Source organism: Cherax quadricarinatus, chromosome 49, assembly GCF_038502225.1.
Source record: "Cherax quadricarinatus isolate ZL_2023a chromosome 49, ASM3850222v1, whole genome shotgun sequence".
Lineage (NCBI taxonomy): Eukaryota > Metazoa > Arthropoda > Malacostraca > Decapoda > Parastacidae > Cherax > Cherax quadricarinatus.
The window spans coordinates 23,304,678-23,368,212 of NC_091340.1; the positions used below are offsets into that span (position 1 = coordinate 23,304,678).

General features: G+C 43.4%; 1 protein-coding gene across 1 annotated transcript; it reads right to left on the reverse strand.

The window, feature by feature from the left end:
- Positions 1-22,872: 22,872 nt before the first annotated feature.
- LOC128697103 (uncharacterized) lies at positions 22,873-60,079 on the reverse strand. The gene is made up of 5 exons (XM_070095256.1): positions 59,861-60,079; positions 48,517-48,648; positions 42,379-42,546; positions 41,855-41,939; positions 22,873-25,456 (listed from the first exon to the last, which is right to left on the reverse strand). The coding sequence occupies exons 1-5, from the start codon at positions 60,032-60,034 to the stop codon at positions 25,362-25,364; spliced, it is 654 nt and encodes a 217-aa protein (XP_069951357.1). The 5' UTR covers positions 60,035-60,079; the 3' UTR covers positions 22,873-25,361.
- Between the last annotated feature and the right edge of the window lie 3,456 nt (positions 60,080-63,535).

A 63,535-nucleotide genomic window follows, 5' to 3' on the forward strand; every position in this document is an offset into this window, starting at 1 on the left:
TGTACACAGTCTTGAATGACTCCTTACTAAGATATCGATATGCTATTCTCAGTTTTGCCAGGCGCCCATATTCTGCAGCAGTTATTTGGTTGATGTGCGCCTCAGGAGATGTGCTCAGTATTATACTCACCCAAAGATCCTTTTTGATGAGATTTACAGGCTTAGGCCTGCTTAGTCTGTATTCTCTCTGTGGTCTTCTATGACCTTGCACTTAGTAGGGTTAAACTCCAGGAGCCAGTTGCTGGCCCATGCTTGCAGTCTGTCTAGATCTCTTTGTAACCCTTCTTGATCTTCATCCGATTGAATTCTTTGCATTAGCTTCACATCGTCTGCATACAGACACTTCTGAGTCAATTCCTTCCGTCATGTCATTCACATACACCAGAAACAGCACCGGCCCTAGGACTGGCCCTTGTGGAACCCCACTCTTCACAGGCGTCTACTCTGACACCTCGTCATGTACCATGACTCGTTGTTGCCCTCCTGTCAGGGATTCTCTGATCCACTGCAGTGCCTTTCCTGTTATACGTGCCTGCTCTTACAGTTTTTTCACTAATCTCTTGTGTAAAACTATGTCTAAAACCTTTTTACAGTCCAAGAACATGCAATCTACCCACCCGTCTCTCTCTTGTCTTACTTCTGTCATCTTGTCGTAGAACTAAGTAGGTTTGTGATACAGGATTTCCTTTCCCTGAAACCGTGCTAGTTATCGCTTATAAGCTTATTCCTTTCTAGGTGCTCCACCACTCTTCTCCTGATAATCTCCATGAGTTTGCATACTGTACATGTCAGTGACACTGGTCTGTAGTTTAATGCTGCATGTCTGTCTCCTTTCTTAAAAACTGGGTCTATATTTGCTATCGTCCACACCTCAGGAAGTTGCCCAATTTTGGCAGATGTATTGAAGATCGTTGCTATTGGTACACACAGCACCTTTGCTCCCTCTATCAGGGCCCATGGAGAAATGTCCTGTCCCACTGCCCTTGAAGTATCTAGCTGACTTAGCAGCTTCTAAACCTCCTCCTCGGCTGTATATTGTGTCCAGCACTTGTTGATGTACCCCACCATTCCGGCTTTCCGGAGTCCTTTCTGTCCCCACTGAAAAATACTTATTTAAATCTCACGTTGAGCTCCTCACATACTTCTCGGCAGTTTCTTGTGATCTCCCCTCCTTCCTTTCTTCCTCAGCCTGATTACCTGGTCCTTGACTGTTGTTTTTCGCCTGATGTGGCTGTACAGCAGTTTCAGATGAGACTTGGCTTTCGATGTTGTCACTTTAGTATTTCCGCTGGGCCTCCCTCCTTATCCGTGTGTATTCATTTCTGGCTCTTCTGCTAATCACTATATTTTAAATGACTCACGAAACTGCACCTCCAGGAGCTTCACAAAGCTTCTGGAGAGCGAAATGTTGCTACAATAAAAATGTCACATTAGTTATACTTGTGTCATTTTACTTTACATATTGTCGGTAATTCTACCAACATTATTACTTTGGCCTTCCCACGTCAGCACTTCTGGCCACCTCAGCTAGTGTATCAATCATTGCTTTGTTGCTCTCATCATATGTTTTATCTTGGTCTCCTGCTATTCTGTGGTGGGTTGTACAGCAATCATCACCTTGGGACCTCCAGCCTGAAATGAGTGCGTGAGTGTACTCACCAGGTTGTGGTTGGAGGGGTCGATTCATAGCTCCTGGCCCCATTTCTTCGCTGGTAGCTACTAGGTCACTTACTCTCTGCTCTAAGAGCTTTATCATACCTCTTCTTAAAGCTATGTACGGATCCTGCCTAAACCACCTCACTTTCCAGACTATTCCACTTCCTGACAACTCTGTGACTAAAGAAATTTTTCCTAACATCTCTGTGGCTCATCTGAGTCTTCATCTTCCAATTGTGACCCCTTGTTTCTGTGTCCTCTCTCTGGAACATCTTATCTCTGTCCACCTTGTCGATTCCTCTCAGTATTTTATATGTTGTTCTCCTTCGGTCCGGGACTAGTCACGTTGCAAACCTTTGCACTTTCTCTAACTTCCTGAAATGCTTGCCCAGGCGTGGGTTCCAAACTGGTGCTGCATACTCCAATATAGGCATGACGTACACGGCGTACAGTCCTGAACGATTCCTTACTGAGATGTTGGAAAGCTGTTCCTAGGTTTACTAGTAACCCATATGCTGCAGCAGTTATTTGTTTCATGATTTTCCACTTGGCGGAGTTGAACTTCAGGAGCCATTTGCTAGACCAAGAGTGTAGCCTATCCAGATCCCTTTGTAGTCCTTCCTTGAATTCTCCTCATTAACTTCATATCGTCTGCAAACAGAGACCCTTCCGAGCCTATTCCTTCCGTCATGTCGTTCACATATACCTGAAATAGCACCGGTCCTAGGACTGACCCCTCTGGAATCCCGCTCGTCACCGGCGCCCACTCCGACACCTCGCCACGTACCATGACTCACTGTTGTCTCCCTGTCAGGTATTCCCTGATTCACTGCAGTACCTTCCCTGTTATATCTGCCTGGTCCTCCAGCTTTTGCAATAATCTTTTGCGAGGAAGTGTGTCAAAAGCCTTTTTACAGTGTACTCACCTACTCATCTAATTGTGGTTGCAGGGGTCGAGACTCAGCTCCTGGCCCCGCCTCTTCACTGAGTGCTACTAGGTCCTCTCTCTCTCTCTGCTCCATGAGCCTAATCATACCTCATCTTAAAGCTATGTATGGTTCCTGCCTCATGTGTGTGTGTGTGTGTACTCACCTAATTGTACTCACCTAATTGTGGTTGCAGGGGTCGAGACTCAGCTCCTGGCCCCGCCTCTTCACTGATCGCTACTGGGTCCTCTCTCTCTCTGCTTCCAGAGCTTTGTCATACCTCTTATTAAAACTATGTATGGTTCCTGCCTCCACTACTTCACTTGCTAGGCTAATCCACTTGCTGACAACTCTATGACTGAAGAAATACTTCCTAACGTACCTGTCACTCGTCTGAGTCTTCAGCTTCTAGTTGTGACCCCTTGTCCCTGTGTCCCTTCTCTGGAACATCCTATCTCTGTCCACTTTGTCTATTCCCCGCAGTATCTTATATGTCGTTATCATGTCTCCCCTGACCCTTCTGTCCTCCAGTGTCGTCAGTCCTATTTCCCTTAACCTTTCCTCGTACGACATTCCCTTGAGCTCTGGGACTAGCCTTGTTGTAAACCTTTGTACTTTCTCTAACTTCTTGACGTGCTTGACCAGGTGTGGGTTCCAGACTGGTGCTGCATACTCCAGTATGGGCCTAACATACACTGTGTACAGTGTCTTGAACGATTCCTTATTAAGGTATCGGAACGCTATTCTCAGGTTTGCCAGGCGTCCGTATGCTGCAGCAGTTATTTGGTTGATGTGTACCTCCGGTGATGTGCTCGGTGTTATGGTCACCCTAAGGTCTTTCTCCCTGAGTGAGGTCTGTAGTCTTTGTCCACCTAGCCTATACTCTGTCTGCGGTCTTCTTTGCCCCTCCCCAATCTTCATGACTTTGCATTTGGCTGGATTGAATTCGAGAAGCCAGTTACTGGACCACATGTCCAGCCTGTCCAGGTCTCTTTGCAGTCCTGCCTCATCCTCGTCCGATTTAATTCTTCTCATCAACTTCACATCATCTGCAAACAGGGATACTTCAGAGTCTATTCCTTCCATCATGTCGTTCACATATATCAAAAATAGCACTGGTCCTAGAACTGACCCCTGTGGGACCCCGCTCGTAACAGGCGCCCACTGTGATACCTCTTCACGTACCATGACTCGTTGCTGCCTCCCTGTCAGGTATTCCCTTATCCATTGCAGTGCCCTCCCTTTTACATGCGCCTGATTCTCCAGCTTCTTCACTAATCTCTTGTGGGGAACTGTGTCAAAGGCCTTCCTGCAGTCTAGGAAAATGTAATCTACCCACCCCTCTCTCTCGTGTCTTACTTCTGTTACCTTGTCATAAAACTCCAGGAGGTTTGTGATACAGGATTTGCCTTCCATGAACCCATGCTGGTTTTCATTTATAATCTTGTTCCTTTCCAGGTGTTCGACCACTCTCCTCCTGATAATCTTCTCCATGACTTTGCACACAATACATGTCAGAGACACAGGTCTGTAGTTTAGTGCCTCGTTTCTGTTTCCTTTCTTAAATATGGGGACTACATTAGCTGTCTTCCATTTCTCAGGTAGTTGCCCAGTTTCAAGGGATGTGTTGAAGATTGTGGTTAGAGGCACGCACAGCATCTCTGCTCCTTCTCTAAGGACCCATGGGGAGATGTTGTCCGGTCCCATCGCCTTTGAGGTGTCAAGGTCACTTAAGAGCTTCTTCACCTCCTCCTCAGTTGTTCGTATGTCATCCATCACTTGTTGGTATATTCCCTCTTGATGGTCCCTTCTGTGCTGTCTTCCCACAGCCCTTCCTGTCTCTACTGTAAAAACTTCCTTAAATCTCCTGTTCAGTTCCTCACATACCTCCTGATCATTTCTTGTGAGTTCTCCACCTTCTGTCCTTAATCTGATCACCTGGTCTTTGACTGTTGTCTTTCTCCTGATGTGGCTATACAACAGTTTCGGGTCAGTCTTGATTCTCGATGCTATGTCATTTTCATACTGTCGCTGGGCCTCCCTCCTTACCTGTGCATACTCATTCCTGGCTCTGCGACTGATCTCCCTATTTTCGTGTGTTCTCTGCCTTCTGTACTTTTTCCATTCTCTATTGCACTTTGTTTTTGCCTCCTTACACCGTCGGGTAAACCAGGGGGTCGTTCTGGTCTTCCCGTTGTTACTGTTGCCCTTGGGAATAAACTTTTCCACTGCCTCCTTGCATTTTGTTGTTACATATTCCATCATTTCATTTACTGGCTTTCCTGCAAGTTCTCTGTCCCACTGGACCTCCCGCAGGAAGTTCTTCAACCCTGGTCATGGACCGGGCCGCGGGGGCGTTGATCCCCGGAATAACCTTCAGGTAACCTCCTCCAGGTATGTAGTCCCCTCTTTTATAGTCAGGCTTTTCCCATTCAACTCCTGTTATTCTCTCCACTTGCAGCTCTACTATGTATTCAAAGCACAGAACCACGTGGTCGCTAGCTCCTAGGGGACTCTCATACTTGATGTCCTCAATGTCTGAGCTGCCCAGGGTGAACACAAGGTCCAATCTTGCTGGTTCATCCTCCCCTCTCACTCTGGTAGTGTCCTTAACATGTTGGTGCATGAGGTTTTCCAGCACCACGTCCAACATCCTGGCTCTCCATGTTTCAGGACCCCCATGTGGTTCCAGGTTTTCCCAGTCGATCTCCCTGTGGTTGAAATCCCCCATAACCAGCAACTTTGCTCTGCTGGAATGAGCTCTTCTTGCCACCTCAGCGAGTGTGTCCACCATTGCTCTGTTGCTCTCTTCACATTCCTCTCTTGGCCTCCTGCAGTTCTGTGGTGGATTATACATCACTGCAATGACCACTTTGTGTTCCCCAGACTGAAGTGTACCTGCTATGTAGCCTCTTTCTCCCGTCTCATCTATGCCTTCCATTTTCTCGAATTTCCATCTGTTTTTTACAAGCAGAGCAACCCCACCTCCCCCCCTGCCCCTTCTATCTGTCAGCATAGTTGCTGATCCCTGTGTTATATAGCATAGCATATTAGTATCATCCATGTGCTTTAGATAGGAGATCCCTTGTAGGCCTGTGACTTTGTGTGACATCACGGGATGCGCATGTGTAGGCTCATACCTCTGCCACGCTCTCACTAGGCGCAGACCATCCAGACTAGAACACGGCAAGGCTGGGCTCCATTCCACATCATCTCTGTCTGACAATATATGTTACCATCCAACAAGTGTGTCTACCTTCAACCCTCGATATCTCCATTTAAGAACCCCTACGATAAATGGTGGCATCGGAGGGCCTGTAATTCTGACGATTACAGCGATTTCTGGAGATAAATTTCGACCAGCAAGACGGCCATTTCGTGTCACCAGTAGGCCTACCGAGGTTCACCCCAGCCAGCTACCTCAAGTCAGCTACTCGCCCAAGCTCCTACCAGCTTCTACATTATTCACTGGTCAGTCTCTTTGTATTAGTGTTTTCTGCTTATTTGCATCACTCCCGAGGGGTTACCCCAAGTTTGCAAAATAAGCCAGCTTCCAGTCTGTGGTGGGGGAGTCAGAACAACCGAGCCCAGTCGAGCCTAGTCTACTCCATCCAATTCCTTTGCCTGCCAAGCCAGCTTTCCACCCCTGCTGTGCTCATCGTGTGAGGTTGTCAAGCCATTCTGTGTGAAGGGTTAAGATAAGCCAGCAAGCAACTAACCCAGGTGTCTTACCCCAGAACTCTAGCAAGCCACGTGAGTAGTCTTCATCGCTTGTGATTCAAGCTCCAAGCATTCTGAGTGCTCCTTTTTTTCATCCTTGTGGTGCTGTAGTATTTCGTGGGTTTGTTTTTAAGCCAGTCGGCTTAGAAATATCTTCGCAGCAGTGTGGCTGTTCTCAGCGAGACTTACGCATTGTGCTCGACCCGTACAGGTGGCATGCCCAAATTGACGACTTGATTGTTCCATTCTGGGGTTACCAGCTTGGATCAGAAATCTGTCATACTGCTGCAGAGTATGATATACGCATTAAGTCCTTACAAGCCAATGCATTCTCCAGTAGCGTACCCAAGCGGTCAGGCACTGGTAATTCTGTCACTCCCATCTGTGTTCCACCTAAACCTTCAGACTTGCAGGATAGTGTTCCGTTGCCTCAAGTGTCCGAGGACACTCAGACTGCCTTGAGTGCACAGCCTATCCCTGCAATGACTGCTAGTTCGAGTAGTAGTTTCTCCACAGGGGATGCCTTGTCAGAAAACGATTACTTGAAACTAGTAATGCCATCTCTTGTTGATGTGACATGCTGTCTGCAGAAAGACGTCTCTGTTACAGCTAGTGTTCTCACTAGAGTGTCTGTTGTTCCTAATGTTCCAGATTGTGATCCCATCCTAGTTGACAGTAATCAGTGCATTGTAAGAAGTTATTTCTCGAATAACTTTCACGTTGTTAACGTTTGTAAGTGTAGCTGATACCTCGTGTCACTGTGTGCGACTCAGATTGAATATCAGCATTGTTGACCGTGTTCATTTATTTTTTCCTGTGCTTGCAGTTTGAGATAGTAGATTCGTTCTCCCTTGTGCATATTGCGTGTTATAGCGTTAATTTTTTCAACCGGGGGGAGTCATCCACTCCACCGAGTTTGTTCATTCCTCCAGCAAGAAAGAACCGATCCCTTGTGTTCTGGTGTGATTCGATTCCTGCTCCAGGAAGATCTTATTCTTACTGTGAAGCCACCAGCACCCATTAGTGACTTTGTAATGAGCCAAGAATTACTGTATCGAATAGTCGAGTTGAGTACTCCTAGCAGAAGAATTAGTAATTCCACAGTCACTAGTGATTGTAGCTGTATCTTTTGTAGATACTCGTTCAGATTTTCCATGTAGCTGTATCTTTTGTAGATACTCGTTCAGACTGTCCTCAGTCAAGGCATGTGTTAGCCATTGCAGAGGAATTCGATCCTCCCAGAGATGATAACCATTCTGCATACGTAAACCTTACCCTCGCAGAACTGGGTTTAAGTGTAAACAGCCTGTATAATTAGATGTCCGAGATGAATGAAATTATCAACTGTGTGTTTTGTTATTAGCTGATCAGTTGTCAGAAATTTTCGTGTTCACGTTCCCTCCGTATTCTGAGAATTTGACAGTAATAGTCTGAGTGCACCAGATGCTTTTGCTGTTAATTTCACCTTGTATATATATATATATTTATTCTTCCTCAGAATCCGTAGAGTGCATGAATACAGATCGATCGATCAATTCCATCCATATTGTATAATGATTTGTTCTTATAGTTTGTAATGCATTACGTTAAAAGTGATTACGTTAACACCCATTACGTAAAACTCATTTTGTTAACATCCATTATGATACCATCCATTAGTTCTAAGTTATATATGAATTTGTTATTGTATAGAATCAGCCTAGAACCGCCTGCCTGTTCAGCCTATAGATAGTAGTGTATGTCGAGACGACATTCGTAACATGACCGAGCTGTCAGCATAGTTGCTGATCCCTGTGTTATATAGCATAGCATATTAGTATTATCCATGTGCTTTAGATAGGAGATCCCTTGTAGGCCTGTGACTTTGTGTGACGTCACGGGATGAGCATGTGTAGGCTCATACCTCTGCCACGCTCTCACTAGGCGGCAGACCATCCGGACTAGAACACGGCAAGGCTGGGCTCCATTCCACATCATCTCTGTCTGACAATATATGTTACCATCCAACAAGTGTGTCTACCTTCAACCCTCGATATCTCCATTTAAGAACCCCTACGATATATCTTTCCTCGTGATCTGGTATCCTGGTGGGAAGATTGCATCTGTTATTGTCTCCGTGAGTTTTGTTTCTGTAACTGCTATGATGTCTGGGGACTTCTCATTGATTCTTTCTTGCCATTCCTCATGTTTATTCGTTAATCCATCTGCATTTGTGTACCAAACCTTCAACTTCTATTCTAATACTGTAACTGTGGTGTGGGGGGTGGAAACAGAGGGATCGGTGTGTGATGGTTGGTTTGGATTGTTCAGTTGCCTTGGGGGTGTCGTGGCTGGAGTCCTTCTGCAGGTGTTTCTGGGGGGTGTGCTTGTCCTTCCATTTGATCCTTGGTTATTCTGCTCTCCTTTTTTATTTCCTCCCATTTCTCCTTTCGTTTTTGAACTCTCTCTTTCATTGTCTTCCTTTCGTCCTGTGTTCTGTCTCGATCGAGGTACACACTCCGGAACTCCTGCTTGCCTCTCAGCCGTGCTTTCTCCTGCAGGATCATGGTTCGGGTTGATTCTGCCTTGAAAATTACTTTGAGAGGCCGATTCCTTTTCTTTGTGAACCACCCAATTCTCCAAAAATTTGCCACCTGGGTCATGTCCCCCTCGCCTATCACCTTCATGATATCTTCAATCGCTTTTTTCTCCTCCTGCTTTCTTTCATCATAAGTTTCCCCTTCAGCTTCGTCTAGCCCATAGACAAACATGGATCTCTCCCTTTCCACTTCCCACTGTGACTCCCATTGCATCCTCTGATGTGTTTTAGTTTCTTCCCGTGGAGTGTTCCTTCAGTCCCTTCCCTAGTTATGGCCCCTATGCTTCTTGGTTTGTCCTTCCTGCTCACCTGTTCCTGGCCCCCACAGGTATCTGGTAAGGTCCTTGCACATGTCCTAGTTCCTTCAATGTCTTCCAACCTCTCATTCTGTCCTAGTGTGCTCCCTGCCTTTGTTTTGGCCCCATGTGGGTTTGACAGGACCTCTGCATACAGTTTAGTTTCCATGCTTCCTTCAGATGTAGCCATTGCCAATGCTACTTCTGTAATATCTCTGTGCTGTTTCAGATGTCTCAGCTCCTCTTCTAATCTCTCTATCTTGATTTCTGCTGCTGTGGCCTGTTGCTTCCACCTTCTGCATTCTGCTGCTAACCTCTCTTCCATCTTCCTTTCCAGCTCATCTAGTCTCCTTCCTCAGTCTTCCTTCCTTTTTTTGAGCTCTACCTCCCATTCTCTCCTCCCAGATTTGTCCTTGGAGCCCCTTGTCCTCATCCTGGTTCTAGGTTCCCCTGTTGCTCCACGGAAGGGGGGATGGGTGGTTAGGGGGAGGGGAATAGATGGTTAGGAGGAGAGGGGATGGATGGTTGTGGGGGAGGGGGAGTGTGTGTGTGTGTGTGTGTGTGTGTGTGTGTGTGTGTGTGTGTGTGTGTGTGTGTGTGTGTGTGTGTGTGTGTGTGTGTGTGTGTTTGTGTGCATACTCACTTAGTTGTACTCACCTATTTGTACTCATCTAGTTGTACTCACCTAGTTGTACTCACCTAGTTGAGGTTGCAGGGGTCAAGTCCTAGCTCCTGGCCCCGCCTCTTCACTGGTCGCTACTAGGTCACTCTCCCTGAACCGTGAGCTTTATCATACCTCTGCTTAAAGCTATGTATGGATCCTGCCTCCACTACATCGCTTCCCAAACTCTGTATGTGTGTGTGTGTGTGTACTCACCTAGTTGAGGTTGTGGGGGTCGAGTCCGAGCTCCTGGCCCCGCCTCTTCACTGATCGCCACTAGGTCACTCTCCCTGAGCCTGAGTTTTATCATACCTCTGCTTAAAGCTATGTATGGATCCTGCCTCCACTACATCACTTCCCAAACTAATCCACTTACTGACTACTCTGTGGCTGAAGAAATACTTCCTAACATCCCTGTGATTCATCTGTGTCTTCAGCTTCCAACTGTGTCCCCTTGTTACTGTGTCCAATCTCTGGAACATCCTGTCTTTGTCCACCTTGTCAATTCCTCTCAGTATTTTGTATGTCGTTATCATGTGCCCCCTATCTCTCCTGTCCTCCAGTGTCGTCAGGTTGATTTCCCTTAACCTCTCCTCGTAGGACATACCTCTTAGCTCTGGGACTAGTCTTGTTGCAAACCTTTGCACTTTCTCTAGTTTCTTTACGTGCTTGGCTAGGTGTGGGTTCCAAACTGGTGCCGCATACTCCAGTATGGGCCTAACGTACACGGTGTACAGGGTCCTGAATGATTCCTTATTAAGATGTCGGAATGCTGTTCTGAGGTTTGCTAGGCGCCCATATGCTGCAGCAGTTATTTGGTTGATGTGCGCTTCAGGAGATGTGCCTGGTGTTATACTCACCCCAAGATCTTTTTCCTTGAGTGAGATTTGTAGTCTCTGGCCCCCTAGACTGTACTCCGTCTGCGGTCTTCTTTGCCCTTCCCCAATCTTCATGACTTTGCACTTGGTGGGATTGAACTCCAGGAGCCAATTGCTGGACCAGGTCTGCAGCCTGTCCAGATCCCTTTGTAGTTCTGCCTGGTCTTCGATCGAGTGAATTCTTCTCATCAACTTCACGTCATCTGCAAACAGGGACACCTCAGAGTCTATTCCTTCCGTCATGTCGTTCACAAATACCAGAAACAGCACTGGTCCTAGGACTGACCCCTGTGGGACCCCGCTGGTCACAGGTGCCCACTCTGACACCTCGCCACGTACCATGACTCGCTGCTGTCTTCCTGTTAAGTATTCCCTGATCCATTGTAGTGCCTTCCCTGTTATCCCTGCTTGGTCCTCCAGTTTTTGCACTGTGTGTGTGTGTGTGTGTGTGTGTGTGTGTGTGTGTGTGTGTGTGTGTGTGTGTGTGTGTGTGCATGTGTGTGTGTGTGTGCGTGTGTGTGTGTCTTCCTGAGCCATATCATACCTACACTTGATGCTGTGTATTGAGTCTGCCTCCACCACTGCTTCATCTATGTCATTCTATGCCTTGAGGCTGAAAAAGTGCTTCCTAACATCCATGTTTCTCCATTTATGGCCCCTTGCTGCTGTATCAAAAACTCTGAGTATCGTGTATGTCGTTGCCATGCCTCCTCTAGTTCACCTACTTCTCCTAGAAGCAAATAGGTACCTGGGTGTTACACCACCATCACAGCTGGTGTTACAACTCTATTACAGCTGGTGTTACACCATCATAACTGGTGTTACACCACCATCACAGCTGGTATTACAGACCATACCCACTGCCTTTACCCCCTCATCACAAACTCCACCCCCCAGACCACATTTTTAGGAAAGAAGTTGAAGGTTTGGTATACGAATGTGAATGGAATAACAAATAAATGTGAGGAGTGGCATGAAAGAATCAAGGAGACGTTCTCAGATATTATAGCACTCACAGAAACAAAACTCACTGGGATAATAACAGACGCTGTATTCCCACTCTGATATCAGACACTGAGAAAAGATAGAGGAAGCAGAGGGGGAGGAGGAGTTGCACTGCTCATTAGAAACCGATGGGGATTTGAGGAAATGGAAGAAATGGACGAAATAGATGAATGGGACTACATAATAGATACAGTTCAGTCTGGAGGACATAAGGTAGTCATTGCAGTGATGTATAACTCGCCACAAAACTGCAGGAAGCCAAGAGAAGAATATGAGGAGAGCAACAGAACAATGGTGGACACACTAGCTGAGGTGGCCAGAAGAGCTCGTATGGGTAGAGCAAATTACCAGTTATGGGTGATTTCAATCACAAGGAGATTGATTTGCGAAAACCTGGAGCTACATAGGGGTCCCGAAAGATGATGGAGGTGGTACTGGAAAACTTCATGCATCAGCATGTTAGGGACACTTCTAGAGAAAGAAGGGAGGATGAACCAGCAAGACTGAACCTCGCATTCACCTTGAATAGCTCAGACATTGAGGACATTACATATGAAAGGGCCCTCGGAGCTAGTGATTACGTGGTTTTGAGCTTTGAATGCATAGTAGAGTTACAAGTGGAGACGGTAACAGGAGTAGGATGGGAAAACCCAAACTACAAAAGAGGGGACTACACAGCAGGAGGTTCAGTGGAAAAGAGAACTGGTAAGAAAAATCAGTAAACGAAATGATGGAATATGTGACAACAAAATGCAAGAAGGCAGAGGAGAAGTTTGTTCCTTAGAGCAAAGAAATTATATGAAGACCAGAACGAGCCCTTGGATTACTTAAAGGTGTAGGAAGACTAAACCCAAGTGTGCTATAGAATGGAAAAGTTCAGAAAACAAAGGACCCAGAAAAATAAAGTGATTAGTCGGAGAGCCAGAAACGATTATGTACAGATAATGTAGGAGGCCCAGAGACAGTACCCAAACGACATAGCATCGAAAGTCAAGTCTGACCTGAAACTGCTGTATAGCCACATTAGGAGGAAGACAACAGTCAAAGACCAGGTGATCAGGCTGAGGAAAGAAGGTGGGGAACTTACAAGTAACGACCAAGAAGTATGTGAGGAGCTCAACAGGAGATTTAAGGAAGTATTTACAGTGGAGACAGAAAAGACTCCGGGAAGTCAGAATAGGGAGGTACACCAACAAGGTATATACCAACTGCTGGATGAACTACGCATTTCATCCAGCAGTTAGTATATACATTAACAATTTTTGGACAATAAAACGAAAAAATGCAACTTAATGTATGTACATGTATTTTATTTTAACTTTTTAGCTTCCAACTAGTACTTGATCATTTTACCATTGTTCTTTATCACCATCTGAAGTCGCTTGGGCATCAAAGTGGCGAAGGTGGAGAAGAAGGAGGCGTCCATGTTGATCCACAGCTTCTTCAGTGCCTCCTTCAGGTCTGTGGTATTGGTGGGTTGAGCTTTTGCAGTCTCATTTTTTTATCAAATACCAGGCATTCTCGATAGGATTTACGTCAGGGGAATTGCCTTGCCACTCCAAAACACTGATTTTATTGTCCTCGAGGAATTTTTTCACTCCTTTTTTAACTTATGGGCAGCGGCACCATCACGAATAAAAAATTCACACTCGTGAATGATCCAAAATGTTTGCATGTGGTCCCTTTATACCTAGATATAATTACTTCCCTTCATCACAATGTTCTTAGGAAGGAAATATAATCCACCTATGCCATTATAACCACTAAAAGCACCCCAGACCATAACACTGTCAGGGTGCTTCACTGTCTTCCCGGCATAAAGCAGGTCATAACGGGACACACCACTGGGACGACGGATGGTCTAAGAACCGCTTTTGACGAGCCTGGAAGTATTCTCGTCGCTGAACATCATCTTCTGCCACTGGTCTGAGATCCAATCCTTGTACTTCTTGCAGAACTGAAGTCATTTCTTCTTCATGGCTAAAGTTAGCATGGGCTTCTTGGCGGCATGTCGAGCAGGCATTTTCAGGTTCTTTTGCAGTCGGTGTTGAATGGTTTGCACTGCGACATCTTTCAGGAGTGCAGGATGCTTTTTCTTGAGGTCTGCGCCTGTTATGGCAGGATCTGATAACATTTCCTCTCTTCAGGATCTTGTCTGTGTGAAGAGAAGTCTTTTTGGGGGCCCCACACCCCACTTTCCTAGGAGGTACGGTGCCAGGTGGGAGTGAGGCAGCTGCTTTCTTCAGGTTGTAAATTGCCATCCTAATCACCTTTAGGTCTGTAGCTACGCATATCACAGACATGCCTTGCTCTAATAGTGTGAGTGCACCAGTCTTTTCTACAATTGAAAGTTTAGTTCGACTCATTCTGACCACTTGGAGCAGAGATACAGAGTGGCAAATTTCTTGGTTGAGTGAAAAAATGGGCAATGAGTAACAACGTAACAATTCTCCTTCATCATCGAGCTCTGGAAGAGCACCTGAAGCGTTGGGTGGTGGGGAACGTTGGAACAAGACGGGCTCCAGTATACTAAGCTATCACAAGCTCTGCCCACTTTTCTTATGGCAGAAATTCAAGTGAAATGTATACATCAAAATCTAGTGTATAGATATATTTTTGCGTTGGAAATGGAGAGATTTTATTTGTGGTCACTGTACACACAACCGAGGAGGTGAACTCGATACCTCGAAATCGGTGGGACCGGACATCTCTTCATGGGTCCTTAGAGAGGGAGTAGAAATGCTGTGCATGCCATTAGCAATAATTTTCAACACATCCATTGAAACTGGGCAACTACATGAGGTATGGAAGACGACAAATGTAGTCCCCAATTTAAGAAAGGAGACAGATACGAGGCACTTAACTACAAACCAGTGTCTCTGATGTGTATAGTATGCAAAGTCATGGAGAAGATTAGAAGGAGGAGAGTGGTGGAGCACCTAGAATGGAACAAGTTTATAAATGACAACGGAGTTTATAAATGGCACGGATTCAGAGAAGGAAAATCCTTTGTCACAAAACTACTGGAGTGTTATGACAAGATGACGGAAGTAAGACACGAGAGAGAGGGGTGGGTACATTGCATTTTCTTGGACTGCAAGAAGGCCTTTGACACAGTTCCTCACAAGAGATTAGTGTAAAAGCTGGAAGACCAGGCATGCATAATAGGAAGGTCACTACAATGAATCAGGGTATACTTGACATGGAGGCAACAACGAATCATGGTACATGATGAGGTGTCAGAGTGGGAGCCTGTGACGAGCGGGGTTCCACAGGGGTCAGTCCTAGGACCAGTGCTGTTTTCGGTATATGTGAATGACATGCCGGAAGGGATAGATTCGGAAGTGTCCCTGTTTGCAGATGATGTGAAGTTTATGAGGAGAATTAAATCGGATGAGGACTACAAAGAGACCTGGACAGGCTGCAAGTCTGGTCCAACAGCTGGTTCCTCGAACTTAACCCTGCCAAATGCAAAGTCATGAAGATCGGGGAAGGGTAAAGAAGACCACAGACAGAGTAGAGGCTAGGTGGCCAAAGACTGCAAACCTCACTCAAGGAAAAGGATCTTGGGGTGAATTTAATATCGAGCACATCTCGTGAGACGCATATCAACCAATTAACTGTTGCAGCAAATGGGAGCCTGGTAAACCTGAGAATAGCGTTCCGATACCTCAAGAAGGAATCATTCAAAACGCTTTACACCGTGTATGTCAGGCACCCGTTTGGAACCCACAGCTGGTCAAGCCCTTCAAGAAATTAGAGAAAGTGCAAAGGTTTGCAACATGACTAGTCCCAGAGCTATAGGGAATGCCCTACAAAGAAAGATTAATGGAAATCGGCCTGACGACACTGGAGGACAGGAGGGTCAGGGGAGACGAGATAACGACATACAAAATATTGCGAGGAATTGACGAGGTGGACAGAGACAGGATGTTCCAGAGATGGGGCACAGAAAAAAGGGATCACAAATGGAAGCTGAGGACTCTGATAAGTCAAAGAGATGTTAGGAAGAATTTCTTTAGTCATGGAGTTGTCAGGAAGAGGAATAGTCTGGCAAGTGATGTAGTGGAGGCAGGAACTATACATAGTTTTAAGACGAGGTTTGATAAAGCTCATGGTGCTGGGAAAGAGAGGACCTTGTAGCGATCAGTGAAGAGGCGGGGCCAGGAGCTATGATTTAGGTATCTGTCCAGCTCTCTCTTGAAGGCAGCCAGGGGTTTATTGGCAATTCCCCTAATGCTTGATTGGAGGCTGTTGAACAGTTTTGGGCCCCGGACACTTATGGTGTTTTCTCTTAGTGTACCAATGGCGCCCCTACTTTTTATTGGGGGCATTTTGCATCGCCTGCCCAGTCTTTTACTTTCGTAGGGAGTGATTTCTGTGTGCAGATTTGGGACCATTCCTTCCAAGATTTTCCAAGTGTAGATTATGATATATCTCTCCCTCCTGCGTTCCAACGAGTACAAGTCAAGTGCTTCCAAGCGTTCCCAGTAGTTAAGGTGCTTGACAGAACTTATACGTGCAGTAAAGGATCTCTGTACACTCTCTAGATCTGCGATTTCACCTGCTTTGTATGGAGATGTTAATGTACAGCAGTATTCCAGCCTAGAGAGAACAAGTGATTTGAAAAAAATCATCATGGGCTTGGCATCTCTCGTTTTGAAAGTTCTCATTATCCATCCTATCATTTTCTTTGCACGTGCGATCGTGGCACTGTTGTGATCCTTGAAAGTGAGATCCTCAGACATTACTACTCCCAGGTCCCTTACATTATTTTTCCGCTCTATTGTATGGCCGGAGTCAGTAGCATACTCTGTTCTAGTTATTATCTCCTCCAGTTTTCCATAACGGAGTAGTTGGAATTTGTCCTCATTGAACATCATATTGTTTACCGTTGCCCACTGGAAAACTTTGTTTATATCTTCTTGGAGGTTAACCGCGTCCTCAGCAGATGACAGCCTCATGCAGATCCTAGTATCATCCGCAAAGGATGATACGGTGCTGTGGTGTATATCTCTGTTTATGTCTGATATGAGGATAAGGAATAAGATGGGGCGAGTACTGTGCCTTGTGGAACAGAGCTCTTCACTATGGCAGCCTCCTTTTTAACTCTGTTGACCACTACTCTTTGTGTTCGATTTGTTAGGAAGTTGAAGATCCATCTCCCCACTTTCCCAGTTATTCCTTTAGCACGTATTTTATGGGCTATTACGCCATGATCGCATTTGTCAAATGCTTTTGCAAAGTCTGTGTATATTACATCTGCATTCTGATTTTCTTCCAGTGCATCCAAGGCCATGTCATAGTGATCCAGTAGTTGCGAGAGGCAGGAGCGACCTGCCCTGAACCCATGTTGCCCTGGATTGTGCAGATTTTGGGAATCCAGGTGATTTGCAATCCTGCTTCTTAGCACTCTTTCAAAGATTTTTATGATGTGGGATGTCAGAGCTATTGGTCTATAGTTCTTAGCTAATGCTTTGCTGCCACCTTTATGGAGTGGGGCTATATCCGTTGTTTTAAGTGACTGTGGAATTTCACCCATGTCCAAGCTCCTCCTCCATAGTGTACTTAGGGCACGCGAGAGGGGTTTCTTGCAGTTCTTAATGAAAACAGAGTTCCAAGAGTCTGGGCCCGGGGCTGAGTGCATAGGCATGTTGTCAATGGCTTTTTCGAAATCTATCGGAGTTAGGGTAATGCAGACACTGCAAGGCTCCAGGCGGACATCAACCAAATCTTTCAGTGGGCTGCAGAAAACAATATGAAGTTCAACGATGAGAAATTTCAATTACTCAGATATGGTAAACATGAGGAAATTAAATCTTCATCAGAGTACAAAACAAATTCTGGCCACAAAATAGAGCGAAACACCAACGTCAAAGACCTGGGAGTGATTATGTCGGAGGATCTCACCTTCAAGGACCATAACATTGTATCAATTGCATCTGCTAGAAAAATGACAGGATGGATAATGAGAACCTTCAAAACTAGGGAGGCCAAGCCCATGATGACACTCTTCAGGTCACTTGTTCTATCTAGGCTGGAATATTGCTGCACTCTAACAGCACCTTTCAAGGCAGGTGAAATTGCCGACCTAGAAAATGTACAGAGAACTTTCACGGCGCGCATAACGGAGATAAAACACCTCAATTACTGGGAGCGCTTGAGGTTTCTAAACCTGTATTCCCTGGAACGCAGGAGGGAGAGATACATGATTATATACACCTGGAAAATCCTAGAGGGACTAGTACCGAACTTGCACACGAAAATCACTCACTACGAAAGCAAAAGACTTGGCAGACGATGCACCATCCCCCCAATGAAAAGCAGGGGTGTCACTAGCACGTTAAGAGACCATACAATAAGTGTCAGGGGCCCGAGACTGTTCAACTGCCTCCCAGCACACATAAGGGGGATTACCAACAGACCCCTGGCAGTCTTCAAGCTGGCACTGGACAAGCACCTAAAGTCAGTTCCTGATCAGCCGGGCTGTGGCTCGTACGTTGGTTTGCGTGCAGCCAGCAGCAACAGCCTGGTTGATCAGGCGCTGATCCACCAGGAGGCCTGGTCACAGACCGGGCCGCGGGGGCGTTGACCCCCGAAACTCTCTCCAGGTAAACTCCAGGTAATGTCGGAAATCTGGCATAGATTTATGGAGTTTTGAGGCTCATTCATGAAGAAATCATTTGGGTCGTCGATCCTCAGACCGATTAGTGGTTCACTAAACACAGAGTCGTACTGGGATTTCAATATTTCACTCATTTCCTTGTTGTCGTCTGTGTAAGTCCCATCCTGTCTGAGTAAGGGCCCGATACTAGATGTGGTATTTGCCTTGTTTTTGGCAAATGAAAAGAAATATTTTGAATTTCTTTCTATTTCACTAATAGCTTTAAGCTCCTCCTGTCTCTCCTGGTTCCTGTAAGAGTCATTTAGCTTAAGTTCGATAGTTTCCACTTCCCTGGTCAGCGCCTCCCTTCGTGTATCAGATATTCTAGCACTCCTGAGGAGCTCAGTGACTCTTCGTCGTCTTCTGTAGAGGAAGCGTCTTTTTCTCTCCAGTTTACTCCTGCTCTTCTTCTTTCTTAGGGGAATATGCCTAGAACATGCTTCAGCTGCCAGGAAGTTGATCCTTTCAAGGCACTGGTTTGGGTCCATGTCATTTAAGACATCTTCCCAACACTTGACCCGTGCAACCACAAATAGGTGAGTTTACCCCTGCCATTTCACACACCCCTGCCCTTCACCCCTGCCTCCTCAGACACACCTGCCCCTCACACACATCTGCCACTCACACCTGCTACTCACATACCTGCAACGCTTCATAATCCATCTGAGCAGCAGTAAGTTTATTCAGGTATACACAAATACAGTTACATACATTATCATACATAGCAACATATGTGTAGGGAACCTGGGATAACTGACTTATTTCCATTGGGGTCCTTTAAATTGATTATTATTTATATTATTTATTATAATTAAAACAGTAATAAATGATAGAGGAGAATAATAAAAGATAAAAGAGAGTAATAAAGGAATATTACCGAAGTTAATAAAGGAGAATTTGCACTTTTAAAGGAATTTATTAAAAGAAATATATTTCACAAATCTTTAATTTTTATTTCCATTGAGAGCACAGAGGCCCATGCTCTTGATCCACAGCACTGGAGCGATGTTGCATCTTCAAGAATCCAGACCTGTTACACTACATTTGAGTAAATACAAATATATAGTTGTATTTACACACACACACACACACACACACACACACACACACACACACGAATATGTAAAACTGGTCAATTAGCAAGAACTCATTTAAAATTAAGTCCTTTCTGAAATTTTCTCTTATACATTTAAAGATATATTTTTTCATTAATGTTAATGTAAAAATTTTTTAATTTTGCACCAAAAGAATCTTAGAAAACTTACCTAACCTTATTATATCAAGATCAATTTATTTTAGCCTAACCCATCTAAATATATTTTAGATTTGTTTACAGTAATTTAATACTAAACAAATACAGTGAAATATAATTTTTTTGTTATGTTCAGAATGAATTTGGCGAAATTATTGCATACACAAATTTTCGCTTGTCCTATATGGCAAGATGAGCGTTGCTATTTAAGCCAAGATCGCAAGTTCTGCCTATTCGGCACGACATATACATATATTATTGTGACCATAAACGAGTGGTATTGATCAATAACAACACTTCACTAGCCAAGGACTCGAACACATGCTGCTTTGGCCTGTTCGTTGAACTAGTACACCAAACAGGGACTAGAATGAAATTTGCCTAGAGTGATCCACACCATCGTGAGTCCTCGGGTAGCAAGTACAACATCCAGTTTCGCTGGATACTCTACTCTTAAGGATCGTATGGTCCAGTGGATAAGGGCGTCATGTGTTTTCGCATATAATGTTATAGCTGAAACAATCCCCGAAGGTAACGCAGATGAAAGGTCACACACACATGAGCTACTAAGTCTCTGCGAAAAACACACCTTAACCCAGCAGACAGTGGAGCCAACAAGACTAGTAAACACGCTTGACCTTATCTTCACAAATAATGAGGACCTGATAAGAAACATAAGAATATCAAAAACAACTAATTCCGATCACAACCTAATCGAAGTCCAGATGTACATGCATAGGGGTCCTGATCAGCAGAATGCATGTACCTGTGAAGGTGTCTTCACAAAATACAACTTCAACAACAAGAACATCAACTGGGACCAGGTAAACCATGTCCTAAGTGAAACATGTTGGGAAGATATCTTAAATGATATGGATCCAAACCAGTGCCTTGAAAGGATCAACTTCCTGGCAGCTGAAGCATGTTCTAGGCATATTTCCCTAAGAAAAAAGAAGAGCAGGAGTAAACTGGAGAGAGAAAGATGCTCCCTCTACAGAAGACGACGAAGAGTCACTGAGCTCCTCAGGAGTGCTAGAATATCTGATACATGAAAGAAGGCGCTGACCAGGGAAGTGGAAACTATCGAACTTTAGTTAAATGACTCTTACAGGAACCAGGAGAGACAGGAGGAGCTTAAAACTATTATTGAAATTGAAAGAAATTCGAAATATTTCTTTTCATATGCCAAAAACAAGGCAAATACCACATCTAGTATCGGGCCCTTACTCAGACAGGATTGGACTTACACAGATGACAACAAGGAAATGAGTGAAATACTGAAATCCCAGTACGACTCTGTGTTTAGTGAGCCACTAATCAGTCTGAGGATCGATGACCCAAATGATTTCTTCATGAATGAGCCTCAAAACTCCATAAATGTATGCCAGATTTCCGACATTACCCTAACCCTGATAGACTTCGAAAAAGTCATTGACAACATGCCCATGCTCTCAGCCCCGGGGCCAGACTCGTGGAACTCTGTATTCATTAAGAACTGCAATAAACCCCTCTCGCATGCCCTAAGTACACTATGGAGGAGGAGCTTGGACATGGGTGAAATTCCACAGTCACTTAAAACAACGGATATAGCCCCACTCTATAAAGGTGGCAGCAAAGCATTAGCTAAGAACTATAGACCAATAGTTCTGACGTCCCACATCATAAAAATATTTGAAAGAGGGCTAAGAAGCAGGATTGCAAATCACGTGGATTCCCAAAATCTGCACAACCCAGGGCAACATGGGTTCAGGGCAGGTCGCTCCTGCCTCTCACAACTACTGGATCACTATGATATGGCCTTGGATGCACTGGAAGAAAATCAGAATGCAGATGTAATATACACAGACTTTGCAAAAGCATTTGACAAATGCGATCATGGCGTAATAGCCCACAAAATACGTGCTAAAGGAATAACTGGGAAAGTGGGGAGATGGATCTTCAACTTCCTAACCAATCGAACACAAAGAGTAGTGGTCAACAGAGTTAAATCGGAGGCTGCCATAATGAAGAACTCTGTTCCACAAGGCACAGTACTCGCCCCCAATTATTCCTCATCCTCATATCAGACATAGACAGAGATATACACCACAGCACCGTATCATCCTTTGCGGATGATACTAGGATCTGCATGAGGCTGTCATCTGCTGAGGACGCGGTTAACCTCCAAGAAGATATAAACAAAGTTTTCCAGTGGGCAACGGAAAACAATATGATGTTCAATGAGGACAAATTCCAACTACTCTGTTATGGAAAACTGGAGGACATAATAACTAGAACAGAGTATACTACAAACTCTGGCCATACATTAGAGCGGAAAAATAATGTAAGGAACCTGGGAGTAGTAATGTCTGAGGATCTCACTTTCAAGGATCACAACAGTGCCACGATCACAAGTGCAAAGAAAATGATAGGATGGATAATGAGAACGTTCAAAACGAGAGATGCCAAGCCAATGATGATTCTTTTCAAATCACTTGTTCTCTCTAGGCTGGAATACTGCTGTACATTAACATCTCCATTCAAAGTAGGTGAAATGGGAGATCTAGAGAGTGTACAGAGAACCTTTACTGCACGTATAAGTTCTGTCAAGCACCTTAACTACTGAGAATGATTGGAAGCACTTGACTTGTACTCATTGGAACGCAGGTGAGAGAGATATATCATAATCTACACTTGGAAAATCCTGGATGGAATGGTCCCAAATCTGCACACAGAAATCACTCCCTACGAAAGTAAAGGCTGGGCAGGCGATGCAAAATGCCCCCAATTAAAAGTAGGGGCGCCATTGGTACACTAAGAGAAAACACCATAAGTGTCCGGGGCCCAAGATTGTTCAACAGCCTCAGATCAAGCATTAGGGGAATTACCAATAAACCCCTGGCTGCCTTCAAGAAAGAGCTGGACAGGTACCTAAAGTCAGTGCCGGATCAGCCGGGCTGTGGCTCGTACCTTAACTTGCGTGCGGCCAGCAGTAACAGCCTGGTTGATCAGGCCCTGATCCACTGGGAGGCCTGGTCATGGACCGGGCCGCGGGGGCGTTGATCCCAGGAATAACCTCCAGGTAACCAGGTAACCAGGCCGAAGCAGCATGGGTTCGAGTCCTTGGCTAGTGCAGTGTTGTTATATATATATAAATAAGTATATATATATATATATATATATATATATATATATATATATATATATATATATATATATATATATATATATATATATATATATATATATATGTCGTGCCGAATATGTAAAACTGGTCAATTATCAAGAACTCATTTAAAATTAAGTTCTCAAAATAGCAAGGGTCACCCCGATCCACAATGGAGGAGACCAAACAGAGTTGAATAACTATAGGCCAATATCCAACTTACACCCTCTCTCAAAAATCTTCGAAAAATTAATTCATAAACGAATCTACTCCTACCTTATCTCCCAAAACATACTCAACCCCTGCCAATTTGGATTCAGGCCTAATAAAAATACTAATGATGCTATTATACACATGCTAGAACATATATACACTGCAATAGAGAAAAAAGAAGTCCCACTGGGGATCTTCATTGACTTACGTAAAGCTTTTGATACAGTTGACCATGACTTGCTCCACGTAAAATTGTCACACTATGGTATAAGAGGGCACTCCCTCAACTACCTCAAGTCTTACCTCAGCAACAGAAGCCAATATGTGTACGCAAATGGGGCAAACTCTTCTGCACAACCAATTACAGTTGGTGTCCCACAGGGAAGTGTCCTTGGCCCTCTTCTCTTTCTCCTATACATAAATGACCTTCCAAATGCTTCGCAATTACTCAAACCCACACTATTTGCAGATGACACTACATACGTCTTCTCTCACCCGAGCCCAGTCACGCTAGCCAATACTGTAAATACCGAATTACAGAAAATATCTACCTGGATGAGGACTAACAAACTTACACTAAACATTGACAAAACCTACTTCATTCAGTTTGGTAACAGAGCTACAGATGTCCCTCTTAACATAATGATAAATGGATCACCTATCACAAAACTAACAGAGGGAAAATTCTTAGGAATCCACCTTGATAATAGACTCAAATTTCATACACATATACATCAAATTTCTAAGAAAATTTCCAAGACTGTAGGCATACTATCGAAGATACGGTACTATGTTCCACAGTCAGCTCTCCTGGCCGTATATCACTCTCTTATTTACCCCTATCTCACCTATGGAATTTGTGCATGGGGCTCGACAACAATTAACCATCTCAGACCACTAATTACCCAACAAAAGGCTGCAGTTAGAATGATAACAAATTCTCACTACAGGCAGCACACTCCACCAATATTCAATACACTAAACCTACTCACCATACAAAACATCCATACTTATTACTGCACCTATTACATACATAGAACACTTAACTCTGATATTAACCCTCCCCTCAAACATCTCCTTGCCAACCTCAACAGAACACATGACCATAACACAAGGCACAGATCACTCTTTGATGTTCCTCGTGTCCATCTCACACTATGCAAAAACTCAATGCACATAAAAGGCCCTAAAATCTGGAATTCATTACCTGTAAATATAAAAGAAACACAACCTGTTTATAAATTCAAGTCTCTTCTCAAAGATTACTTACTCACCCAAAACCAAATAAATACTGAATAACTGAACATTATAAATTGTATATCTTAAATGTTTCTCACAATTATATCACATAAATGTTAAACCTAAAACCCAATCTAACTTATTATTTTTTAAATACACTACCTAACAGAATCACTACCTAACTGAATGCAACCATATGACCTGTCTTTGTAATACTCACTTGTGCTTTATAGTTATCTGTTTACATTAATGTTTTATCACTGATTTCATCATTGCTTAGTAGCAGCGCTGTATAGTCCTTGTGGCTTAGCGCTTCTTTTTGATTATAATAATAATAATAATCATTGCTTAGTTAATCTTAAGTTAATTTTAAGCCAGCCCGTAATGCTATGCATAGTATAAGTGGCTTTGGCATACTGCTCTTATCTGTATTTTTTTGTACCTCTGTATGTGTGCACAAATTGGAAATAAATAAATAAAAAAATAAAAAGATATATTTTTTCATTTATATAATAATTTTGCACTAAAAGAACCTTTGGAAACTTACCTAACCTTATTAAAACAATCGCAATTTAATTTAGCCTAACCAAACTAAATATACTTTAGATAAGTTTACTATAATTTAATAATAAACAGACACAATGAAATATATTTTTTCCATTAGGTTCAGAATGATCCTTGCGAAATTATTGTATACACAAATTTTCGCTTTCCTTATTCGGCAAGAAGAGAGTTGCTTTTTAAGCCAACATCGTAAGTTTTACCTATTTGGCACGACACATACACCCACATATATATATAATTGTACCCACAAACGAGTGGTATTGATCAATAACAACACTGCACTAGCCAAGGAGTCGAACCCATGCTGCTTTGGCCCGCCTCATGGTAACCGACAACACATCACGCTTTAGACCACTAGATCACACATCTCTCTTGGCTGGATGTGTGGTCTAGTTTTTGCTCACCATGAGGCAGGCCAAAGCAGCATGGGTTCGACTGACTCCTTGGCTAAAAGATAGACCCAATTGGGTCTCTCTGTTTGAAAGAGCACTGTGTATATTTATGTGATATTAGTGGTGGTGCTAGTAGTGTAAACAGTGTCAATGCGGCGGGACGTGTTGTGGTCTAGGAGACGGAGACGTCAGCACAACCTCTGAACCACTCCTGGGGTCCACATCCCATAGCCTCCGTCCCGTTGCCACAGTCACCCCAGCTATTACCTGGTGGGGCAGGAGAGATAAACCTTTTAGATTGACTTGGTTTACCATCCTCTCAGTCTACCTTGTTAACCTAACAATGTGTGAGTCTGCCAGAGTTTACCACACTTTTACTTATGTCGTTCCAACACCTGTTATCCTTCCTCTGTTATAGCAGTAACACCTGTTATTCTGCCTCTGTTATAATAATAATACCTGTTAGCCTATCTGTTATAAGATCATAAGAAAGAAGGAGCACTGCAGCTGGCCTACTAACCCATGCGAGGCAGGTCCAAGTCACCCACCAGCCCAAGCCTAGTCATTTCAGGTCACATACACTTAAGGAAGGAGCACGGCATCAGACCTATCAGCACAAGCTAGTCAGATCAAACTTACACCTATTTATGTATTTGTCTAACCTGTTTTTAAAAGTACACAACGTTTTAGCTTCTACATGGTACTCTGTAGTTTGTTCCACTCATCCACAACTCTGTTACCAAACCAGTGCTTTCCTATATCGTTCCTGAATCTGAAATTTTCCAACTTAAGACCATTGCTTCAAGTCCTGTCTTAGCTAGATATTTTTATCACGTTATTTACATCCCTTTATTTATTCCTGTTTTCCATTTATACACCTCATTCATATCCCCTTTAATTCTATGCCTTTCTAGAGAGTGCAGATTTAGGGCCCTCAATCTATCCTCATTGGAAAGATTTCTAATACATAGGATCAACTTTGTCATCCTCCTTTGTATGTTTTCCAGAGCATTTATATCCATTCTGTAATACAGTGACCAGAACTGTGCAGCATAATCTTAATGAAGCCTAGCCAAAGATATACAGAATTAAAGAACAACCTGAGGACTTCTATTATTTATGCTTCTTGATATGAAGCCAAGGATTCTGTTCGTTTTATTGCAAACACTTATGCATTGTTGGTTTTAGATTACTGCTAACTAGATCTCCTAAATCCTTTTTGAAAATCGTAATATTAAGATCTACATTATTTAGTTTATATGTGGCATAGTTATTTTCCTGTCCAACATTTAGAACTTTGCATTTGTCTATATTAAACTGCATCTGCTACTTCTCCAACCACTGCATCAGTCTACTCAACAATAACACCAGTGTTCCTACTTCTGTTATAACAATAACACCTGTCAACTTGCCTCTCTTAAGGTAATGACACCTGTTATCCTACTTGTGGAAAATTCTTCCAAACCAAATTGGGGGGGTTTCAGCCTGAATTTATAATATGAACCCATGTTAATGACCCCTGTTGAAGAACTGGGACAGGAAATTTGTGGGAGCTCAAGAATTACATGTGGATGGTGGAAGATAAGGAATACGACCATCACTCACAGGGAAGTGCACCATTAGTCTTTGCATTTAGATCTCTAACTGGCCAGTGTAGGGTCTAGGTGTCAGGCCAGTGTTGTGGTATGATCCATCTACGGTAATTAAATGGTAAGTGGTAATATGAATTTCTTTTGCATACCCAGCAAGCCTAATCATATACAGTCCACAATTTTAATTTACCAGTGTAGCTGGTTTTAATATTGTAATTATTAATTTAATGTCAGGTCTAGCTTTTTATGAAAGTGGTGAAGAAGTGGGCATCGAGGGAGTCACAGTTCAGCGACCTACTGTTACTTAAGTCCCACTTATCTCACCCAAATTACTTGAACATAAAAATTCATGTAATATCCTGTGAGCTTCATGTAGTTAATTTACTCACATAACAAACTTGGATATGTGATCATTGAAAATTTTATTTAATTTAATGATTTGTTTGAAAGAAATGGATTGATGGGTTCACATATAATTGACCTAATTTAATTAATTAACGGTGTTTGTGTAATGGATTATAGTTGGCACAATTAATTGGATTTGCATGCCCAGTGGGGCTGGAATTGTATTTCTTATACATTAGTAATATTAATGGATTTGTATAATTATATAAATTAATTGCTAAGCCCAGTGAGGCTAGGATTGTAATTGCTATAATTGTTAATTTGCTAAGCCCAGTTAGGGCTAGGAATGATAATTGTCTTCTTTCTGATTATAATAATAATTATTATTATTATTACAATTATTTTGCTAAGCCAGGTAATATTTGGCTGCGACATTTGGTTCATATTATAATCATTATAATTATTTTGCTAAGCCAGGAAATAATTAGCTAGGATATTTAGTGCATATTGTAATAAATAATATCCAGTCTCATTATACACTTGTAGAGCAAGTGTTCATTAAGGAGCCATGGATGAGAGTAATGTAATTAATGTCAATGGAAGGTCCATGGGAATTAAGGCTATAAAGGTCTCATTAAATGCACAAAAAGGTCTTGTGGCCAGAGCTTATAATAAATGTTTGGAATTGGTGGCAGAAGAAACTGTTAATAAGGTTAATAAAGAATTATATTTAGAATAATTAGAGAATATATATGAGTCATATAAAGTGTGTAGATGATAATGAAAGGGAATTATTAATTAACCAATATTATGAACTGGATGAGAAAATACTGTCATGTAAAGGTGAGGTATTAAATAAGTTAAATTGTGTAAATACTGCAGTTGACTAGTCTAGTGCTCTAAATGCCAGGTCTTTGCCCAAACTCCCAGAGTTATGTCTACCAACGTTTAATCCAGGAGACAACTGGGAGGAATTCTGGTCAGTATTTAAGGCTGCTGTACATGTGAGGAATGACTCAGCAGATCACAAAATTATTTTGTCTAAAATGGCAGGTCAGAAGTGATGCTTATGACCTGATTCAAAGATTTCAAAATACAGACTATAGTTCCCTGGCGGCAGTTGACATGTTAGAGGTGACCTATGGTAATAGGGAGCAAAGTAGGTTAGACCTAGTATATATTGTGATTAATTTAACAACTCTAAAACATAATTACCATAATTAGCAACAATTTAGGGTCAGATTAGACAGCACTCTTAAGTCCCTCAGTAATAAGTTTGATTTGGGTGAATCACACTGGATATTAAGTGTTGTTTTATAAACTAAATTGAACTGCAAGACTATAGAGTGATTGTCTAATAAATACCACAAAGGTTATTTTTCTCTGGAGGAAATAAGATTAGGCCTACAAGAATTAATTCTTCAGTTACAGACCAGCAAACCAAATAATTCTAAGAATGTAACACATGATGACTATGATGTATCCATTAGGTCTCACAAATGGAAAAAATATCCAAATGTTAATAATCATCATAATTCATCCCATATAAAGGGTTGCATAGGCACACATCAAGTGGCAGGAACCAAAAATAATGGTTCTCCACATAAGTACCATAATGGGAGTGGCTTAGTTGATAATGGGCAAGTCAAGCGAAAGTGGGATTGTCTTTTTCGCAAGTGTACTCAGTTCTCCAAAGATCGTAAAGTTTATGATTCATGGGATTTTAAGGTGGAAAGATTAGAAGAATATGACAGACGTGTCAGATACTTAGGCAGTCATAATGTAAGGATTGTTATGCCAGACCCAATAATTGTTATCAATGCCACAGAGGAAGGCATCATATAGTAATACGTAAGGGTTTGCATAATGATAATAATAATTACAATCATGATAATGATAATACTAAAACAACAGTTACTAATGTAAAGATTGCAGATATTGTTAATGATAATGGCACAGCTAAGTGGCCTTTCCCGAGGTGAATGTAAAAATTTGGGATGAAAGACGCAAATCAGAAAAGGTGACTGTATTACTGGACCAGGATCTCAACGCACGTTCATAACAAGTAGTTATTATATTGTTAGGAAAGTGCAAGACGGGGATCCTACAAATTTAAAATTATCTGGTTTTCCTTCAGATAAAAGGGCCCAGTTGTACCATATTGTGTATCATGTTGGTCTGGGCAATGTTGTACCACACTGTGTATCATGTCGGTCTGGGCAATGTTGTACCACACTGTGTATCATGTCGGTCTGGGCAATGTTGTACCACACTGTGTATCATGTTGGTCTGGGCAATGTTGTACCACACTGTGTATCATGTCGGTCTGGGCAATGTTGTACCACACTGTGTATCATGTTGGTCTGGGCAATGTTGTACCACACTGTGTATCATGTCGGTCTGGGCAATGTTGTACCACACTGTGTATCATGTCGGTCTGGGCAATGTTGTACCACACTGTGTATCATGTTGGTCTGGGCAATGTTGTACCACACTGTGTATCATGTCGGTCTGGGCAATGTTGTACCACACTGTGTATCATGTCGGTCTGGGCAATGTTGTACCACACTGTGTATCATGTCGGTCTGGGCAATGTTGTACCACACTGTGTATCATGTCGGTCTGGGCAATGTTGTACCACACTGTGTATCATGTCGGTCTGGGCAATGTTGTACCACACTGTGTATCATGTCGGTCTGGGCAATGTTGTACCACACTGTGTATCATGTCGGTCTGGGCAATGTTGTACCACACTGTGTATCATGTTGGTCTGGGCAATGTTGTACCACACTGTGTATCATGTCGGTCTGGGCAATGTTGTACCACACTGTGTATCATGTTGGTCTGGGCAATGTTGTACCACACTGTGTATCATGTCGGTCTGGGCAATGTTGTACCACACTGTGTATCATGTTGGTCTGGGCAATGTTGTACCACACTGTGTATCATGTCGGTCGGTCTGGGCAATGTTGTACCACACTGTGTATCATGTTGGTCTGGGCAATGTTGTACCACACTGTGTATCATGTCGGTCTGGGCAATGTTGTACCACACTGTGTATCATGTCGGTCTGGGCAATGTTGTACCACACTGTGTATCATGTTGGTCTGGGCAATGTTGTACCACACTGTGTATCATGTCGGTCTGGGCAATGTTGTACCACACTGTGTATCATGTCGGTCTGGGCAATGTTGTACCACACTGTGTATCATGTCGGTCTGGGCAATGTTGTACCACACTGTGTATCATGTCGGTCTGGGCAATGTTGTACCACACTGTGTATCATGTCGGTCTGGGCAATGTTGCACCACACTGTGTATCATGTCGGTCTGGGCAATGTTGCACCACACTGTGTATCATGTCGGTCTGGGCAATGTTGCACCACACTGTGTATCATGTCGGTCTGGGCAATGTTGTACCACACTGTGTATCATGTCGGTCTGGGCAATGTTGCACCACACTGTGTATCATGTCGGTCTGGGCAATGTTGTACCACACTGTGTATCATGTCGGTCTGGGCAATGTTGTACCACACTGTGTATCATGTCGGTCTGGGCAATGTTGCACCACACTGTGTATCATGTCGGTCTGGGCAATGTTGCACCACACTGTGTATCATGTCGGTCTGGGCAATGTTGCGCCACACTGTGTATCATGTCGGTCTGGGCAATGTTTCACCACACTGTGTATCATGTCGGTCTGGGCAATGTTGCGCCACACTGTGTATCATGTCGGTTTGGGCAATATTGCACCACACTGTGTATCATGTCGGTCTGGGCAATGTTGCACCACACTGTGTATCATGTCGGTCTGGGCAATGTTGTACCACACTGTGTATCATGTCGGTCTGGGCAATGTTGTACCACACTGTGTATCATGTCGGTCTGGGCAATGTTACACCACACTGTGTATCATGTCGGTCTGGGAAATGTTGCACCACACTGTGTGTCATGTCGGTCTGGGCAATGTTGTACCACACTGTGTATCATGTCGGTCTGGGAAATGTTGTACCACACTGTGTATCATGTCGGTCTGGGCAATGTTTCACCACACTGTGTATCATGTCGGTCTGGGCAATGTTGCACCACACTGTGTATCATGTCGGTCTGGGCAATGTTGCACCACACTGTGTATCATGTCGGTCTGGGCAATGTTGCACCACACTGTGTATCATGTCGGTCTGGGCAATGTTGCACCACACTGTGTATCATGTCGGTCTGGGCAATGTTGCACCACACTGTGTATCATGTCGGTCTGGGCAATGTTGCACCACACTGTGTATCATGTCGGTCTGGGCAATGTTGCACCACACTGTGTATCATGTCGGTCTGGGCAATGTTGCGCCACACTGTGTATCATGTCGGTCTGGGCAATGTTGTACCACACTGTGTATCATGTCGGTCTGGGCAATGTGAGATAAAGTATAAGTATGGTTATAGGTGATAGACTTCCACAGAAAATCTCAACAATATGGCTCACCTGTTATGTCAACAACACCTGTTATCTTTCTTCTGTTATAAGTGTTATCCTACCACATCTGTTATAACTGTTATCCTACCACATCTGTTACAAGTGTTATCCTACCACATCTGTTACAATGCAGCCGTTATTCTACTTCATTTATAATGCTAACACTTGTTATAAGTGCCTTAATTATAATACCACCTGCTATTTCAAATAAGTTATAATGTGTGTGCGTGCGTGTGTGTGTGTGTGTACTCACCTATTTGTACTCACCTATTTGTGGTTGCAGGGGTCGAGTCACAGCTCCTGGCCCCGCCTCTTCGCTGATTGCTACTAGGTCCTCTCTCTCCCTGCCCCATGAGCTCTATCATACCTCGCCTTAAAACTATGTATGGTTCCTGCCTCCACCACATCACTTTCTAGGCTATTCCATGGCCTGACTACTCTATGACTGAAGAAATACTTCCTAACATCCCTTTGATTCATCTGAGTCTTCAACTTCCAATTGTGACCTCTTGTGTCTGTGTCCCATCTCTGGAACATCCCGCCTTTGTCCACCTCGTTTATTCCGCGCAGTATTTTATATGTCGTTATCATGTCTCCCCTGACCCTCCTGGCCTCCAGTGTCGTCAGGCCGATTTCCCTCAACCTTTCTTCATAGGACAATCCCCGTAGCTCTGGGACTAGTCTTGTTGCAAACCTTTGCACTTTCTCTAATTTCTTGACGTGCTTGACTAGGTGTGGATTCCAAACTGGTGCTGCATACTCCAGTATGGGCCTGACGTAGATGCTGTACAGAGTCTTAAACGAATCCTTACTGAGGTATCGGAACGCTATCCGTAGGTTTGCCAGGCGCCCGTATGCTGCAGCAGTTATCTGATTGATGTGCGCCTCAGGAGATATGCTCGGTGTTATACTCACCCCCAGATCTTTTTCCTTGAGTGAGGTTTGCAGTCTTTGGCCATCTAAACTATATTGTGTCTGCGGTCTTCTTTGCCCTTCCCCAATCTTCATGACTTTGCATTTGGCAGGGTTAAATTCAAGGAGCCAGTTGCTGGACCAGGCTTGTAGCCTGTCCAGATCTCTTTGTAGTCCTGCCTGATCCTCGTCCGATTCGATTCTTCTCATTAACTTCACATCGTCTGCAAACAAGGACACTTCTGAGTCTATCCCTTCCGTTATGTCGTTCACGTATACCAAGAACAGCACAGGTCCTAGGACTGACCCCTGTGGAACCCCGCTTGTCACAGGCGCCCACTCTGACACCTCGTCGCGTACCATGACTCGTTGTTGCCTCCTTGTCAGATATTCTCTGATCCATTGCAGTGCCTTTCCTGTTATGTGTGCCTGGTCCTCTAGTTTTTGCAGTAACCTCTTGTGAGGAACTGTGTCGAAAGCCTTCTTGCAGTCCAAAAATACGCAGTCGATCCACCCCTCTCTCTCTTGTCTTACTTCTGTCACCTTGTCATAAAACTCTAGTAGGTTTGTGACACTGGATTTTCCTTCCCTGAAACCGTGCTGGTTGTCAATTATACACTTGTTTCTTTCCAGGTGCCCCACCACTCTCCTCCTGATGATCTCCATGACCTTGCATACTATACACGTTAGTGATACAGGTCTGTAGTTTAGTGCCTCATGTCTGTCTCCCTTTTTAAAAATTGGGACTACATTTGCCATTTTCCATACCTCAGGGAGTTGCCCAGTTTCAAATGATGTGTTGAAGATCTTTGTTAATGGCTCACACAATATCTCTGCTCCCTCTTTAAGGACCCATGGAGAGATGTTGTCTGGTCCCACCGCCTTTGAGGTGTCAAGTTCGCATAGCAGCTTCTTCACCTCCTCCTTGGTTATATGTACCTCATCCAGCACTTGCTGGTGTGCCCTCCTGTTCTGATTTCTTGGAGTCCTACTGGTTTCCACTGTAAATACCTCTTTAAATCTTGTGTTGAGCTCCTGACATACCTCTCGGTCGTTTCGTGTGAATTCCCCATCACCCTTCCTCAGTCTGATTACCTGGTCCTTGACTGTTGTTTTCCTCCTGATGTGGCTGTACAACAGCTTCGGGTCAGTCTTTACTTTTGATGCTATGTCATTTTCATATTGTCTCTGAGCCTCCCTTCTTATCTGTGCATATTCGTTTCTGGCTCTTCGGCTGATTTCTTTATTTTCCTGAGTTCTCTGTCTTCTGTACCTTTTCCATTTTCTAGTACACCTAGTTTTTGCCTCCCTACACCTTTGGGTGAACCAAGGACTCGTTCTGTTCTTCCCATTATTTCTGTTTCCCTTGTGTGTGTGTGTGTGTGTGTGTGTGTGTGTGTGTGTGTGTGTGTGTGTGTGTGTGTGTGTGTGTGTGTGTGTGTGTGTCTGTGTGTGTTGTGTGTGTGTGTGTGTGTGTGTGTGTGTGTGTGTGTGTGTGTGTGTGTGTGTGTGTGTGTGTGTGTGTGTGTGTCTGTGTGTGTTTGTGTGTGTACTCACCCAGTTATGGTTCCAGGGGTCGAGTCACAGGTCCTGGCCCAGCCTTTACGCTGGCCGATACTAAGTCACTCTTCTCGCTCCATTCCTCTTCTTAAAACAATGTATGGATCATACCTCTTCTTAAAACAATGTATGGATCCTGCTTCCACTACACCACATCTTAGACTATTCCACTTTCTGACAACTCTGTGACTGAAGAAATACTTCCTAACATCCCTGTGATTCATCTGAGTCTTCTACTTCCAACTGTAACCCCTTGTTGCTGTGTCCCATCTCTGGAACATCCTGTCTCTTTCCACCTTGTCGATTCCTCTTAGTATTTTATATGCCGTTATCATATCCCCCCTATATCTCCTGTTCTCCAGCGTCGTCATGTAGATTTCCCTTAATTAACCTCTCCTCGTAGGACATACCTCTTAGCTCTGGGACTAGTCTTGTTGCAAACGTTTGCACTTTCTCTACTTTCCTTACGTGCTTGGCTAGGTGTGGGTTCCAAACTGGTGCCGCATACTCCAATATGGGCCTAACGTACACGGTGTACAGGGTCCTGAACGATTCATTATTAAGATGTAGGAATGCTGTTCTGAGGTTTACTAGGCGCCCATGTGCTGCAGCCGTTATTTGGTTGATGTGCGCTTCAGGAGATGTGCCTGGTGTTATACTCACCCCAAGATTCTTTTCTTTGAGTGAGGTTTGTAGTCTCTGCATCCCTTTAGACTGTACTCCATCTGCGGTCTTCTTTGCTCTTCCCCAGTCTTCATGACTTTGCACCTGGTGGGGTTGAACTCCAGAAGTCAGTTGCTGGACCAGGCCTGCAGTCTGTCCAGATCCCTTTCTTGTTCTGCCTGGTCCTCGTCTGATTGAATTTTTCTCATCAGCTTTACATCTTCTGCAAACAGGGACACTTCTGAGTCTATTCCTTCTGTCATGTCTTTCACAAATACCAGGAACAGTACCGGTCCTGGGACTGACCCTTGTAGAACCCCGATCATCACAGGCGCCCACTCTGACACCTCGCCACGTACCATGGCTCGCTGTTGTCTTCCTGACAGGTATTCCTTGATCCATTGCAGTGCCTTCCCTGTTATCCCTGCCTGGTCCTCCAGCTGTTGCACTAATCTCTTGTGTGGGACGTTGGCGAAAGCCTTTTTACAGTCCAAGAAAACACAGTCAACCTATCCCTCATTCTCTTGTCTTGCTGCTGTCACCTTGTCATAGAACTCCAGTGGGTCTGTGACAAAGGATTTCCCATTCCTAAAACAGTGCTGGCTGTCAATGATAAGCTCATTCCTTTCTAGGTGCTCCACCACTCTTCTCCTGATAATCTTCTCCATGACTATGCATATTATACATATCAGTGACATTGGTCTGTAGTTTAATGCTTCGTCTCTGTCTCCTTTTAAAAAATTGGGACTACATTTGCTGCTTTCCATACCTCAGGTAGTCGCTCTGTTTTGATAGATGTGTTGAAAATTGTTGTTAGTGGTACACAGAGGGCCTCTGCTTCCTCTCAGGACGCATGGAGAGATGTTATCCAGTCTTATTGCCTTCGAGGTATCTAGCTCGCTTAGCAGCCTTTTCACTTCTTCCTCGTTTGTATGAATTGTGTCCAATACTTGATGGTGTGCCCCACCTCTCCATCTTTCAGGAGTCCCTTCTGTCTCATCTGTGAACACTACTCTGAATCTCATGTTGAGTTCCTCATTTACTTGACTGTCGTTTTTGTAATCTCCCTTTCTTCCCTTTTTTGCCTGACTACCTGGTCCTTAACTGTTATTTTCCTCCTGATGTGGCTGTACAACAGCTTTGGGTCAGATTTGGCTTTCGCTGCTATGTCATTGTCGTATTGTCATTGGGTCTCCCTTCTTACCTGTGCATATTCATTTCTGGCTCTACGGCTTCTCTCCTGGGTCCTTTGCCTTCTACACTTCTTCCATTCCCTAGTACACTTGGTTGCGGCCTCTCTATACCTTTGGGTGAACCAAGGGCTCATCCTCGCTTTCTTGTTATTTCTGTTACCCTTGGGTAACAGAAATAACGATATGCTTCCTTGCATATCTTTGTCACATATTTCATCGTCTGGTTTACTGACTTCCCTGCCACTGAACCCAGTGCAGGAAATTCTTCATGCCTGTGTAGTCCCTCTCTTGTAATATGGCTTCATTCGTCCTGTGTGTGTGTGTACTTGCCTGTAAGTGCTTGCATGTTCATATGTGTAAGTACTTGTGTGCACATGTGTATGTGTGTGTGCAGTGTGTTTGTGTGCATGTGTGTGTACTCACCTAATTGTGGTTGCAGGGGTCGAGACTCAGCTCCTGGCCCCGCCTCTTCACCGACCGCTACTAGGTCCTCTCTCCCCCTGCTCCATGAGCTTTATCATACCTCGTCTTAAAACTATGTATAGTTCCTGCCTCCACTACATCGCTTGCCAGAATATTCCCCTTCCTAACTACTCTATGACTGAAGAAATACTTCCTAACATCCTTTGACTCATCTGAGTCTTCAGCTTCCAATTGTGACCCTTTTGTTCCTGTGTCCCACCTCTGGAACATCCTGTCTCTGTCCACCTTGTCTATTGCAAGCAGTATTTTGTATGTCGTTGTCATGTCTCCCCTGAGAGGGTCCTCCAGTGTTGTGAGACCGATTTTCCTTAACCTTTCTTAATAGGACATTTCCCTTAGCTCTGGAACTAGCCTTGTTGCAAACCTTTGCACTTTCTCTAATTTCTTGCCGTGTTTGACCAGGTGTGGGTTCCAAACTGGTGCTGCATACTCCAGTATGGGCCTGACGTACACAGTGTATAAAGTCTTGAACGATTCCTTACTGAGGTACCGGAATGCTGTTCTCAGGTTTACCAAGCGCCCATATGCCGCAGCAGTTATCTGGTTGATGTGTGCTTCTGGCGATGTACTCGGTATTATACTCTCTCCTAGGTCTTTCTCCTTGAGTGAGGCATGCAGCCTTTGGCCTCCTAGTCTATACCCCTGGCGGGGTAAAATTCTAGGAGCCAGTTTCTGGACCACACATCCAGCCTGTCCAGGTCTCTTTGTAGACCTGTCTGGTCCGTGTCTGATTTAATTCTCCTCATTAACTTTACGTCATCTGCAAACAGTGACATTTCTGAGTCTATCCCTTCAATTATGTCATTCACTTATATTAAAAATAGCACTGGGAACCCGCTCATCACAGGCGCCCACTGTGATACCTCTTCGCATACCATGACTCGTTGTTGCCGCCATATCACGTATTCTCTGATCCATTGCAGTTCCCTCCTTGTTCTACGTGCCTGATCTTCCAGCTTCTCCACTAATCTCTTGTGAGGAACTGTGTCGAAGGCCTTCCTGCAGTCCAGGAAAATGCAATCCACCCACCCCTCTCTCTCGTGTCTTACTTCTGTTACCTTGTCATAAAACTCTAGAAGGTTTGTGACACAGGATTTGCCTTCCATGAATCCATGCTGGTTATCATTTATAATCTTGTTCCGTTCCAGGTGCTCCACCACTCTCCTCCTGATAATATTCTCCATGACTTTGCATACTATACACGTCAGAGACACTGGTCTGTAGTTTAGTGCTTCATTTCTGTCTCCTTTCTTAAAAATGGGGACTACATTTTCTGTCTTCCATATCTCAGTTAGTTGCCCAGTTTCAAGGAATGTATTGAAGATTGTGGTTAGTGGCATGCACAGCATCTCTGCTCCTTCTCGAAGGACCCACGGGGAGATGCTGTCCAGTCCCATCGCTTTGAGGTATCAAGGTCACTTAGCAGATTCTGCACCTCCTCCTCTGTTGTTTGTATGTCATCAAACACTTCTTGGTATATTCCTTGTTGATGTTCCCCTCTGTGCTGTCTTCCCAGAGTCCTTCCTGTCTCTACTGTAAATACTTCCCTAAATCTCCTGTTTAGCTCCTCACATACCTCCTGATCGTTTCTTGTGAGTTCCCCACCTTCTGTTCTCAGCCTGATCACCTGGTCTTTGACTGTTGCCTTCCTCCTAATGTGGCTATACAACAGTTTTGGGTCAGACTTAACTTTCAATGCTATGTTATTTTCATACTGTCGCTGGGCCTCCCTCCTTACCTGTGCGTACTCGTTCCTGTTTCTGTGACTAGTCTCCCTATTTTCATGTGTTCTATGGCTTCTGTACTTTTTCCATTCTCTATTGCACTTAGTTTTTGCCTCTTTACACTGTGTGGTAAACCAGGGGCTCGTTCTGGTCTTCCCAATATTTCTGTTGCCCTTGGGAACAAACCTTTCCTCTGGCTCCTTGCATTTTGTTGTAATGTATTCCATTATTTAGTTTGTAAAGTAAAAGGACACAAGTGCAACTAATGTGACATTTTATTGTGGCAACGTTTCGCTCTCCAGGAGCTTTATCAAGCCATTACAAACAATACATGGACACAGAGGGTATATAAAGGCTCAGAGTGAGGTGCAGTACTAGTGAGGTAACATTTAGATGTTCACTAGTGGTGGTAGTAGTAGTAGTAATAGTAGTAGTAGTAGTAGTAGTAGTAGTGACAAAAGTAGTAGTAGTAATACAATATGGTAGAGCAATTAATTCGTACATGAGTAAAAGGATATAAAAGCTATTACTTGGGTAACATAAAAATAGGTTGGACAAATATAGACTGGAAAGAGGCAGCTTGTTTCAGTGTTCACTCTCTGTAATGTGCTTTGTGTAGTATAACAGGAGAGACTATGTGATGGCAGGGTTTACTGTTTTCAGGAGGATTCTTGCTAAGACTTCAGAGACGGTGAAGCTGCCGTTGTTTTGTTTAATTGTATTCGAAACAGCGATCAGTGCTGATTCGAGGGACTTGCGTCTGCGGAAATTAGTTTCTTTAATCACTAATTGGGCGTCTCTGAATCACATAGTCTCTCCTGTTATACTACACAAAGCACATTACAGAGAGTGAACACTGAAACAGGCTGCCTCTTTCCAGTCTATATTTGTCCAACCTATTTTTATGTTACCCAAGTAATAGCTTTTATATCCTTTTACTCATGTACGAATTAATTGCTCTACCATATTGTATTACTACTACTACTTTTGTCACTACTACTACCACTAGTGAACATCTAAATGGAACCTCACTAGTATTACACCTCACTCTGAGCCTTTATATACCCTCTGTGTCCATGTATTGTTTGTAATGGCTTGATAAAGCTCCTGGAGAGCGAAACGTTGCCACAATAAAATGTCACATTAGTTGCACTTGTGTCCTTTTACTTGACATATTGTCGGTAATTCTACCAACTTTATTACAATATTTAGTTTATTGACTTTCCTACCAGTTCTCTGTCCCACTGAACCTCCTGCAGGAAGTTCCTCAAACCTATGTAGGCCCCTCTTTTATAGTCTGGCTTTTCCCATTCAACTCCTGTTACCCTCTCCACTTGTAACTCTACTATGTATTCAAAGCACAGAACCACGTGGTCACTAGCTCGTAGGGGGCTCTCATATGTGATCTCCTCAATGTCTGAACTGCCCAGGGTGAACACAATGTCCAGTGTTAGGTAAGACACATATGCAACAGTTAGGTATCTTTATTATGAAACGTTTCGCCTACACAGTAGGCTTCTTCAGTCAAGTACAGAAAAGTTGATAGAAGCAGAAGATACTTGAAGACGATGTAATCAGTCCATCACCCTTAAAGTTTTGAGGTGGTCAGTCCCTCAGTCTGGAGAAGAGCATTGTTCCATAGTATGAAACAATATTGTTTCATACTATGGAACAATGCTCTTCTCCAGACTGAGGGACTGACCACCTCAAAACTTTAAGGGTGATGGACTGATTACATCGTCTTCAAGTATCTTCTGCTTCTATCAACTTTTCTGTACTTGACTGAAGAAGCCTACTGTGTAGGCGAAACGTTTCATAATAAAGATACCTAACTGTTGCATATGTGTCTTACCTAACAACCTGTCGGTATTTTATACCATTTTAATGTTCACAATGTCCAGTCTTGCTGGTTCATCTTCCTTTCTCATTCTGGTACTCTCCTTAACAGGTTGTTGTATAAAGTTTTCCAATACCACATCCATCATCTCGGCTCTCCATGTTTCGGAACCCCCGTGTGGCTCCAGATTTTCCCAATCAATCTCCCTGTGGTTGAAATAGCCCATAACCAGTAACTTTGCTCTGCTCGAGTGAGCTTTTCTTGACACCTCAGCCAGTGTGTCCACCATTGCTCTCTTGCTCTCTCATATTCCTCTCTTATCCTCCTGCAGTTCTGTGGTGGATTATACATCACTGCAATGACTACCTTGTGCTCCCCAAACTGAGGTGTACCTACTATGTAGTCCCTTTCTCCAATCTCATCCATGCCTCCCATTTTCTCGAACTTCCATCAGTTTTTTACGAGCAGTTCAACCCCCTCCTCCTCCTCTGCCCCTTCTATCTTTCCTCATGAGCTGATATCTTGCTGGGAAGATTGCATCTGTTATTGTCTCAGTGAGTTACATTTCTGTAACTGCTATGATGTATGGGGACTTTTCATTGATTCTTTCATGCCACTCCTCACATTTATTGGTTAATCCACAAGCATTCGTGTACCAAACCTTCAACTTCTGTTCTGAAACTGTGGTCCTGGTGCAATATTGGGGTTGGAAGTACAGGAGCCCTGGCAGGGGCTTATGGAAGGTTGCGGTTGGGGTGGAGGCAGAGTTCCAATAGGGGGTTGCTGTAGGAGTACGGTTCGTGGTGTGGGGGGTGGAGACAGAGGGATCGGTGTGTGATTGCTGGTTTAGATTGTTCAGTTGCCTTGGGGCTGTCGTGGGTTAGCCCTTCCACCTGTGCCTGGGTTATTTTGCTTTTCTTGGTCATTTCCTCCCATTCCTCCTTTCGCTTTTGCACTCTCTCTTTCAGTATCATCCTTTCCTGTTGTGCTCTGTCTCAATCAAGGTACACACTCTGGAGCTCTGCTTTGTCTCTCAGCCATGCTTTCTCCTGCAGGATCATGGTTCGAGTTGATTCTGCCTTGAAAATTACGTTGAGAGGCCGTTTCCTTCCTCTTGCGAACCACCCAATTCTCTGAAAATTTGTCACCTGGGTCATGTCGCCCTTGCCTATCACCTTCATGATACCTTCAATCGTTTTTTTCCTCCTCCTGTTTTCTTTCATCATAGGTTTCCCCTTCAGCTTCCTGGAGCCCATAGACAAAAACTGATCTCTCCCATTCTTCCTCTCACTGTGTCTCCCATTGTGTCCTCTGAGGCATTTTAGTTCCTTCCCTTGGTGTGTTCCTTCAATCCCTTCCCTTGCTGAGGCACCTATGCTCATTCGTCTGTCTTTCCTGTTCAGCTGTTTCTGGCACCTGCAGGTGTCTGTTAGAGTCCCTGCATATGTAATAGCTCCTTCAATGTCGTCTGACCTCTCATTTGATCCTACTGTACTCCCTGTCATTGTCTTGTCCCCATGTGGGTCTGACAGGACTTTTGCATACAGTATAGCTTCCTTGGTCCCTCCAGTCCCTTTGTCTGTGTCTGATGTAGATGTTCCTGATGCTATGTCTGTATTGTTATTTTTTCTCTAGGCTGTTTCAGATTTCTCAGCTCCTCTTCTATGCTCTGTATCTTGGCTTCTGCTACTATGGCATGTTGCTCCCAATTTCTGCTCTCTGCAGCTAACTTCCCCTCCACCTTCCTTCCAAGCTCTTCTAGTGTGTGTGTGTGTGTTTTGTGCTCTTACACATGTGTGTACATGTGTATTCATGTGTGTTCACGTGCATTCATGTATGTGTGTGCAAGTGCATTCGTGTGTGTGTCTACACATATGTACACTCACCACAGTTGTAGTGCCACTGGAACACACACTGTGTACACATCAGGTCCTCCGGCAGAATAACAGGAATTGTGAGGTTAATGGCATCCTGCAAATAACAAAAGGACAAGATAATATAACAAGGCATGATAACACAGGATAACTTAAGATATAACACAGGATTAGGTAAAATATGATAAACACAGCCCAAGACAGCGTAAGATATAACAGGATAAGATCAAATATAACAGCACAAGATAACACAGGATAACAAAACCTTAATAAACCTCTATGCTGGGCTGACTATAGAGCTTTATAATGATAGTAAAGCACTACACAGAGCTTTATAATGACCTTATAGACTACCCAAAGATTTTCATGAAATTAAAGCACTTAAAGGAGCTTTATATCAAAAAAAAGACCTTGAGCTTTATGACTACAAAGCGCCAGCCAGCGCTTCATAACGACCTCAAAGCGCTACCCAGAGCTTTGCAATAAGCTCAAAGCTCCACAGAGAGTGTGTACTCGTCAGAGGCACTAGTACTCACCAATAAGTATGGTATGGGGAAGCGAGTGCCAGTGCCATCAGCAAGCTGGAGGAGGTGCTGGTCCAGGCACTCCTGTTCTATGTACTTGTCCGGGGCGTTGTTCACACACAGACGGAACTCGAAGAATCCCAGGTGGCTAGTGGTTAGCTCCACCTCTACTTCCACCACCTGGTGAATGTTGGGTGAATGTTGGGTGAATGTTGGGTGAATGTTGGGCGAATGTTGCGTGAATGTTAAGTGAATGTTGGGTGAATGTTGGTAAATGTTAAGTGAATGTTGGGTGAATGTTAAGCATATGTTGGGTGAATGTTGGGTGAACGTTGAGTGAATGTTGGGCGAATGTTGGATGAATGTTAAGTGAATGTTGGGTGAATGTTGAGTGAATGTTGGGCGAATGTTTAGTGAATGTTGAGTGAATGTTGAGTGAATGTTGAGTGAATGTTGCGTGAATGTTGAGTGAATGTTGGGTGAATGTTGGGTGAATGTTGAGTGAATGTTGGGTGAATTTTGAGTGAATGTTGGGTGAATGTTGGGAGAATGTTGAGTGAATGTTAAATGAATGTTGTGTGAATGTTTAGTGAATGTTGAGTGAATGTTTAGTGAATGTTGAGTGAATGTTTTGGGAATGTTGAGTGAATGTTGGGTGAATGTTGAATGTATGGTGGATGAATGTTTAGTGAATGTTGAGTGAATGCTTAGTGAATGTTGAGTTAATGTTGGGTGAATGTTGGGTGAATGTTGAGTGAATTTTGAGTGAATGTTAGGGGAATGTTGAGTGAATGTTGGGTGATGTTTAGTGAATGTTGAGCGAATGTTGGGTGAATGTTGGGTGAATGTTGAGTGAATGTTGGGTGAATGTTGGATGAATGTTGGGGGAATGTTGAGTGAATGTTGGGTGAATGTTGAGTGAATGTTGGGTGAATGTTGAGTGAATGTTGAGTGAATGTTGAGTGAATGTTGGGTGAATGTTGGGTGAATGTTGAGTGAATGTTGGGTGAATGTTGGGTGAATGTTGGGTGAATGTTGAGTGAATGTTTGGTGAATGTTGGGCGAATGTTGGGTGAATGTTGAATGAATGTTGGGTGAATGTTGGGTGAATGTTGAGCGAATGTTGAGTAAATGTTGGGTGAATGTTGAGTGTGTTGGGTGAATGTTGGGTGAATGATGAGTGAATGTTGGGCGAATGTTGAATGAATGTTGGGTGAATATTCGGTGAATGTTGAGTGAATGTTGGATGAATGTTGAGTGAATGTTGGTGAATGTTGGGTAAATATTGAGTGAACGTTGGGTCAATGTTGAGTGAATGTTGAGTGATTGTTGAGTGAATGTTGAGTGAATGTTGAGTGAATGCTGTGTGAATGTTGAGTGAAAGTTAAGTTATTGTTGGTGTATGTTGAGCGAATGTTGAGTGAATGTTGGGTGAATGTTGGGTGAATTTTGGCTTAATATTGAGAGAATGTTGGATGAATGTTGAGTGAATGTTAAGTGAATGTTTGGTGAATGTTGAGAGAATGTTGAGTGAATGTTGAGTGAGTGTTGAGTGAATGTTGAGAGAATGTCAAGTGAATGTTGGGTGAATGTTGAATGAATGTTGAATGTTGAGTTAATGTTGGGTGAATGCTGAGGGAATGTTGGGTGAATATTGGTTGAATGTTGAGCGAATGTTGAGACATTGTTGAGTGAATGTTGGGTGAATGTTGAAAGAATGTTGAATGAATGTTGGGTGAATGTTTAGTGAATGCTTAGTGAATGTTGGGTGAATGGTGAATGTTGAGTGACTTGGGTGAATGTTGAGTGAATGTGTGGTGAATGCTGCATAAATGTTGAGTGAATGTTGGATGAATGTTGGGTGAATGTTGAGTGAATGTTGGGTGAATATTGGGTGAATGTTGAGTGAATGTTGAGTGAATGTTGGGGGATGTTGAGTGAATGTTGGGTGAATGTTGAGTGAATGTTGGGTGAATGTTTAGTGAATGTTGAGTGAATGTTGGGGGAATTTTGAGTGAATGTTGGGTGAATGTTGAGAGAATGTTAGATGAATGTTTAGTGAATGTTGAGTGAATGTTTAGTGAATATTGAGTTAATGTTGGGTGAATGTTGGGTGAATGTTGAGTGAATGGTGAGTGAATGTTGGGGAAATGTTCAGTGAATGTTAGGTGAATGTTGAATGAATGTTGGGTGAATGTTGAATGAATGTTGGGTGAATGTTGGGTGAATGTTGAGTGAATGTTGGGTGAATGTTGAGTGAATGTTGAGTGAATGTTGAGTGAATGTTGGGTGAATGTTGGGTGAATGTTGAGTGAATGTTGGGTGAATGTTGGGTGAATGTTGGGTGAATGTTGAGTGAATGTTTGGTGAATGTCGGGCGAATGTTGGGTGAATGTTGAATGAATGTTGGGTGAATGTTGGGTGAATGTTGAATGAATGTTGAGTGAATGTTGGGTGAATGTTGAGTGAATGTTGGGTGAATGTTGGGTGAATGTTGAGTGAATGTTGAGTAAATGTTGGGTGAATGTTGAGTGTGTTGGGTGAATGTTGGGTGAGTGATGAGTGAATGTTGGGCGAATGTTGAATGAATGTTGGGTGAATATTCGGTGAATGTTGAGTGAATGTTGGATGACTGTTGAGTGAATGTTGGTGAATGTTGGGTAAATATTGAGTGAATGTTGGGTCAATGTTGAGAGAATGTTGAGTGAATGCTATGTGAATGTTGAGTGAAAGTTAAGTTAATGTTGGTGTATGTTGAGCGAATGTTGAGTGAATGTTGGGTGAATGTTGGGTGAATTTTGGGTGAATGTTGAGAGAATGTTGGATGAATGTTGAGTGAATGTTAAGTGAATGTTTGGTGAATGTTGAGAGAATGTTGAGTGAATGTTGAGTGAGTGTTGAGTGAATGTTGAGAGAATGTCAAGTGAATGTTGGGTGAATGTTGAATGAATGCTGAATGTTGAGTTAATATTGGGTGAATGCTGAGGGAATGTTGGGTGAATATTGGTTGAATGTTGAGCGAATGTTGAGACATTGTTGAGTGAATGTTGGGTGAATGTTGAAAGAATGTTGAATGAATGTTGGGTGAATGTTTAGTGAATGCTTAGTGAATGTTGGGTGAATGGTGAATGTTGAGTGACTGTTGGGTGAATGTTGAGTGAATGTTTGGTGAATGCTGCATAAATGTTGAGTGAATGTTGGATGAATGTTGGGTGAATGTTGAGTGAATGTTGGGTGAATGTCGAGTGAATGTTGGGTGAATATTGGGTGAATGTTGAGTGAATGTTGAGTGAATGTTGGGGGATGTTGAGTGAATGTTGGGTGAATGTTGAGTGAATGTTGGGTGAATGTTTAGTGAATGTTGAGTGAATGTTGGGGGAATTTTGAGTGAATGTTGGGTGAATGTTGAGAGAATGTTAGATGAATGTTTAGTGAATGTTGAGTGAATGTTGGGTGAATGTTGGGTGAATGTTGAGTGAATGGTGAGTGAATGTTGGGGAAATGTTCAGTGAATGTTAGGTGAATGTTGAATGAATGTTGGGTGAATGTTGAATGAATGTTGGGTGAATGTTGAATGAATGTTGGGTGAATGTTGGGTGAATGTTGGGTGAATGTTGAGTGAATGTTGGGTGAACGTTGGGTGAATGTTGAGTGAATGTTGGGTGAATGTTGAGTGAATGTTGGGTGAATGTTGAGTGAATGTTGGGTGAATGTTGAGTGAATGTTGGGTGAATGTTGAGTGAATGTTGGGTGAATGTTGAGTGAATGTTGGGTGAATGTTGAGTGAATGTTGAGTGAATGTTGGGTGAATGTTGAGTGAATGTTGAGTGAATGTTGGGTGAATGTTGGGTGAATGTTGAGTGAATGTTGAGTGAATGTTGAGTGAATGTTGAGTGAATGTTGAGTGAATGTTGAGTGAATGTTGAGTGAATGTTGGGTGAATGTTGAGTGAATGTTGGGTGAATGTTGGGTGAATGTTGAGTGAATGTTGAGTGAATGTTGAGTGAATGTTGGGTGAATGTTGAGTGAATGTTGAGTGAATGTTGGGTGAATGTTGAGTGAATGTTGAGTGAATGTTGGGTGAATGTTGACTGAATGTTGGGTGAATGTTGGGTGAATGTTGAGTGAATGTTGAGTGAATGTTGAGTTAATACTGAGTGAATAATAATTAAATATTCAATACTGAGTGGAACTGTATGATGAAATACGAACAATATTAAGTGACTTAGTGGAGATAAATAATATAAAATACTAACACTATGAATAAGGCAATACAGTATAATGTGATCCTCTACTGACAACGTTTCGCTCACATAGTAGACTTTGTTAAGACTCAAACAGATCAACCTGGAGAAGGAGTATATATAGTGTGGAGAGTCAGGTGGAGAATGTTGAGTAGGTTGGATGTGAGACTGACCTGCCCAGGACGGGCGAGTGTTTATGTTGTTATGTAGGATAACTATGATGTGTTCTGGCAAAGTGTTCAGCCATGTTGTTATGTAGGATAACTATGATGTGTTCTGGCAAAGTGTTCAGCCATGTTGTTATGTAGGATAACTATGATGTGTTCTGGCAAAGTGTTCAGCCATGTTGTTATGTAGGATAACTATGATGTGTTCTGGTAAGGTGTTCAGCCATGTTGTTATGTAGGATAACTATGATGTGTTCTGGCAAAGTGTTCAGCCATGTTGTTATGTAGGATAACTATGATGTGTTCTGGCAAAGTGTTCAGCCATGTTGTTATGTAGGATAACTATGATGTGTTCTGGTAAGGTGTTCAGCCATGTTGTTATGTAGGATAACTATGATGTGTTCTGGCAAAGTGTTCAGCCATGTTGTTATGTAGGATAACTATGATGTGTTCTGGCAAAGTGTTCAGCCATGTTGTTATGTAGGATAACTATGATGTGTTCTGGTAAGGTGTTCAGCCATGTTGTTATGTAGGATAACTATGATGTGTTCTGGCAAAGTGTTCAGCCATGTTGTTATGTAGGATAACTATGATGTGTTCTGGTAAGGTGTTCAGCCATGTTGTTATGTAGGATAACTATGATGTGTTCTGGTAAGGTGTTCAGCCATGTTGTTAGATGATATTGTTAGTTGTACAGATAACTGATGATTGAAAAATTCTGCAGTACTGAGTGTCTCTGTAGTTTATTCAATTGTATACCTGGAGTATACCTGGAGTACACCTGGAGTATACCTGGAGTATACCTGGAGTATACCTGGAGTATACCTTGAGTATACCTGGAGTATACTTGGAGTATACTTGGAGTATACCTGGAGTATGCCTGGAGTATACCTGGAGTATACCTGGAGTATACTTGGAGCATACCTGGAGTATACCTGGAGTATACCTGGAGTATACCTGGAGTATACATGGAGTATACCTGGAGTATACCTGGAGTATACCTGGAGTATACCTGGAGTATACCTGGAGTATACTTGGAGCATACCTGGAGTATACCTGGAGTATACCTGGAGTATACCTGGAGTATACATGGAGTATACCTGGAGTATACCTGGAGTAAGCTTGGAGAGGGTTTTGGGGATCAACGCCCCCCGCGGCGCGGTCTTTGACCAGGCCGCGGGGGCGTTGATCAGACCCTGTCTGTGACCAAACCCTGCCTGTGATGAGACCCTGATCCACCAGGCCTGGTGGATCAGGGTCTGATCAATCAGGTTGTTGGTTGTGGATCTTTTAGTGTAGAACACAAACATTCCTCAAATCGCCGGTTCTGCCTGTTACTGGTGTTCTGAAATACGTGTTTGGAGGTCTCTGGATGTCTCACCCCTACGTATAATTGGTTGCAATCGTTGCAATGGATTATGTACACTCCTGCAGAGGATTGAACCTTGTGGTGTCTCTTACTGGTAATGTTATCCTACATAACAACATGGCTGAACACCTTGCCAGAACACATCATAGTTATCCTACATAACAACATAAACACTCGCCCGTCCTGGGCAGGTCAGTCTCACATCCAACCTACTCAACATTCTCCACCTGACTCTCCACACTATATATACTCCTTCTCCAGGTTGATCTGTTTGAGACCTGATAAAGTCCATTGTGTGGGCGAAACGTTGTCAGTAAAGGATCTTATTAAATTGCATTTGTGTCTGTTTTTCCATAGTGCCATGACTCACCTGACCCATGGTGTACTCAGCCACGATGGTGCCAGTACCATAGATGCCACCAGCCTCGTTGTCCCTGGGTCGTGGGTCAGCCCAGTTGTCACCACACACTCCACACTGACCATCATTCTGATCATACTGCGTCTGTAAGGGATGGCACTGTTGTTAGGCACTGGTTGGCACTGTTTTTAGGCACTGGTTGGCACTGTTTTTAGGCATTGGTTGGCACTGTTTTAGGGACTGGTTGGCACTGTTTTAGGCACTGATTGGCACTGCTATTGGGCACTGGGGGTATATAGTGCCTCCAAGAAAGTGCTGAACAGAGGCACTCTTACTGTGAGTGAACGCTCCACAGTGTTGGCCAGTGTCTACGTAATAATAATAATCTTTATTTCTACAAGTACATGTACAAGGTATACAAACCATAACTGACATCATAGAAAGCCCCTTGTTATGCTGAGCATTTCGGGCAAATTAAGTCAAAATTTTGCCTCCAAGATGCGGCCCACACAAGTCTACTAACACCCAGGTACCTATTTTGCTGCTAGGTGACCAGGGACAGCAGGTGTCTTAAGGAAACACGTCCTACTGTTTTCATCCGTACCTGGGATCGATCCAATGACCTCAGTGTGTGCGTTGAGTGCGCTATCAATCTAGCTAAAGTGTAATGAACACTTGTCAGCGCTGAATAACAACACACGTGGAGAGAAAAAAGTCTGGAGATTAATTGATCCGCATATTTTGATTCTCTTCTGGGATCCTCTACAACTGCTGAAGAGGATCCCAGAACACACCTGGTTATATCAACTTGCTGGGGGACACAACTGCCTTGATTCTCTTATAAGATTTAATCAGTCTTGTATTGACCATGCTGTGTCACTATCAGTCCTGTGTTGACCAGACTGTGTGACTATCAGTCTTGTGTTGACCAGACTGTGCCACTATCAGACCTGTGTTGACCATGCTGTGACACTATCAGTCCTGTGTTGACCAGACTGTGTCACTATCGATCTTGCATTGACTGGACTGCGTCACTGTCAGTCTTGTGTTGAGAAGACTGTATCACTATTAGTCTTGTGTTGACCAGACAGGGTCACTATCAGTCTTGTGTTGACCAGACGAGGTCACTCTCAGTCTTGCATTGGCCAGACGAGGTCACTATCAGTCTTGTATTGACCAGGCTATGTCACTATCAGCCTTGTGTTGACCAGACTGTGTCATTGTCAGTCTTGTGTTGACCAGTCTGTATCACTATCTGCCTTGTGTTGACCAGACTGTCACTATCAGTCTTGTATTGATCAGGCTATGTCACTATCAGTCTTCTGTTGACCAGATTGTGTCACTATCAGTCTTGTGTTGACCAGTCTGTATCACTATCTGCCTTGTATTGACCAGACTGTATCACTGTCAGTCTTGTGTTAACCAGACTGTCACTATCAGTCTTGTGTTGACCAGGCTGTCACTGTCAGTCTTGTCTTGACCAGGCTGTGTCATTATCAGTCTTGTATTTTCCAGACTGTGTCACTATCAGCCTTGTGTTGACCAGACTGTGTCACTATCAGTCTTGTGTTGACCAGACGAGGTCACTCTCAGTCTTGTATTGGCCAGACGAGGTCACTATCAGTCTTGTATTGGCGAGGCTAAGTCACTATCAGCCTTGTGTTGACCAGACTGTGTCATTGTCAGTCTTGTGTTAATCAGACTGTGTCATTATCAGTCTTGTGTTGACCAGACTGTGTCACTATCAGTCTTGTGTTGACCAGGTTGTGTCACTACCGGTCTTATCTTGACCAGGCTGTGCCATTATCAGTCTTGTACTGACCAGACTGTGTCACTAACAGTCTTGTATTGACCAGACTGTGTAAGTAAGTAAGTAAACAAGTTTATTCAAGTATACACAAATACAGTTACATAGATTATCATACATAGCAACATATGTGTAGAGAACCTGGGATAACCCAAAACAAGTCAGACAAAGTGACTTATTTCCATTGGGGTTCTTTTAATAACTTATTATTATAATATAAAGGAAATATCTTATTATTATTATATAAAGGAGATATTATCTTATTATCATACTGTTAAGATTAACTACTACACGAGGGTCATTATGACTACTCTAAGAGGGTCATTAAGACTATCTACAATAAGAGGGTCATTACTAGGAATATGGTAAATTACACGTGTGTTAGCTAAAAAAAATAAAAAAAAATATTCTCATCCCTTTCTGTAGCTACGTTCATCAGACACATTTTGGCACTCTTCTTGAATTGGTTCATGTTATGACTGGCTTTGACATGTGCGGGTAGTCTGTTCCATTCCTTTATTGCTGTACAATAAAAGGTGTTTGAAGCCTGGTCACTGACTGTGGCTACTACAAAGTTGTGCTCTCTCAACTGCTGTAATTCATCCTGGCCTACATGTTCTCTTGGTCCCAGCCCCAGGATGAATCTTACCATTTTGTTCTGGGCGATTTGCAGGCTACCCTTCAGTTTCTTTGTCAAGGCAGACTACCATGAAGAGCAAGTGTAATCCATATGATTCTGTATAAGTGCTAGACATAGGGTCCTGCGAGCCTCAGTAGGTAGACACTGTGCTTGTCTGTAAAGGAACTTCAGTCTGGTATTCGCTTTCTTTACTACACTGTTCCCTATCAATTCTCCTGACATGCATGGGTCAAAGGAGATTCGCAAATATCTTACTGAGGAAACTGAAGTGATGGGCTCCCTATTACACATTAAAATTATTTACCTTTCTCAGTTTATTTTTCGTATGGCTTCAGTTTTCCCGAGGTATAACGATAGTTTGTTGTCTACTAACGATATGCTGCAGGACTCCAGTTCCAGTGTAAATACATAAGCTATATCTTGTGGGTATTTACCTGACACTAACAGAGCACTGTCATCTGTATACAGTAGGAGTTTGCACTTGACACTGATAGGCATGTCGTTAACATAGCATAAGAATAATAAGGGACCCAGAATACTACCTTGGCAATTTGTCTCCTGTTGCTAAGGTAGGACTTAAACCAGTCTACAGAACCTATACCGATAGCTTGAAGTTTCTTACATAATATATTGTGGTTAGGTAAGACACATATGTGTCTTACCTAACAACCTGTCGGTATTTTATACCATTTTAATGTTCAATAATATATTGTGGTTGACAGTATCGAAGGCCTTTTGCAGGTCAAAGGTTACCATACCTATGAGGTTCCCCAGTGACATTTCAGTTCTCATGTAATCCATCAGATTAATTAAGGAGGTGTCGGTTGAGTAAGATCTTCTAAAGCCTGATTGATAGCTATGGAGAATGTTGTTGTCATTAAGGTACTTAACTACTTGAGAGTACACCGCCCTCTCTTGAATTTTGGATATTATACTGAGTATACTAACAGGCCTATAGTTGCTTACATCAGACCTACTATTTTTCTTGAAGATAAGAGTAACTCTGGCCTCCTTGAACCCCTCCGGTACGGTATTAGTGGTGATTGATAGATTTATTATGTGAGCAATAGGGATTGACAATTCAGAAAGTCATGAGATACACTTACTAGTTGACAACTGTTTGGGGTTACCCCTTTATTGGTATAGTGTGTCTGAAACTTATCAGAGTCTGTGTTAAAGGTATTTGATGCAGCTGGTAGTTTACTTACTAGTGTTGATGCAACAGATGTGTAGTAGGAATTAAAACAATTTGCCACCTTAGATGTTTCGTGGCATACCTCATTATCGATAGTGAGTACTATGTTAGACCTATCTACTGGCTTATGGCTATACCCCAACTGTTTTAGTTGTTGCCAGAGCTTTCTGGGGTTATGCTTATACTCTTCAATTTTTGAGCAATAGTGTTTTGCCTTTGCTCCTTTTATAAGTGTCTGCACTGTTCCTCACCCTTTGGAATTCATTTAGTGCTGCAATATCCTGTCCGTTTGTTTTAAGTCTTTTCAGCAACTTGTCTCTGAATGTCATATTATCTAATATCTCAGTATTCATCCAGGGTTCAGTTCTTCGTTTAATTCTAACCTCTTTAACTGGGTCAATATTATCAAGGATGGTAGTGAACATTGTTCGGAAATTTTCCCAGGCATCAACACGTCCGTGCAACTTGTTATTTCTGTCCAGTCACAATTGTGTACCTTATTTACCAGTGTTTCTTTACTGTAGTTTCTAGTTGATCTCATTTTTATTGTACTGTGTAGGCCTATCCTATCCCTAATGATTTTCCTGGTGCAGTAAATGATGAAATGATCACTAAGACCTGTGGTAATGACGCCTGACTGACTAATGTTCTCAGAGCGGTTACAAAGTATGTGGTTATTACAACCTAGGCTTTCAAATGGCCTGTTAACCCAGGTGTAATGGGAGCAAATAAACACAGTAGAAAAAGTTTAGACTTATATTATCCTTCACCAAATTTAGAACAGCAATATGTACACTATGTACAGTAATAAATATAGTGCACGTCACGGTAAGCAAGGCAGAAATAGAAGCCACAAGAAAGCAGACCGTGCTTCAACCAGCTCTAGAATGGGAATGACAAGGGCAGACAGGAGAGCGGTATCCACATAACCTCTGCGATTGTCAATCCCACCTTCTTATTGGCTAGAACCTGGTCACTAGTTGAACGATGGGGCCCCATCATCAACTCTTAGCAACCTGGTTCGCTGGTTGGGGGAGATAGCCTGTAAATGAGGGTGTGTCCATGCGCCGAATAAAGGTTACGTACTCTTTGCATGCCACACCCCCACCCCCGAGAAGGCTCAGGATTAGGCTGCCACCTCCCAGTGGTAACCGTGCCGCCATGGCACAAAATAATGGGACCGCCTATCCTCTCCACCATCCAACTCTTAGATAGAGCTCAGCTTTCCTAGTGCCTGAAAGCCAAACCCTAAACTCAGAGTGAGACAGCAGTCAGATAAGCCAACATAGGTCCAAGATACAAGCGGACGGTAGCCCGTATCCCCTCACTAAAAAAAACCCCCACATCAGGGGATAAAAAAAAGAGCTTGAAAGGGGGGTTACCACAAATACATCCTAACCTAAATAAAATATTAAACTAGACTCTTGACAAAGAGTCTGCCAACACATTTTCTTTGCCGGCAATGTAACGAATTTTGAAGTTATAGGGCTGCAGCCTGAGCGTCCAACGCATAAGCCTTGTGTTGTGATTCTTCATGGCTTGGAGATAGACTAACGGGTTGTGATCACTGTAGACTGTGACCACCTGCGATGTCTGGCCCACATAAACATCGAAATGCTCCAAAGCCATTACCAGCGCGAGGGCTTCTTTTTCAATGGTAGAGTAAGCTCTCTGATGTGGCTGGAACTTAGCTGAAAAGTATGCTACAGGCTGCAACTCCTTGTTCCTGATTTGTAATAGTACCGCCCCAACCCCAGACTCACAAGCATCAACCTGTAATGAAAAAGGTTTGGAGAAGTCTGGAGACAGGAGAATGGGTGCAGAGCACAATAATCTTTTTGCTTTATTAAAAGCAGTGTTACAATCTGACGTCCAATTAAAGGGAACTTTATGACTGGTAAGAGAGGTAAGAGGGGCTACAATATCTGAGAAATTCTTACAGAATCTTCTGTAAAATCCTATCATGCCTAGGAAACGTTGAAGAGATTTCCTATCATGAGGAACTGGATAATCTTTAATCGAAAGAACTTTAGCAAGTTTAGGTGCAACATTACCACTACCTACTTCATGGCCTAGAAAAGTGATAGTGGCCTGGCCAAAGGAAGATTTAGATAAATTAACTGTTAATTGGGAATTCTTAAAGGTCTCAAACAGAGCTTTAAGTCTAAGTAGGTGTTGATCCCAAGTATCAGACACCACAACAATATCATCTAGGTATGCTGCCGTGCCTTCAAGTCCTTTAATAGCCTGATGGATAAGTTTCTGGAATGAAGAGGGGGAATTTTTCATTCCGAAGGGGGTAACTGTATACTGATAATGACCTCCTGGAATTACGAAGGCAGAGATTTCCTTCGCCTTATCTGTCAAAGGTACCTGATAGTAACCTTTAAGGAGATCTAATTTGGACACAAAAGTAGCCTTACCCACAAAGTCAATTACGTCATCCAGACGAGGAAGAGGGTAAGCATCTGTAATTGTGACCTCGTTCACTTTACGGTAGTCTGTGCACATACGAAACCCTCCATCAGCCTTCTTTACTAGGATGCACGGTGAAGCCCATGGACTAGATGACTCCTCCACTAAACCATGTTCTAACAAGAAGTCTACTTCCTGCTGAAGTAACCTTTGCTTTTCAGGATTAGCTCTGTAGGGGGAGAGTTTAATTGGTTTAGATTTTCCCACATCTACATCATGGTAACCTAACGTACATTTTTTCGGCACATCCGAAAAAATATTAGGATATGACTGTAGAAGCTCAGTTAAATTGGTTGCTTGTATTTCAGATAATCCATCCATTAACGGGCTAGGATCCTTGAGGAGGACAGAATTTGAAAGTTTAGTATTAATTTCAGAGAGAGTGCAAAGAGTCAGAGTCGTCCTCAGAGGTAGAGGACAGAGTCATTACTGGGACTTTATCTGGTGTATGAAAGGCCTTGATTTGATTTATGTGGTAAGTTTTTGTTTTTGAGGTCTTATCAATGGGAGCTACCACATAATTTAAATCAGATAATCTACTTACTATCTGCATAGGTCCCGTAAATCTAGCTTTCAAGGTGTGGCCAGGTATAGGTTCCTGCACCAACACCTTGTCTCCTGGATGGAAGGAGCGGAATTGTGCACTTTTGTCATACCTCTGTTTCATCTTACTTTGAGCTATCTTTAGGTTAGCCGTGGCTAACTCACGTGCCACCTGCAACCTTGAAGACGGGTTGTAGAGTGCTGAGCTTACGTCTTCTCCCATCCATCCTTCTTTGAGCACCCGAAGAGGACCTCGTACATTGTGCCCAAAGATCAGCTCAAACGGACTATACCCTGTAGACTCTTGCACCGTCTCTCGTACTGAGAATAGCAACAACGGTAGAGATTCATCCCAATCTGTCGGAAAGTGCATGCAAAAACTTCTCATCATTGTTTTTAATGTTTGGTGGAATCTTTCCAAGGCGCCTTGGGACTGAGGGTGATAGGCAGTGGATAAGTTGTGAATTATCCCTAACCTAGTTAATACTTCCCTAAATGCTTTGGCAGTGAAGTTAGTACCTTGATCACTTTGTATAGTTTTAGGAATGCCAAAACAAGAAATGAATTTTGTTAAAGCTTTGAGAATAGCTTTAGTATTGATACTACGCATTGGGATCGCTTCAGGATATCTGGTTACTTTATCCATAATTGTAAATAAATACTGATTTCCAGACTTTGACTTAGGTAGTGGACCTACACAATCTATAATTAAATCTGCAAAAGGTTCTCCATCAGCAGGTATGGGTTGGAGAGGTGCAGGTTTAATAGAATGTCCAGGTTTTCCAACTTGCTGACATTCTCGGCAACACCTAATATGATTCTTCACATCTTTCTTTAATGTTGGCCAATAAAATTCTTTTGTGATTCTATACAAGGTTTTTGTAATTCCTAAGTGACCTCCTGATGACGTATTATGAGCTATATTTAATATCTGAGGTCTATACTTGGTTGGAACCACTAACCTGTCGTATAATTGCCGGCCCTCTGTCTCCTTACCAGTCTCAGTGCATACCAAATAATCATTTTTAACTTCATACTTGACTGGATGACCCAAAGAGGATTTACCCATGGCTGCCTCAAAAGTGAATTTTAACGAAGGGTCCTTACGTTGTTCCTCCCGGAAGGACAGTCCCTCGGGCATGGAAACAGAGACATCTGGCAATCCTGCAACCTGGGAATAGGAAGGCTTGATCGGGGTCTGTTCACTTGATTTACGAGACTCCGGCCGGTGTGTCTCATAAAACAACGTGGCTATTCCGAGATCGGAGTCGTCCAAGGATAGGTCAACATTCTCCCCAGACAACCCTTGGGATGTTGCCCGAGTTATGGCCAACACTGGAGAAGCATTAATCATTATAGGTTCAGGACACGAAGTAACAGTAGTAATGTTATTACCCAGTAATAACATGGCATTTTTCATGGGAAATCCTTTTGAGATACCTACAGTCAAGTACCCAGTGTAATATTTGCACTGTACATAAATTTTATGCAAAGGAACTGAATATATAGCTCCTCCGTAAGCTTCCAATAAAACTGAGGAATTCAAGGAAGTATTCTCTGAAAGGGGTAATATTCCTTCTCTGACAAGTGAGCAATATGCTCCAGTATCTCTAAAGGTATTTACTTTAGTTGGTTCTGAGTGTTCCTGAAGGGAAATAAGACTTTCGCAATAATAAGGGGCCATACCTTTTTCTACTTCTCTAGGGGACATGTTACTAGGGATATTAGAGATTTTCCCGATGGGTTGAGGTTTTTGGGGGCAGTTGGAACTGATATGACCTACTTTATTACACCTGAAGCAGACGACAGGCTTGCCCTTTACTCCCTGATGACGTTGCAAGTGGTGTCGTTCTGGCTGGTGCCTCTCTGGATATTGTTGTCGAGATGCTCCATAAGTAGTTTGCCTCTCCGCAGGGGGACCATATGTTGAGAAGCGTGGCTCACCAGGTGACTTGGTTGGATGTCGTAGACGCTCTCCCTCCGGCTGGCACTTCATTCTCCAATGTTGTCGATCTCTGCTCACGCCAGACTGTTGAAAAGAGAGACGGGACCGCTCGGACAAGGAGCGGTTCGTTTCGAAGGTATCAGCCAACCTGGCCGCCTCCAATGCAGTGGTTAAGTCACGATCCTGCAGAAAGACACGAACCTCTGGTCCCACAGACTCCAGCAGGTTATCAATCAGAATAAGCTGCACCAGCTCCTCAAAGTTAGAGACACCACTCGCTTTATACCAGCTGGTAAAAGCTTTGGTTTGCTGTCTCACAAAGTCCACCAGGGATTGACCAAGCTGCCGCCTGTTCAATTTGAAGGTCTTACGATATTTAGCTGGGATACATGTATATGCTCCCAACACTGTGGTCTTCACTACTTGATAATCAGAGAATTCAGCGTCAGTTAATACCGACGTAAATTCCTGTGCCTTACCCAATAATGCTGTATGAACCAACGCTGCCCAGTGCTGTTCCGGCCACCTCAAGGCTCGAGCCTGATTTTCGAAGCTTTCGAAAAATTGCTCTGGTTCGGCCTCATTGAAGCGGGGAACAAGCTGTACTGCTTTTTGTAAACTGAAATCGTTTACAGAATGCGAAAACTGCCTCCTTTCTCTTTCCCTATCAAATTCTTCCCTTGCGAATGCTCTCTGTTCCCTAGTTTGCTCAAGATTGATTTTTGCCAGCTGAAGTGCCAACGACGCTGATTCACCCTGAGACAACCCATGTGCACTATACTGACCATTTTGCTCCGTAGGTGTATCATCTTCCTCCTGCGAGAACATAGTAGTTTTTGCCCTAGCTCCCGTAGAGGGAGGAGTCTGATGTGCCATCTCTTCTTCAATAAGTATGTCAGCAATAAGTGAACGCAGTTGCGCAGCTGTAAGAGTGCGTTTATAGGGAATGCCAATGGAACGAGCAATTTGCCAACAACGCTGTAGGGACAATTTAGGTAGGTTATGCAAAGTATATGCCGACACCAGGCGTCTGACTCGTCTAGGTGGCATAAGTTATTCGCTATGCACAGTACGAATACCCCAACGTAACACGTTAATTTGCAGAACACGCTTAGCTATGCACAGTACGATTGCAGAATACGCATACAAGCAAAGCCGACTGCACACAAGACTGACCGTAGCGAAGCGAGCACACTGAACAAGCTAGTAGCGAGCTGCTGAACGATCACACAATAGCAAGGCTGATCATAAGCAACTGACACGCAAAATTTGTAAAGCGAAGCGAAACAGCAAGCTACACAATGTTCCTGCTACAAGCTTCACCCTAAGCTCAACCGTTTCTCTAAGTCCAGCTCTCGGACAGGCTACCCATATTACAACCTAGGCTTTCAAATGGCCTGTTAACCCAGGTGTAATGGGAGCAAATAAACACAGTAGAAAAAGTTTAGACTTATATTATCCTTCACCAAATTTAGAACAGCAATATGTACACTATGTACAGTAATAAATATAGTGCACGTCACGGTAAGCAAGGCAGAAATAGAAGCCACAAGAAAGCAGACCGTGCTTCAACCAGCTCTAGAATGGGAATGACAAGGGCAGACAGGAGAGCGGTATCCACATAACCTCTGCGATTGTCAATCCCACCTTCTTATTGGCTAGAACCTGGTCACTAGTTGAACGATGGGGCCCCATCATCAACTCTTAGCAACCTGGTTCGCTGGTTGGGGGAGATAGCCTGTAAATGAGGGTGTGTCCATGCGCCGAATAAAGGTTACGTACTCTTTGCATGCCACAGTGGTCAATTAGGGTGGCTGAGAACTGTGTGATCCGGGTTGGTGTATTAATTAGTTGAGTGTAACTATTTAAACCTAGAATTTGTTTATACCTTTTACATAGCCCGTTATTTTGCTGCTGAAAACAGATACTGAAGTCGCCCAGTATTATTGTGTCACTATCAGTCTTGTGTTTACCAGACTGTCACTATCAGTCTTGTGTTGACCAGACTGTCACTATCAGTCTTGTGTTGACCAGACTGTGTCACTATCAGTCTTGTGTTGACCAGACTGGGTCACTATCAGTCTTGTGTTGACCAGACTGTGTCACTATCAGTCTTGTGTTGACCAGACTGTGTCACTATCAGTCTTGTCTTGACTAGACTGGGAGAAACATCAACACTACTGGGCAAAATGTGTGATATCCCAGGGTTCCTCGAGCGACGTTGAAACCGATATAAAATACGAGCAAGTTAATTTGTAAGACACTTCGACTTGTTTGGACTGCACATTAATCTTCTTCAGTCCAATATGAGGCAGCAGGTGTAGTACGGAAGCAGAGATGATAGAATCAGTCCATGGACTATATATTCCTTGTTGTAAATAAGAAGGCTGGACCAGTCTACCTGTCAGGTGTATATCCTGTAAATATATAATTGTATGCCAGGGGTTTAAAAAGCCTATAGTGGGAGTGTATACACACATTCCCAGTGTATATACACTGGGTGATGTGTATCACTCAGTGTATATACACTGGCAGGTATGTAGACTTTTAAGACCGTATAATGGCCTCCTAGGAGGTATTATTGACCACCTGAAGGTATTATTGACCATCTAGGAGATATTATTGACCACTTATGAGGTTATATTGACCACCTATGGGATATAATTGACCACCCGGAGGTATTATCGACCTCCTAGGATTATTATTGACCATCTGGAGCTATTATTGACCTTCCTGGAGGCCACTACTCACCCCAAAACCTCCACAGTTAAGTTCGTCATCCTCCCAGTTGACTGGAGTGTCGAAGCCTTTCCTCCAAGCTGATGACCTGGACACTGGCTCCATCAACCGCCCATGGGCGTCCACCCACGCCCACGCCCACGACAGCACGCCCACCACCACCCACACACGTCGACTCGCGCCCATCTTGGATAACTTCAGCGTGCACACTGCAGAGAATACAGTGTCACCTTAGTAAAGTGTATATATATACACACACCAGCCTGGGTATACGAATACAACCTTGTATACAGTTGGTGGGTCCCACTGACGCAGCAACTGGTTCCCACTGATACAGCAGCTGGTTCCCACTGCAATAGTGGGCCAAGGAGACACAGGGACTGATACCAATGAAATCCAGGGGTTCGTTAAGTACACTAGGAGATAACACAATAAATGTCAGGGGACTAAGACTGCTCAACTGCCTCTCAACATACATAAGTGTCATGGGACCAAGACTGTTTAAGTGTACAATGGTAAAGTGTTTCTTCTATTATAGTTCACTCTGATGTGCTGGGTCTGTTCGCTATGTATGTATGCACATATGTGCTCACTAAACATGTATGCACATATGTGCTTACAACACCTGTATGCACATATGTCCTCACTGCACCTGTGTACACATATGTGCTCACAAAACCTGTGTGCACGTAAGTGCCCCCTACACCTGTGTGAATATATGTGCTCACAACACCAGTGTGCACATGTTCAATACACCTGTGTGTACATACGTGTTCACTGCACCTATGTGTACACATATTCTCATTACACCTCTTTGCATTTATGTGCTCAGTACACATGTATGCACATATGTGCTCACTACAATTATGTGTACACATGTGCTCACTACAATTATGTGCACATATGTGCTCACTATACCTATGTGCACTGGAAAGTGCAGAACTTAAATTAATTCAAGAGATCTGAACAAAGTGGACTCACCTAATTGTGGTTACAGGAGTCGAATCGTAGCTCCTGGCCCATGTGTGTACTCACCTAGTTCTCACCTAGTTGAGGTTGCAGGGATCGAGTCCTAGCTCCTGGCCCCGCCTCTTCACTGATCGCTACTAGGTCACTCTCCCTAAACCGTGAGCTTTATCATACTTCTGCTTAAAGCTATGTATGGATTCTGCCTCCACTACTTCGCTTCCCAAACTATTCCACTTCCTGACTACTCTATGGCTGAAGAAATACTTCCTAACATCCCTGTGATTCATCTGTGTCTTCAACTTCCAACTGTGTCCCCTTGTTACTGTGTCCAATCTCTAGAACATCCTGCCTTTGTCCACCTTGTCAATTCCTCTCAGTATTTTGTATGTCGTTATCATGTCCCCCCTATCTCTCCTGTCCTCCAGTGTCATCAGGTCGATTTCCCTTAACCTCTCCTCGTAGGACATACCTCTTAGTTCTGGGACTAGTCTTGTTGCAAACCTTTGCACTTTCTCTAGTTTCTTTACGTGCTTGGCTAGGTGTGGGTTCCAAACTGGTGCCGCATACTCCAATATGGGCCTAACGTACACGGTGTACAGGGTTCTGAACGATTCCTTATTGTGTGTGTGTGTGTGTGTGTGTGTGTGTGTGTGTGTGTGTGTGTGTGTGTGTGTGTGTGTGTGTGTGTGTGTGTGTGTGTGTATGTATGTGTGTGTGTGTGTACTCAACTAGTTGTACTCATCTAGTTGAGGTTGCGGGGGTCGAGTCCGAGCTCCTGGCCCCGCCTCTTCACTGATCGCTACTAGGTCACTCTCCCTGAACCGTGAGCTTTATCATACCTCTGCTTAAAGCTATGTATGGATCCTGCCTCCACTACTTCGCTTCCCAAACTATTCCACTTACTGACTACTCTGTGGCTGAAGAAATACTTCCTAACATCCCTGTGATTCATCTGTGTCTTCAACTTCCAACTGTGTCCCCTTGTTACTGTGTCCAATCTCTGGAACATCCTGTCTTTGTCCACCTTGTCAATTCCTCTCAGTATTTTGTATGTCGTTATCATGTCCCCCCTATCTCTCCTGTCCTCCAGTGTCGTCAGGTTGATTTCCCTTAACCTCTCCTCGTAGGACATACCTCTTAGCTCTGGGACTAGTCTTGTTGTAAACCTTTGCACTTTCTCTAGTTTCTTTACGTGCTTGGCTAGGTGTGGGTTCCAAACTGGTGCCGCATACTCCAATATGGGCCTAACGTACACGGTGTACAGGGTCCTGAACGATTCCTTATTAAGATGTCGGAATGCTGTTCTGAGGTTTCCTAGGCGCCCATATGCTGCAGCAGTTATTTGATTGATGTGCGCTTCAGGAGATGTGCCTGGTGTTATACTCACCCCAAGATCTTTTTCCTTGAGTGAGGTTTGTAGTCTCTGGCCCCCTAGACTGTACTCCGTCTGCGGTCTTCTTTGCCCTTCCCCAATCCCACTTGGTGGGATTGAACTCCAGGAGCCAATTGCTGGACCAGGTCTGCAGCCTGTCCAGATCCCTTTGTAGTTCTGCCTGGTCTTCGATCGAGTGAATTCTTCTCATCAACTTCACGTCATCTGCAAACAGGGACACCTCAGAGTCTATTCATTCCGTCATGTCGTTCACAAATACCAGAAACAGCACTGGTCTTAGGACTGACCCCTGTGGGACCCCGCTGGTCACAGGTGCCCACTCTGACACATCGCCACGTACCATGAGTCGCTGCTGTCTTCCTGACAAGTATTCACTGATCCATTGTAGTGCTTTCCCTGTTATCCCTGCTTGGTCCTCCAGTTTTTGCACCAATCTCTTGTGTGGAACTGTGTCAAACGCCTTCTTACAGTCCAAGAATATGCAATCCACCCACCCCTCTCTCTCTCTTGTCTTACTGCTGTCACCATGTCACAGAACTCCAGTAGATTTGTGACACAGGATTTCCCGTCCCTGAAACCATGTTGGCTGCTGTTGATGAGATCATTCCTTTCTAGGTGTTCCACCACTCTTCTCCTGATAAGCTTCTCCATGATTTTGCATACTATACATGTCAGTGACACTGGTCTGTAGTTTAATGCTTCATGTCTGTCTCCTTTTTTAAAGGTTGGGATTATATTTGCTGTCTTCCATGCCTCAGGCAATTTCCCTGTTTCGATACATGTATTGAATATTGTTGTTAGGGGTACACATAGCGCCTCTGCTCCCTCTCTCAATACACATGGGGAGATGTTATCTGGCCCCATTGCCTTTGAGGTATCTAGCTCACTCAGAAGCCTCTTCACTTCTTCCTCGGTTGTGTGCACTGTGTCCAGCACTTGGTGGTGTGCCCCACCTCTCCGTCTTTCTGGAGCCCCTTCTGTCTCCTCTGTGTACACTTCTTTGAATCTCTTGTTGAGTTCCTCACATACTTCACGGTCATTTCTTGTTGTCTCTCCTCCTTCCTTCCTTAGCCTGATTACCTGGTCCTTGACTGTTGTTTTCCTCCTGATGTGGCTGTACAACAGTTTCGGGTCAGATTTGGCTTTCGCTGCTATGTCATTTTCATATTGTCTTTGGGCCTCCCTTCTTATCTGTGCATATTCGTTTCTGGCTCTACGACTGCTCTCCTTATTCTCCTGGGTCCTTTGCCTTCTATATTTCTTTCATTCCCTAGAACACTTGGTTTTTGCCTCTCTGCACCTTTGGGTAAACCATGGGCTCATCC

Coding starts and splice junctions, on each gene's coding strand:
- LOC128697103 (XM_070095256.1), bottom strand. CDS start 60,034: ATGGGCGCGAGTCGACGTGTGTGGGTGGTGGTGGGCGTGCTGTCGTGG. Junction 41,940..42,378: donor TCCCCATACCATACTTATTG/GTGAGTACTAGT, acceptor TGTTATTTGCAG/GATGCCATTAACCTCACAAT. Junction 25,457..41,854: donor CCAGTGGCACTACAACTGTG/GTGAGTGTACAT, acceptor CTGCCCCACCAG/GTAATAGCTGGGGTGACTGT.